A 72,089-nucleotide genomic window follows, 5' to 3' on the forward strand; every position below is an offset into this window, starting at 1 on the left:
AAGTTTTTGGGGTCACTTATGTATACTATCATATCTGCTAATAGCGATACATTGACTTCATCCTTTCCAATTTGCATGCCTTTGATATCTTTTAATTGTCTTATTGCTCTAGCTTAACCGTCAAGTACTATATTGAATAGATATGGAGAGAATGAGCAACATTGTCTTGCCCCTGAGTTTTGTGGAATTGCTTTAAATCAATTTCCATTTAATTTGATGTTGGCTATACATAACTGATGCCAAAAATTTCACCAGAGAACTCCTACTGCTGACAAACACCTTCAGCAAAGTGGCAGAGGCCTCTCTGGGTATTGAGGTTACAGTCATGCACCATGGAGCCTGAATGTTCCATCCTCCCTTTTATTTCTTATTTTGTTGTCTTGGGTAATCTCTGGTTTTTAGTTAGTCTTGCTAATGGGTTTGTCTATCTTGTTGATTTTCTCAAAGAACCAACTCTTCTTTTGTTGTTGTTTTTTGTATTGTTTTCTTTGTTTCTTTTTTTTTTCTGAGTCCAACTTATAACAAACTCTGATTGAGAATAATCCTCTATAGCCTAAGAAAGCAACCAAAAACCTACCTGACCTCACTTAAAGGAAATGGAGTGTTTTTCTCTTAAGGTTTCTTCTGGCTGATTTGGAACAAATAATACCTTTGTAGGGGCCCAAGTAAAATTGGAGAAATGGTTAAATAAGCTAGAAATAGCATTTGGCGTCCAGTTTCTAAATGTTGAGACATTCCAGGCTTAATTAGAGTCCTGTGTGGGACATTCTGAAATGCTGGACCAATTGGGATTGGAAGCTTTCTTCGCAGGTGTCCTAGGTGTCTTCTTCTGATGAGGAACAGTAACTGAAGCACTTGGTGCTGGAACATGAAGGATGCAGGATGTTGGTGTCCAGCATGCTGAGAGGCATGAATCCTGTCAGGTCTGATCCAGTGTCAGTGTCCAATTCTTTTGTTCTAAAAACATAATTTCTCACAAGCATTATACAGTCCTAAAATTATAAATATATGAGGTGTTCAGGATGCTCAGAACAACTAAGTCTGGGATTCTGCTCTTTGTATGAGCAGAAGACATACATCTGCAAACCTTCACTCATATCATATGAAGAATGGCATCTCGTAAAAAGTCACAAAGATTCTGTGACCAACAAGAAGCCTTGTTTATGCATAGACATTCATGTGCCAGCCAGTCAGTCTCAGAGCTATTCCCATATAGTGGGATTAGCAATATAAGTTACCTGCTTGTTCTACAGTTTAAATTCCTAACATCCAGATTGTATCCCCTTCCCTCATCCTCTCCTGATCCCCCCTCCATCCTTCATCCCATCTCACTCTCTCCCCTAGTTCTCAGAGAGGGGAGCCCTCATCCCCTAACACCTCACCTCAGCCTATCATGTTTGTTTCTATTTTATTGCTTTCAGTCCTGATTTTTTTTTCCCGCAATCTGATCCTCTTGGGTATTTTTGCTTCTTTCTTTCTTTTTTTTTCTAGAACTTTCTGGTGTACTGTTAAGTCACTAGTATGAGGTCTCACTAATTTCTTCATGAAGGCATTTAAATGTGCTATGAACGTACTTTTTTGCATTGCTTTCATTGCGTCCGATAAGTTTGGATATGTTATACATTCATTTTCACTGAATTTTAGGAAGTCATTAATTTCTTAATTTTTTCTTTGACCCAGTCAAAGAATTGACTAGAATGTTGTCTAGTTTCCATGAGTTTGTAGGCTTTCTGTTGTTTCTGTTGTTGTTGAAATCCAGCTTTAATCCATGGTGGTCTGATAATACACAGGGGATTATTTTAATTTTCTTTTATCTGTTGAGACTTGGCTTTGTGACTGAGTATGTGGTCAATTTTGGAGAAGGTTACACGGGGCACTGAGAAGAAGGTATATTCTTTTGTGTTTGGGTGAAATGTTCTGTAGATCTTTATTATTTTCATTTGAGTTATAATGTCTGTTTGTTCCATTATTTCTTCATTTAGTTTCTGTAGGATGCTGAAGTATCCTGCTATTAATTTGTGAGGTTCAGTGTGTGGTTTAAGCTTTAGTAATGTTTTTTTTTAAAAAGTGGGTGACCTTACATTGGATCATAGGCTTTCAGAATTGAGACATTATCTTGGTGGATCTTTTCTTTGATGAGTATGATGTGTTCTTCCCCATCTCTTCTGATTAATCTTGGTTGAAAGTATATTTTTATTAGATATTAGAATGGCTATACCAGTTTGCATCTTCAGCTCATTTGCTTGGAAAAATATTTTCCAGTCCTTTGATGTTGAGGTGTATTTTTTGTATGTAGCTAAATGACGGATCCTCTTTTCACATCCATTTTGTTAGCCTGTGTCTTTTAATTGGGGAAATTGATTCTATTGATGTTGAAAGATATTAATGACTGATGATTATTAATTTCTGTTATTTTGATATTGATGGATTTTAGGTGTGTGTGTGTGTGTGTGTGTGTGTGTGCGCGCGCGCATGCGCGCATGCATGCATGTGCATGCACGTGCACACATGCACTGGTGTGCACATTGCTGGCATAGAATTATTTATTCCCCATGTTTTCTTAGTTTCAGTTAATCTCCATGGGTTGGAGTTTTCCTTCTACTGTTCTTTGTAAAGCTTGATTTGTTTATAGATACTGTTTAAATTTGGTTTTGTAGTAAACTATCTTGTTTTGTCCATCTATGGTAATTGAAAGTTTTGCTGTGTATAGTAGTCTTGGTTGACTTCTGTGGTCTTTTAGAGTCGCCAAGACATCTGCCCAGGACTTTTTGGCTTTTACAGTCTCTGTTGAGAAAACCAGTGTAATTCTGATAAGGTTTAACATTTATATGTTACTTGACCCTTTTCTTTTGTAACTTTTAATATTCTTTTGTTGTTGTTTTGTACATTTAGTGTTTTGATTATTATGTCGCTGGAGGATTTTCTTTTCTGGTCCAATCTATTTGGTGCTCTATAAGCTTCTTGTATATTTATAAGCATCTCTTTCTTTAGGGAAATTTTCATCTATGATTTTGTTGAAAATATTTTCTGGGCCTTTGGCCCAGGAATCTTCTTCTTTTATTCTTACTATTCTTAGCTTTGTTCATTTTATAGTGGCCCAGATTTCATGGATGTTTGTGTCAGAAAATTTTTAGATTTACCATTTTCTTTGCAAGATGTATACATATCTTTTATCATATCTCCTATGCCTGAGATTCTCTCTTCCTTCCATCTCTCATATTCTGTTGGTGATGCTGTGTCTATAGTTTTTTTCTTACCTAAGTTCTCCATCTTCAGGATTCCTTCACTTTTTGTTTTCTTTATTGCTTTTATTTCCATTTTTATGTCTTGAACACTTTTATTCATTTATTTTAGCTGTTTGATTATAATTTCCAGTATTTCTTTAAAGTATTTCTGAATTGAAAAAGGATAGCATCTTCAACAAATGGTGCTGGTCTAACTGGAGGTCTATGTGTAAAAAAATGAAACTGGACCCATATTTGTCACCTTGCACAAAACTCAAATCCAAGTGGATTAAAGACCTCAACATAACACCAGAGACACTAAGCCACTTAGAAGAAAAAGTGGGAAAGAGCCTGGAACATATTGGCACAGGAGACAACTTCCTGAACAGAACACCAACGGCCCAGACCTTAATGTCAACCATTAATAAATGGGACCTCATGAGGCTGAGAAGCTTCTGTAAGGCAGGAGACATTGTCAAGAGAACAAAGCGACAGCCTACAGACTGGGAAAAAATCTTCACCAACCCTACATCTGACAAAGGTCTAATATCCAAAATATATAAAGAACTCAAGAAATTAAACACCACCAAACCGAATAACCCAATTGAGAAATGGGGCTTGGAACTAAACAGAGAATTCTCAACAGAGGAGTATCAAATGGCTGAGAAACACTTAAAGAAATGCTCAACCTCCTTAGTCATCAGGGAAATGCAAATCAAAACAACTCTGAGATTCCATCTTACACCCATCAGAATGGCTAAGATCAAAATTCAAGCGACAACCACATGCTGGCGAGGATGTGGGGAGAGAGGAACACTCCTTCATTGCTGGTGGGAATGCAAACTAGTACAGCCGCTTTGGAAATCTATCTGGTGCTATCTCAGAAAAATGGGAATAGGGCTTCCTCAAGACCCAGCTATTCCACTCCTTGGAATATACCCAGAAGATGCTCCAGCACACAACAAGAAACTTTGCTCAACCATGTTCATAGCAGCCTTATTCATAATAGCCAGAACATGCAAACAGCCTAAGTGTCCCTCAGTAGAAGAGTGGATAAAGAAACTGTGGTACATATACACTATGGAATACTACTCAGCTATTAAAAACAAGGAATTCCCGAAAATTGTGGATAAATGGATTGAGCTAGAAATGATCATAATGAGTGAGTTAACCCAGAAGCGGAAAGAATCAAATGGTATATACTCACTTATATCTGCATACTAGCCCAAGGGGCATGTCCCACAAAAGCCTTCACTTACCAGGAAACTGGGACAGAGGGGAAGGCATCCTATTGGGACTCTAAATGAGAGACGCATGGGAGAACAGCAAAATAAAAGGATACAGAGGGTCCTAGAAACCTACAAGTAGAACAATATGATAGGCAGATCTGGGCCCAGGGGTCCCGCTCAAACTAAGGCACCAGCCAAGGACAATACAGGAGGTAAACTTTAAACCCCTTCCCAGATCTAGCCAATGGTCAGAATATTCTCCACAGTTGAGTGGAGAGTGTGATACGACTTTCTCATGTACTCTGGTGCCTCACATTTGACCATGTCCCCTGGAGGGGGAGACCTGGTGGCACTCAGAGGAAGGACAGCTGGTAGCCAAGAAGAGACTTGATACCCTATGAGAATATACAGGGGGAGGTGATCCCCCTCAGGAACAGTCATAGGGGAGGGGAATAATGGGAAAATGGGGGGGGGGAGGAATGGGAGGATACAAGGGATGGGATAAACATTGAGATGTAACAAGAATAAATTAATAATAAAAAAAGTATTTCTGAATTATCTCTTTACAGGCCTTTGTCATCTTCATAAGGTTGGATTTAATGTCATTTTCTTGTTCTTCAGCCATGTTAGAATATCAGTGGCTTGCTGTAATAGCATATATGGGCTCTGGTGGTACCATATTGCTCAGGCTATTGTTAATTGTGTTTTTACATTAGCTTCTAGTAATCTGGATTTTAGAGTTATTTTAGATTTAGGTGCTGATTTCTGAGTTTATCTTTGCTAGATGAGTGGGGTTTTTTTTTTTTTTTGAATTTTTTTTCTCCTTGGTTTCTGTTTCCTCTCAGTCCCTGAGTGGCCTAGCATTCTGGTGATCAGTCAGTCTTCATGTTCAGTAGGGTGTCTTTGCTGAGGCTGTTGTGGCTAGATCTGACCTCTCGGGTTTTGGGTGCTAACCTTTCCTCTGGATCCCTAGTACCAGCAAGGCCTAGGATCTCTTATGCCTCCATGGTCTCTGGGAAAGAGATAGAGTTGTGGGCCAGAAAATGGATCCCAGGGGATGAGGTGCAGTTTAAGGCTGTTGCATGTGCTTTGAGTGGAGTTGTCAGACATAGTGTTTGAGTGTCATGTCTTACCTGGTGTCCCTGACCTCCAGGAAAACAGGAGGTGTTCCCTTGATTTTCTTTTTATTTGGATGACCTTGTCACAACCTTTCCAGTGGAGTCTGTGTGACAAATGCTACTGCACAACCCAAGGCGACGACCTCTGCCCAGGGAGAGCCTCCTGGAATGGGTCTGATGTTCTGGCCAGTTGCAGCCTTCTTTTTACTCATTGTGTTGGCATATTCTGTCTTTGTTTTTTCTCCTAACCTATTTCATATCAGAAGTTTTCAAACATGATGATCATTTCTGTGAAACTCCCTAACATGGGACTGCAGCCAAGGACAATTCAGGCCCAGAGTTCACCACCAGTTCTGCTCCACTTGTTAAAAGACACATGGCTAAGAATTAATCATCAGTTGATAATTTATATTATGACTTACAAATAAAGTGTTTAAGAAAGCTCCAGATAGTGACGCTCAGATAAAAAGAAGAACTAAGAAAAAACTGTCTTGGCATACATATGTTTGGCGTAATGAGAGAACATTGATCTTTTATAAAGAGGGCACACGCATACTGATATGAAGCTAATGACTTAAGAATGATGACTTAAGATTGATGACAACATTATTACTTTGTATTCTGTACTTTGTATTGTGTATGCCTGATTGCTTCACTGACTCCCTTGAATGAAAAAAAAGTAGCCACAAAAATACTCCCCATTTCAAAAAATGTGTATAAATATCTAGCTTGCTTGCCTGCAAAATACACTCAGATTCAAACACTACCTCTGGGTTTGTCTCTATTTGTCACTTGCCTATCTTTGTCCACTGCCACTTCTAGAACTCCTGTTCCCAAGGACCTATACATGACTGAGATGGTCTGTGACATGGCCTATTTATTATGAGAGCAAGATATTGATGTAACTCACTAATATTACGTTGAAGTTAATCTGTACCTTTATATGAAGTAGTATTTGTTTTTATAAAATTATGTGTGATAATATTTAGTGCATATAGGCTTAGAATTGCTATATCTCCAGATAGATTACATCTTTAACAACTATGAAGAAACTCATATGGCTAATCTTGGTTTGAAATCTTATTTCTCAGACATTAGTATGAGTATACCTGCTTTAATCCTAGTCCCATTTACTTAGAATATATTTTCTGTCCTTTATTTAAGGCTATATTTGTGTTTGTCAATGAAGTATGTTTGTTCATAGGCTACAAATAAATAGCACACACACACACAGACACACATACACAATCTACTAGTCTGTGTTGGAATTGGAAGATTGACACAATTAACACTCAGAGTTATTATTCAAACGTGTGCAGAGATTTCTGTCATTTTTGTTTGTTTTTATAATTTTTGTTACTTTACTAGTCTAGTCATCATTTACTTTTTTGCTATTCTAGTACATTTTATTCTGTCCTATGACCTCATTGTTTAAGAGTCTTTCACTTATTTTCTGTAGTACAGGCTTGGTGGTCATGAATTCCTTGATGCTGTGTTTATCATAATATAAATTTACTTCTCCTTTACTTATGAACTATAGCTTTTTTGGATGTAGTAATTTGCCTTAGCAGTAACTGCCTTTCAAGTTTGAATTATATAATCCCATTCCTTGTTGGCTTGTAGAGTTTCTTTTGAGAAAAATTCCATTAGTATGATCTTTTTATGTGGCTTTGTACATTCCTCAATGCTTTTAATGCTTTTTGTTCTGTGTGTTTAGTGTTTTAGCTATAACACAGGATGGGGGAGGTTGCTTTCTTGTATTCGTTTGGTATTTTATATGCCTCCTGTATAGAAGAATTTTAATTCAGAACATGGCTGCTCTGGCAAGAGATCATATCCAAAGAGCTTCTAGATCTGTATGATCCAGCTGGAATACAAACACATCTTTAATCCAGGAGAGAGAGGCAAGCAGATCTGAGTTCAAGGCCAGCCTGGTGTAGAGCAAATTTCAGGTAACTAAAAGCTTAGTGATGGTACATGACTTTAATCCCAAACAATGATGGTAAAGTTAGTTTGTAGAAGGAGGCACCTGTGTTTAAAAGTGATGTCTAATTGACTGGCAGGAAAAATGACAAATCAGAGAAGATTGACAGATTAGGATATACCCAACTCTCTTGAGAAAAGGGAAAATACTTAAGGGGCAATGCAGAGAGAGAGAGAGAGAGAGAGAGAGAGAGAGAGAGAGAGAGAGAGAGAGAGAGAGAGTTTTTTACCACAACAATAATAGCCAGACAAGTTGCAGAGAAAGAACTCAGGTGAAGACTGAACAAGCCAGAGGATGAGAAAGAGCCTGAAGACTAGAGCAGATTGCTGAATTAGTCTGACACCAAGTAGAACAGTTCCTGGCCAAGAAGCCAGATTGAATAAATCAGCTGGGAGAGGAGTTTGAGCCAGAACAGTTGAGTTGAGCCAGCCAGCCCAGAGCTCAGAAAGAACAAGTAAGGGTGAGCTTATTAAGTAGTAAGTCTCAGAGGCTGAAAACATTTGAGGCCTAGGTTAGATTGTATGGAAGCTAGAAGCTTCCAGGACTAGGCCTAGGTTAGCAGATAGAGGCAGTAATCTTCTGAGACAACAATTGAAGCAGGCAAATAAAAGTTTCCATAACACTCCTGTAATCAGATGGCCATGTCTTTCAATAATCCACACATTTAGTAGGCTGAGGCAGGGAATGGCCCAAACTTAAGCTAACCTGTGTACTGGGGGAAAGCTTATTTCAAAGAAGGAAGGACAATCCCGCCACACAATTAGATATTAAGTAAAGGAGCTATAAAAATAAAGAAATAGATTAGGGTGAGAGTCTCTCTTGATGCAGTCACACAGCTTGGTAGACATATGGATTCTGTTTTTATGCTCCCTTAGTTTCTTCCTTCTCTGGTTATATATGATGCTGCCTTCCACTGAGAGCAGATCTGTGGTATTTTACTTTATATATTATCTGCCTTGTGACCAGAAGTGTGGTTCTTATTACTATGGGCAGTTGTTCTGTAACTATGCATTAGAAAGGGCTGGCTAGTGGAAAGTTCCCCATGAGCATGACTTAGATCCTGGCAGCTTTGAGCACTTGCCACTGATATTCCTCTCAGACAAGATGTCAACTGTATAGAACCTCACAGTTCTGACTCAGTTTTTCTTTCCCCCTAGCCAGAGAGATTCTATAGGCCCCCTCTGAGAGTATGTCCCCTGACCCTTGTGATAGGCTCCCACTGTGGGTTATGCCATGCAGGGATGGATTTGCTTCTGGCCTCACTTAGCTCTTGGCTCAGCAGGTGTGTGTGTGTGTGTGTGTGTGTGTGTGTGTGTGTGTGTGTACGTGCATGCGTGCGCGCGCGTGTGTGCGCACACTTAGATTTTTTTTCAAAACCTGCTTTATTTAGGATTGTTAAACACTTCAATCTCATGTCTAACCCACTGACCAGAGGAAGGAGAGAAAGAATGTTAATAGAAAAAAAGCATTGTGGACGTGTTTAGATGTAGTTCCTTGGGCCAATTCCACTCTACAGTTGTCACAATACCAGCAGTCCAGTCCAATAGCCAACACCAAACAGCACAGGAATCTGTAGAGGTGGCATGATCCAGCAGAAACCAGAAGGCTCTGCTGAATCGGCAGGAGTCTGTGGGAGTGGCCAGAATCAGCCTGAGTACCATGAAGATTTCTCTGGAATGTTTCTGTGAAATGAAGACCAACGAGGTCCAGCAAAGACCAGCAAAGTGTTGCATGGCGGAGAATTGCCAAAAGCCTCGTCTCACTGTCCATGGTTCTTTTTCTACTCCTTCTCACCATCATGCACCCTCTCATGGGTCTGCTCCCAGCAAAATAGTGCATGCCCTCTCTTCCAGAAAAAAATAATCACATGATCTCTCACAAAACAGCTTTCAATAAAATACCATGTGACATGGCTGATTCTTTTTTTTTTTTTTTTTTTTTTTTGGTTTTTCGAGACAGGGCTTCTCTGTGTAGCCTTGGCCATCCTGGACTCACTTTGTAGACCAGGCTGGCCTCAAACTCACAGCGATCCGCCTGCTTCTGCCTCCCGAGTGCTGGGATTAAAGGCGTGCGCCACCACGCCCGGCTCGACATGGCTGATTCTTAACAAACAAACAAACCAGACAATTCCACTTTATATATATTTGGTTCGGTTTTTTGAGACAGGGTTTTTCTGTGTATCCTTGGCTGTCCTGGACTTCATTTGTAGACCAGGCTGGCCTCGAACTCACAGAGATCCTCCTGCTTCTACCTCCCAAGTACTGGGATTAAAAGTGTGTGCCACCACGTCTGGACGCAGGGATGATTTTAAAATACCGTTTGCGACTTATCCAGTCAACTGCTGAGTAGAAAGGATTTTCCAGCACCTCCATTGTATATTGACTGCAGGATTTCTACCTGATTGGACTGCCAATATGTCTAGGAATGAGACCAGTGTTAACTGTGTTTTTTAGTGTTCACCTGCCCCCCATTCTTGGTCTCCATCTGTCATGCAGCTTTTATCTCTTACACACACCACTTCTCTCTCTTCTTTCTAGATTATTTGGTACTGAATGTACACTGTGTTTCCTGAGCCTCTCTCCTTGCCTTCAGCCATGACTCTTACCCTCTGAAGCTGCACTTGGATTACATACTTGCAGCTGAGTGCTTCTTACTTGGGACTGAGTGCCCTAGCAGACTCTCTGTCCCATTTTCTAAAGTTTTCTTTCTTTCTTTGCTGCTGAAACTTCAGTATTTTTCTAAAGTCACCCACTTCAGAATCGGGCTTCTCTTCAAGTACCCCCAAGCTTATTTCCTGGTGATGTACAGCCATTTCATTGCCTGAAGTTTCTTTTAAGCAACATGTAATTGGGTAATGTGATTATTTTGTAACTCTCTGTCTCTGAATTTGAGAGCCCAATCTGTTGTCACTTACAGTAACTAATTGTTCATAAATAACCCCTCACTACATCCGTTTTGTAACTCCTGTGATGATTAATCTCACTGTTACTGGATTAGATTGGGAGATGTTTAGAGAGATTAGGAGCCCACACAGCTCTGGGTGTTTTTGTTAGGATGTTTCCAAAGAAGATTAGGTACAGCCTCTTTTTTAAAAAGGATTTATTTATTTATTATTATTTATGCAGTATTCTGCCTGTATGTGCACCTGCAGGCCAGAACAAGGCATCAGATCTCATTATAGATGGTTGTGAGCCACCATGTGGTTGCTGGAAATTGAACTCAGGACCTTTGGAAGAGCAGCCAGTGCTCTTAACCTCTTAGCTACCTCTCCAAGCCCCTCAGGATTTTTTAAAAAAAATTGTTTTTCTTTTAAATTTTATGTGCATTGGTGTTTTGCCTGCATTTATATCTGTGTGAGGGTATCAGATCTTAGAGTGACAGAGTTGTGAGCTGCCATGTGGTTGCTTGGAGTTGAATCCAGGCCCTTTGGAAGAGCAATCAGCACTCTTAACCACTGAGCCATCTCTCCAGCCTAGGTACAGCTTCTTTAACTGAGGTTACATATATGAATGTGGAGTTGTGAAAAAACTGACAACAGTAAAAGGTTTCTGAATGTGCACTGACTTGTGGTGTTTTGGGTATCATTTTGTTGTACCACAAAAGCTCACTGTCACCTTGGTTCCAAACATACATCATACTTTATGCTACACATGCTGTTACACCATGCCAACAGCAGCAACACTGCCTTTAAACACTTTGGCTCAGATTCAAGACTATTATATGTTATGAGTTGTGCTGTTTGTATATGTAAAACTTTCTGTTCTTATAAAAATGTAATAATAGTTTATTTACAGAAGTCAAAGGCTTTGGGTGTATTTCTCCGCCATTCTTTAGCACACATCAAATCTGTATGTCTTTTTCTTTTTCAGTGTTTTTGAGACAGGGTTTCTCTGCATAGCCTTGGCTGTCCTGGACTCACTTTGTAGACCAGGCTGGCCTCGAACTCACATACATCTGTCTGCCTCTGCTTGCCCGAGTGCTGGGATTAAAGGTGTCCACCAGCATGCCTGGCCTGTAAGCCTTTTTACTGTATTGTGTTAGAATGTTTGACTTTTAAAAATGCTGTTTAAGTGACTGACTTGAACTTCATAACATGTCGTGGGATGAAGTTTGGCTTATGACTAGGACAGAATACTTACTAACACTTTATCTCCTTTACTGTTGTGAAAATGTCAAGCACTCTCTTCTGGCCAGTGAGGCATATGCTGAGAAGTCTGTCTCATGAATTTAGATATCCTTCCGTGCTATTTTAATGCTCCTTTTTCCTTCAGTGTCTTCTCTTTATCTATAAACTTTCAGAGTTTTATTACAGTATGGCTTGACTGAAAAAAATATGACATGATCTTTGACCCTCCTATGCCTGGATATTGTATCCTTTTCTAGGTTTGGAAAGTCTTCTATTCTGTTGTCACACACCTTTAATCCCAGCACTCAGGAGGCAGAGGCAGGCGGATTTCTGTGAGTTTGAGGAGAGCCTGGTCTACAAAGTGAGTCCAGGACAGACAGGGATACACACAGAGAAATCTTGTCTTAAAAAAAGAGATTTATTCATTTTGTCAATTCTAAATCTTGAATCCTATCACAGGACTTGGAGAGGCAGAGACAGACAGCTCTCTGTAAGTTTGAGGCCAGTCTGATCTACAAAGTGAGCCCAAGACAGCCAAGGCTACACAGAGAAACCCTGTGTCAAAAAAACCAATACCCTAAAACCAAAAAACAGAACTGAAAAAAGAAATCTTGAAATCTTAAAACCCAAAGGTATGATCTCAAAGTTTGCATGAGCTTTCTTTGTCTCTCTTTGTTTTTTTTTTTTTTTCCTTTTGCTTCTTGGTATAATTTGTAATTATCTATTTTTACATTTTTTACTTTGTAACATTATAATTACATAATTTTGCCTTTCCTTTTCACCCTCCAATCCTTCCCATGTATTCATCTTGATATTTTTCATATTTATGTGTTTTTAAACATATAAATACAACCTGCTCAATCTGTATACTGTTACTTGTGTATATGTTTTTAAGAGTGGCCACTTGGTATTTGATAACCAATGGGTGTCCTCCACACTGTGGAAGACTATTTCTCCTGCTCTCAGCATTCCCTAGTTGCCTGGAGCTCTTTATTCAAGGCTGAGGCCTGATTTGGCTTCCTCTTTCCACTTTATTGGCGTTCTCCTTGTTCACGTTATGTTTAGGCAGCTATGTTTTTAAGATTTCATGGATGTAGCCTCTAAAATTTTAGGAGACAAAATCTCACAGAAAACATCCTTGGTGTATTTTAAAATATCATTTATTGAAGCTGTCTAATACATTTATATTTGGTCTATCCAGCTATTCATGTCTACAATCATGTTTTAATTAAACATAATTATTAAAAATTTTAATACAATGCATTTTGGTCATATTCTCTCCCCCACTCCTCCTAGACTTCCCATTCATATAACTGTATTTTTGCTCTCTTTTCAAAAGAAAGCAAAGATATGAAAAGGAGTTGTTTTGTGTGACTCCTGAACATGAGGCCTGCCCTGAAATGTGGTTGATATACCAAGTGTTACTCTATTGAAGAAAACTGATATTTCCTTTCCTAGTAAGAAACCCAGTTGAGGAAGGAAGCCCGTCATCTTAGCATTGAGCTTAAGGGCTATCCAGTAATACTAGACTTCGACCTTAACAGCAGGGTTCAACATAAAAACAGACAGGTTGATCAATGGAATTGAACCAAAGACCCAGAAGTTAATCCACCTGATTTTTGACAAAGAATTCAAACCTTCATTTATTGCTGGTAGGATTGAAAACTAGGGCAATCACTATGAAATTAATGTGAGGAATTCTCAAAAAGCTAAAAATAAGTCTACCATATGACCCAGCTATACCACTCATGGCATCTGCCCAAAGGACTTGACATCCCATTCCATAGATACTTGCTCGGCCATATTTATCACTGCTCTGTTCACAATTCCTAGGAAATGGAAATAATGTAAATGTCCTTCAATGTAAAACTGGATAGTGAAAATGTGGTATGTACACATTATGGAATATCATTGACCTGTAAAGAAAAATGAAATTATGAACTTTGCAGGTAAATGGATGGAGCTAGAGAAGATCATACTGAGAGAGATAATCCAGGCTCAGAAAGACAAGCATCACATATTCTTGTACATACATATATTGAAGTAACTGCGTAAACCCAGGAAAGTAAGAAGAACCATTTTTGGAGTATTGGGTGGAGGGCAATGGAGAAGTTTGGGATAGCACGGCACAAGTGATCTGATTAGTTTGAACCAGTGCTGTTCTTGTGCATGCTGTCACAATCTCCTGAGTCCATATGTGTACCAGTTCTGTCATCCATTACCTCTAGATCTTCATCTTCTACCTCCTCTTTCATGTAGATCTCTGAGCTTTGAGGAGAGAGGTGTTTTAATTTTTATGAATGTATTTTTCAACCTAAGGATTTTACATTTATTTTTGAACTTTCTTCTGTCTCTCTGTGAAATTTTCTGATAATGTATTAAAACGTTTGTGTTTTCTGAAAACCCACTGAATTTCTTAGAAATGGTTGCTTAAAATTATCTGGACGTTTTCCCATACTGACTATGGTCTAATAGTGCCTTGTACCTTATGTTGTTTTATTAGGTAAAGTCACAGTTTCTTGAAAACTTTTATTTGTCAGCATGGATGTCATCTGGATATTTATTCCAGTATCCCTAAGCTGAATTTGTGCCTTTCTTTTAAAAAAAATCTTGCCTATTTTCTGTGACTGTAGTCACTTTCATTATTTCAACACTGGCTGACCCTGTGGCCCTGATTTGTTAGGAGTTTTGCTTTGGATTATTTTTATTGCTTCAGTACTAGAGGAAAATTTGCGATCATGTCTGTCCCAACTACGCTATTGTATTGTTCAGAATAAATTGATAAAATAGAAAGAGTAGCCCTAGAATCCTCTCCATAGGTCTGGGGCATCAGCGAGGTGCCTCGTTCCACACTTCCTAGTCAGATAATGCAGATTTCTGCTTGACTCTAGGCGGTCATTACAGATGACTCAGCTATAGGCTCACAGGTAACACCTGTGGCCACCAAACCGTATCATAGTATGGGCCTGCATCCCTTTACCTCCTACATGAGACTAGAGTTAGCCCAATCTTCTTGCTGCTATAGCTGAATTGGACTTGGGTTCCAAGAGCATTGCAACTAGATACATGTTATACTAGATGTACTGAGCTGGGATAAACCTGAGTTTTCAGCTACCTGTGTTAGGAAGAGGGCAGCTCATTCTGAGGCTGGAACTTAGGTGGTTGAAACTTGATTCTATCCCAAAGTACATAGGTCTTCTCCTCATGCTGGAGCCTGTTTGACAGGTCTGTTTGAGCTCTGGCCTGTATGTGGCAACTTCAGGTTTTAGTGGTTCCTTGTTGTCACAGTGGCAGCCTGGCACTGTGCACAGATAAATAGGCCTATATTATATTTTGTGCTTTGCCCTTCAGTAGGAGGATTTCTGCTTCCTGCTCTGTCATTTGGTATTGGAGCCAGCCACTTGATCCAGGGCAGTTACAGTGGCTCAGTTCACAGGGATTGGCCTCTTGGTAGGAGTCGTGGGCTTTACCCAACACGGTTTTTCTGTGCCTGGAATGGTACTGCATTCCAGACCTATTATAATTTTCTCCTCACAAGTGAGTGGTACCTCTTTCTGTGCCAAGAGATGCTAGCAGTCGGGGAGGGGGTGCTGTAGGCAACTCTTTTCTTTCTCTTTCTTCAATGGGATATTTCATTTTCTTTTATTAATAGCAAGTGCCATCACCTCATACCTGATTTCCTTTCATCTCCTGAAAAAGTATGAAGAACTATGCGGCCTGGTATACTTATGTGGAGAAAGCACCAGATGATTTTGACTGGCTGACATCTTGTGCTAATTTTCTGTCACAAGTTTTCAAACCCACTGCTTTTCATTAAAAGTATTTTGCTTTGTTTCCTCTTTGCCCCAAATGTTATCACTGCATTGGACAGCTATAATGTTAGATATTTGCCACACTGCTTCAGTAAATGCCCCCAGAAGAAAAGTGATTCGCTCGAAGCAAGCTCTGACTGGCAGGAATTTTGAGTTCCTGTAGAACCTCTAAATAGGTTACAGAGTGGCAATTATGTGAAGATGGGACTTTTCTGAACTTAAAAATCAATCCTGTCCCCCCCCCTTTTCCTGTTAGGTTGCTGGCTTCCATGCCTACCATGATCACAAGGTTCTTGATCATTCAGGGCTTCTATAAAGTTGCTTAGGAAGAACCTATAAACAGGCTAAATTTACCCCAAAGCATGCTCTTCTTAGTAATGACAATTTATCACCCCTCCCCTAAGATTACTGTATGCCTTTAAGAAATTTACAGAATTCTGAAAAAGTTGCATGTGACACTTTTTTTTCCAGTATTCTTTTTTTTTAGTTTTATGAAGGAGTGGATTTTGTAAGGCCTCACTTTATGATTCAAGAAGTCAGTTTCTCTTAGAGCACTTTTGAATTGTTTCCAAGATCCCTTTCCCAGACCCACCTCACTACAAAAGGAAAATAACAGAAAAGAGGTAGTATAGTTATGAGTGCTGGTCCATAAGTATCTGCCCATCTTCTGTAGATGAGGCCTTCTGAAGACTCCCTTTCTCTGCAATAGCAGGTGTATTTGCTTAGATTTTGAAATGCCACTGCTTTATACATACATGTATTAATATATTATGCATTTGAGGGTATATTAGTATTATTTATTGGATTGAAATTATGAGGGTAAATACTATCATTACTAATTATAGCCATTTGTTAATAATAAGCTGTTATTAACCATGAGCATTATTACTAGAGTTTACTAGTTTATCGAGGTTAGCTAGAGGCTAAGTGATAATTACTATGGTCTCTAGGTGATGGTCTTGATTCTATTCAAATGCTACTTAAGGTAATGTTTAGCTGGTATATTTCTCTTTCATCTTCCAATTCTCTGTTCCCCGGAAAATCTGTGTACTCTTGACATCATCTTGTTTAAAATGTACTTCATTAGTGTGGAGCAAGGCCTTTGCTATTTCAAAGAGTTTGTATTTCAAGGTTATCTTACAAGGTTAAAAAGGAAGGCAGATCTCTGTGAGTTCAAGGCTAGCCTGGTCTTCAGACAAAGAGTTTCAGGGCAGGCAAGGCTACACATAGAAATACTGTCCTGAAAAACAAATACAAATATCAATGATCTTTCTCTTCATGGTACATATTAACTCTACATAGGAGCGCAGTATGGTTTCCTATAAATGTGCCTTCTTTGCCTTCCTGCCTAAGCTTCCACATCTCTTCTCATTCTCCACCTCATCCCATTTTCAGCAGGAGCTGCCAGTTCAAAGAGCTACTCAGGTCAGCACAGCCCCCACCACATGCCTTGCTCAAAGGCAGGCACCACCTGCTATATTTGGTGTCTAGAAATTACTTGTCAAAGGCAGTTGTCCCTATATTTTTCTTCTGTGAAGAAATGTTATCCAGTACTTGTTGAGAGCCCTTGGCACAAATGTTTGCTTCTTTCAATTTGGGAACTGGGCAGTGTGAACAAGTGAGCATATCAGATATAAATATCACTTTAGAGTTGATAGTACCCAATGTTGCACAAACATAAAGGGAGAGCAAGAAGTAGCAAAGGAATTCCAGAAATGCTTAATATGGTAGTGTGAAAATCACCTTAGTTATTTAATGTACATAATTGATTCATTTGCTCAAGAAGATTCTTGGCTCATTATAACTGTAAATATCAGTAAATACGTGACAAATGTATTTGAACATGGATATTAACATATTTTGTATCTTTACTCTCTATTTTGTCTCGCTTATAAAATGAACTAAGCTGTTTTCTAATTCAATTGAAACAAAATTAGAAATGAAGTTACAACAGTCATTTGTAAACTCACACCTAAATTCTTCAGTCAAGCAACCAAACTTCTTTAACATGCTCCTTTCACACAGTCCTGTCATCTTACCACACACCCCACAAAATTGCTACATTAACTAACTTTGATCCTATGCCAGCCTGCCATCATATTGCATCCTCTACTCAAAGCATTATAAAAATAGAAGGGTCATGAGGGCACTGGGAAGCAGAAGAGTTCTTGGTGGCAGGGGATGAGACAGTGTCAGGAGAGATGATGCCAAAGAACCGGGCATTGGTCAGAAAGGCATACTTGAAATTTTTCAGTTTTGGCTCTCTATAAAATGGGGCCAAAGAGCAAAGAAAATATAGAGATTTACTTTGTATTGAATACTTTAATCCATGATATTAACTATTCTCATTTTGATTATTGGGTGGTTGAAAAATTAAAAGTATATTGCCAGATCTGTTGGTTATATGTCTCTAGTTAAATTCCATGTGCTAATTGGACTCTTAAGCATTCAGACCTAAAGTATGTGTGTCCTAGAAACCAAGTTCAACAACAGTGTGTTGCTAAGCTGAAAGACACAGCACCATTTTTGCCATTTGGCACCGAACACCATATGTTGAGTTACTCCTTTGCTTTTTGAACATGTAAAGCACATCATAATGTGCCACTATACATTTGATTGGAAATTCCCTTATTGAGGGAACAGGGACATCATTATATCACCTGACATTATAAGAAAGTAGAAATATAGATTCTTATACACTGAGTGGAACGAAAACATCATGGGTATATTTTATAAACTCCTTAGTAACAGATGTCCTGTGTGATAAGAATAATCCTTTATGAAATAATACCTTGTATCCTATCAGATCACCATGCTCTTAGGCTGCAATTCAACAACAACAGAAATAACAAAAAGCATACATGTACATGGAAACTAAACAACTCTCTGCTAAATGACACCTGGGTCAGGGAAGAAATAAAGAAAAGAAATCAAGGAGTTTCTGAAATTCAATGAAAATGAAGGAACAACATACCAAATTTGTGGATACATTGAAAGCAGTGCTAAGAGGAAAATTCCATAGCACTAAGTGCCTTTAAAAAGAAATTGGAAACATCGCACATAAGCATCTTACAACACAACTGGAAGCCCTAGAAAAAAAAGAAGCAGAAACACCAAGAGGAGTAGACGCCTGGAAATAATCAAACACAGGGCTGAAATTAACAAATTAGAAACTAAGAAAACAGTCCAAAGAATCAACAAAACCAAAAGCTGGTTCTTTGAGAAAATCAACAAGATAGACACACCATTAGCCAAACTAACTAAAAGGCAGAGAGACAGTATTGAAATCAACAAAATCAGAAATGAAAACGGAGACACAACAACAGACACTGAAGAAATACAAAGAATCATAAGATCCTACTTTGAAGGCATATATGCCACAAAATTTGAAAATCTAAGGGAAATGGACGATTTTCTTGATCAATTTCACTTGCCAAAGTTGAATGAAGAACAGATAAACAAGCTAAATAGTCCCATTTCCCCTACAGAAATAGAAGCAATCATCGATGGTCTCCCAACCAAAAAAAGCCCAGGGCCAGATGGTTTCAGTGCAGAATTCTACCAGACCTTCAAGGGCGAGCTAATACCGATACTCTTCAAGCTACTTCCAAAAGATAGAAATGGAATGGAAAATTACCAAATTCATTCTATGAGGCCATAGTCTCATTGATACCTAAACCTCACAAGACTCAACAAAGAAAGAGATTTCAGACCAATTTCTCTTATGACATCGATGCAAAAAATACTAAATAAAATGCTTGCAAAACGAATACAAGAACACATCAAAGATATCATTCATCATGACCAAGTAGGCTTCATTCCAGCAGGCAGGATGGTTTAATATACAGAAATCCATCAATGTAATCCACCATATAACAAACTGAAATAAAAACCACATGATCATCTCTTTAGATGCAGAGAAGCATTTGATAAAATCCAACACCCATTCATGTTTAAAGTTTTTTAGAGAGATCAGGGATACAGAGGCACTTTCCTCAACATAATAAAGGCTATATACAGCAAGCCAATAGCCAAAAATCAAAGTAAATAGTGAGATACTCAAGAAAATTCCTCTAAAATTGGGAACAAGGCAAGGCTGCCCACTTTCCCCATATCTCTTCAATATAGTTCTTGAAGTTCTAGCCAGAGCTATAAGACAACAAAAGGAGATCAAAAGTATTCAAATGGGAAAGGAGGAAGTCAAATTATCTCTATTTGCAGATGATATGATAGTGTACATAAGTGACCCTCAAAATTCCACCAGAGAACTCCTAAAGCTGATAAACACCTTCAGCAAATTAGCTGGATACAAAATTAACTCAAAAAAGTCTGTAGCCTTCCTATACACAAATGACAATTTTGCAGAGGAAGAAATTAGGAAAACCACACCCTTCACATTAGCCACAAGCAATATAAAATATCTAGGAGTTACTGTAACTAAGCAAGTGAAGGACTTATTTGAAAAAAATTTCAAAACTCTGAAGAAAGAGATTGAAGATGACCTGAGAAGATGGGATGATCTTCCTTGCTCATGGATCGGGAGAATTAAAATAGTAAAAATGGCCATCCTACCAAAAGCAATCTACAGATTCAATGCAATCCCTATCAAAATAACTACACAATTTTTTAAAGACATTGAAAGTTCAATTCTGAACTTCATATGGAAAAACAAAAAACCCAGAATAGCTAAAACAATCTTGTACAATAAAAGGTGCTCCAGAGAAATCTCCATACCTGATCTCAAACTGTACTATAAAGCAATAGTAATTAAAACAGCATGGTACTAGCACAGCAACAGGCTGGTTGATCAGTGGAATCGAATCGAAGACTCAGATATGAATCCACACGCATATGGTCACTTGATTTTCGACAAAGAAGCCAAATCCATTCAATGGAAAAAGGATAGCATCTTCAACAAATGGTGCTGGTCTAACTGGAGGTCTGCGTGTAAAAAAAATGAAACTGGACCCACATTTGTCACCTTGCACAAAACTCAAATCCAAGTGGATTAAAGACCTCAACATAAAACCAGAGACACTAAGTCACTTAGAAGAAAAAGTGGGGAAGAGCCTGGAACATATTGGCATAGGAGACAACTTCCTGAACAGAACACCCAACGGCCCAGGCCTTAATGTCAACCATTAATAAATGGGACCTCATGAGGCTGAGAAGCTTCTGTAAGGCAGGAGACAATGTCAAGAGAACAAAGTGACAGCCTACAGACTGGGAAAAAATCTTCACCAACCCTACATCTGACAAAGGTCTAATATCCAAAATATATAAAGAACTCAAGACATTAAACACCACCAACCGAATAACCCAATTGAGAAATGGGGCTTGGAACTAAACAAGAATTCTCAACAGAGGAGTATCAAATGGCTGAGAAAACACTTAAAGAAATGCTCAACCTCCTAGTCATCAGGGAAATGCAATCAAAACAACTCTGAGATTCCATCTACACCCAGCAGAATGGCTAAGATCAAAAAATCAGTGACACACCACATGCTGGAAAGGATGTGGAGAGAGAGGAACACTCCTTCATTGCTGGTGGGAATGCAAACTAGTACAGCCACTTTGGAAATCTATCTGGTGCTATCTCAGAAAACTGGGAATAGGGCTTCCTCAAGACCCAGCGATTCCACTCCTTGGAATATACCCAGAAGATACTCCAGCACACAACAAGAACATTTGCTCAACCATGAATAAGGATTCATAGTAGCCAGATCATGGAAACAGCCTGAGTGTCCATCAGTAGAAGAATGGATAAAGAAACTGTGGTACATATACACTATGGAATACTACTCAGCTATTAAAAACAAGGAATTCCCGAAAATTGTGGATAAATGGATTGAGCTAGAAATGATCATAATGAGTGAGTTAACCCAGAAGCAGAAAGAATCAAATGGTATACACTCACTTATATCTTCATACTAGCCCAAGGGCATGTCCACGAAAGCCTTCACTTACCAGGAAACTGGGACAGAGTGGAAGCAATCCTATTGGGACTCTAAATGAGAGACGCATGGGAGAACAGCAAAATAAAAGGATACAGAGGGTCCTAGAAATCTACAAGTAGAACAATATGATAGGCAGATTTGGGCCCAGGGGTCCCGCTCAAACTAAGGCACCAGCCAAGGGCAATACAGGTGGTAAACTTTAAGCCCCTACCCAGATCTTGCCAACGGTCAGAACATTCTCCACAGTTGAGTGGAGAGAGGGATATGACTTTCTCAAGTACTCTGGTGCCTCACATTTGACCATGTCCCCTGGAGGGGGAGACCTGGTGGCACTCAGAGGAAGGACAGCAGGTTGCCAAGAAGAGACTTGATACCCTATGAGCATATACAGGGGGAGGTAACAGGAACAGTCATAGGGGAGGGGAATAAGGGAAAATGGGGGGTGGGGAAGGGAAGAATGGGAGGATACAAGGGATGGGATAACCATTGAGATGTATCAAGAATAAATTAATAATAAAAAAATTAAAAAAAAAGAAAATGAAAGTTTTTCTTTTGACATTTTAATATATGTATATTGAGTATTTTAATCATACTATCTGTTATGCTCCTTTGTCCTCCTTCCTCCTTCCACTGGTCCTTTTCCTCTTTCTAAAATATCCCCCCCATTACATTTGTGTCTCTAAAAGAAACAATTAACAAGTTTAGATCTAGATTCCACATGTGAGAGAAAATGTAAAGTTTTTATTTTTCTGAATAAGGCTTGTTACATTTAATAAGATGACCTCCCTTTTTCTGAAAATGGAATTTCTTTTTTCCTTATATGTGATTAAAGCTCCCTAGTGTCTATATATCACACTTTTTTCATCTGACACTAGTGCTAGAATAAACAGGGTTGCAGAGATATGCCTGTGGTATATTGACCTAGATTCGTTCCGGTATATAGCCAGGAGTGGCATAGCTGGACCATATGACAGTTTTACTTTTTATTTTTTTGTGAAACCTCTATACTAATTTCTGCAACATCTGCACTAATGTATATGGAAGACTGCAAATTTCTCTTTTTCCTCCTCAAAGGTAGTTAACCCAGAACCTTCTCCATCTTCTTTCTCTTTGTACAAATTAGTCAGTCACATCAGATTTTGTATGTGTGTGTGTGTATATATACACAGACATATCCCCTATGTCTGTGACTGAGGGGGATCTCCTCCCCCTGTATATGCTCATAGGGTGTCAAGTCTCTTCTTGGTAGCCTGCCAACCTTCCTCTGAGTGCCACCAGGTCTCCCCCTCCAGGGGACGTGGTAAAATATGGGGCACCAGAGTTCGTGTGAAAGTCAGTCCCCACTCTCCACTCAACTGTGGAGGATGTGCTGTCTATTGGCTAGATCTGGGTAGGGGTTTGAAGTTAACTGAATATATTGTCCTTGGCTGGTGCCATAGTTTGAGCAGGATCTCTGAGCCCAGATCTGCCCTCATAATGTTCTTCTTGTAGGTTTCTAGAACCCTCTTGATCCTTCTATTTCCCCATTCTCCCATGTTTCTCCCACCTAGAGTCCCAATAGGATGTCCTCCCCTCTGTCCTATGATCATAATGAGTGAGTTAACCCAGAAGCAGAAAGAGTCAAATGGTATATACTCACTTATATCTGGACACTAGCCCAAGAGGCATGTCCCATGTCCTATGAAAGTCTTCACTTACCAGGAAAGTAGGACAGAGGGGAGCACATCAGATTTTGAAATCAAGATCTTACCAATGGGATGAGAAATCGCCTCCACTAAAAAAATTGCCTTGTTGAGATATTTTGCTTTGGTTGTGTTCTTCTGTGTGTCACTGAGATGATTTATTCTTTGAGTCTAACAATTATCAGAGTCCCTTTATCCTCACATTTGATCCCATGTAACAACTGTTTTCTTGATGATGGACTCAGGGGAGGGGAATCACATCGAATCTGTATAGTTTTGACTTGAATTTCCTTGATGGTTCAAACTCTTAACCAATTTTCATATATTCATTGCCAGTTATTTATAGTTCTTTTGAGAAATATCCACTCAGATTATTTACTCTAATAATAGGAATAGATTATTCTTTTGGAATTTAATCTCATTGAGTTCTGTGTATATTCTGTACATTAATATCCTTTCAGAATAGCTGAGAAATATTTTTCTTCTGTTGTTTTATTTGAAAATCCCTGGTCATCCTATTTTTACCAATAAAGACTCAGGAGCCAGATGCTGTGGTTAAAAACCTGCTAGCTCAGAGAAGCAGAGAAAGCACCCAGCTGACCTTCCTACTCAGCTCATGTCCTGATGGAAAAGCCCCAAAAGCTCAGCTGGCAGGCCAGGAGGAAAAGGCCAAAAAACCCAAGGCCAAAGGCTTGCTAGCACAAAGCCCAAAAAGCCAAAAGCCAAGGAGCTGAGGAGCTCTAAGAGCAAAGCTAAAACCCCAAGCTAAAGAAACACCAAAGACCAAAGCTCCAAAGACCTCTTCTACTTCTCCATGCTGTCTTAAATACCCTTCAACTCAAAGACCCTTGCTCCACCTCTTGACCTAAGGTTAACTTTATCAAATACTGTATACAGATAGCTCTTGGATTAAAGGTGTCTGTAAGGCTGGCTGAACTACACCTTAATCACATGTATATAATAAACAAAAAGTTGTTGGATTAAAGGCATGTTAGGGCTCAACCACAAGAAACAGGGATTTACAGTTCAATCTCAGGGATCACAATGGGAACAAAGATTCTGTAACAGGTTGGTGCATCAGTTTGTGCAGGCCACCCTGGGCATGATGGTTTCCTTGTGGAGCTCCTGACCTCTCAGGGTACTTCCATCCCTGTCCCAGTCTTTCTTACAACTCTCAGTTCTCCATCTAGTGTCTAGCTGTGAGTCTCAGCATCTGTCCCAATCCCCAGCTGGGTGGAGTCTCTCAGAGGGCATCTATGTTGGCCTAATATCCACTTATAAGTGTGTGTGTGTGTGTGTGTGTGTGTGTGTGTGTGTGTGTGTATGCCTTTCTGGCTCTTGGCTACTTCACTCAGGATAATGCTTTTTTTCTTTCTTTTCTGTTGCACTGAGTTTGTTATCTGAGTTGTTGGGGGAAAATTCAACAGAGAAGACTGCTGGGGTATGGGTTTAAACCAATACAAAGTCTTCATTAGCCAGCCAGCAACTACACCAGACATTTTAGGATGCCAGTGTAGCCCTGAGATTTTCTCAGGGTGAGCTATTAAGAAAACACACACACACACACACACATGTTCTGAATTGACATACCTTAGTTAACATGAATAGTTATCCAGAGGCTGAACTACAGAAGCTAAATGGCAAAGTTAGTACATTTTGAGACTTGAGCACCAATCTCAGTGAGATATTGATGGTTTATTAGAACACCACACGCAAGACTGTCATGACCAGGGACACAGAAAGAACTTGGGAGCCTAACTTGATGTTGGTCTGCTTTTAAGGCAGGGTTTTTATAAGAATACCTATCACCAGGTAACCAGGTGGGAAGCAAGGGGGAAGGCAGCATTACATCTTTTTGATTAGCTAAATATAAGAATAATTGGTTTTGTTCTGAGCATAATGTGTCCAGGTGGCTAGATAAAGCATTTTAAGCTGATTGTCTGGGATTTAGGATTAAGGGTAAGGATTTGGGCGCTTTCCAGCTCTCTGGGAGTAAGGAACATAACAGGATATTGTGGTGTTAACTCTAATAGAACATCGTTTATCTTTAACCCAAGCAGAACATGCATTTATCATCTACTGTTTTATTCTAAGCAGCAAACATTGAACATTCCTGGTTTCAGGCACATAGGACCTGAGACCTTGAACTGAATTTCACCTTGTGATCAAAATGGAGACTTGGAGTCAAAATGGTTTCTGATACTATAAGAGTTGTTGTGAACAGAAGAGCTACAGTCATGTTAGGAACTAAAGTAGCGCTATAGAGGTTAAGCAGGTTACAACATTACCCCCATGTGAGTTTTGTCCTAGAGTCAAATCATTGACTTAAATTACCTCTTGTTTATAAAGAGACAAGGAAGAGACCTGCGGTACATGTAAACCAAGTGTCTCTAGGGGCTGTTAAAAGATTAGTCTCTTTTATTCCAAGGGTATTAGACAATTTTATCTGGGACCTAAAATGAGTTTTATTTTTCTGTAAGCTCCCCCAAAAGTGAATCCCATGGGCAAGAGGTTGTGTCATTAAGAAACTTAACCATTTGTCCTTTATGCCAGAGAGCCTCTTTTGTTTTAGCATTTCAGCCTGTTAGGTGGGAAAATGGATGATGTTATTCTCTTTTGTAATTGCTTCCAGCTGACATTAGGACATTGCTATCAGGGGCCCAGGAATGCTGAAATGTCAGTCAAAGGCTGGGCAATTGGCAGTTATCAGAAGCATTTGATTAGTTGATCCAGTTGAAAGACAGGGAGCAATCACATTGGCTGGACTGGTTTACATCAGCTCTCAGAAAGTCTAGAGTTCAGCAGTTTGCAGTCCATAGGTGATCTCTGGATGGAGTCTGCCAGCCAAGTGAAAATCTGTTGAGACAAATATAGACTAGGGACAGAATTAACATTTTTTGCTAAATGGAAAAGGTGAAGAATACCAAGACCAGGTGAAAATTCCCATTTTTAGGAACAGGTAGGTGGCAGATGGATCCAAGTCACTCTTTGACGCTCTTAAGTATCATTTTAAGGTTCCAGAAGGAGACAAGTTGGCAAGGAGACAGTTTAAAATCTAATTAATGTTAAAACTTTGAAGAGTCTTAACACAACAGTATCCTAAATTATTTAACATTATTGAAGTTTTTGTATCCTTTAATATTTATAACTTATATTTACTAATATTTAAATATTTTTGATCTTGTAAACTTTATAAATTACACACACAGTGTGTGTGGGGGGGTGGGGTTGTGTGTGCATGCGTAATTAATTACCATAAGACATAGGTAGTTGGTTGCCAGCAGCAGTAAAGTACATTTTTTTGGATAAAGGAATAGTAAGTAAAGAGGTACTTTTTAAAATTAGAGATTCGTGCTGTCTATGTGCTGAGTTTAATAGCCTGAATGGCACTTGAGGAATGATACCATCATGGAGTCAGTTGTGCTAAGGTCTAGAGTCATACTAAGGTTCTGTTACAGTGTGACTTTGGTTTTACCAGTGTCTACAGAACCAAATACTGTGTCTTCCTCCTCCTAGAATCTGTTAGTTGCCAATATTTCATCAGTAAGAGCTATGACCTCAAGAAGCCCTCTTTTATCCATCTGTAAGTGACTGTTGGCTCAGGTATAGGTCCACTCCTACCAGGAAAATAACAGGATACAACAATCAACACATCAAATCCCACAGCTTTTTATACACAAAGAACACACATGCTGGTCCTATCCTTTTCCCAACTTCGTTCTCAGCAGCTTATTCTTAGAGCTTTGTTGCTCTGGCTGAGGATTTGAGTGCTATGTTAAAAAAGAGCAGAGACAGCATTGAACCTTGTAACCTTCTTGATGTTAAAGCAAATTCAGCTATTTCCCATATTTTGTGTATTTTTTGCTATGGCTTTGCTCTTTATAGCTTTTATTATGTTGAGTTATTATATATTATATTATTATATTCTAAATTATTTCCTCTGGCACTTTGAAGCATAGAGTACATTATTATTAATTACAATCTTCACAAATGCAAGAGTATAGTAAAGCTTCCTTTATGGCTTTAAAAACACAAGAAAGTTCCTTTTATAAGGGCTCTAGGCAATTTATCTTAGGGTGTCACCTTCAAGGATTTTGGATATAATTTTGGATTGAATTATAAAGTTGTTCATATAGCTATAGACAGTTATCTCAAAAAGTGATATTTGGCAAGGGTGATGTTTTCAATTGTCAGTGTGATTACTGCATAGACCAGGAAAGTCTTCTTTCAAATAACTCCTTCATAATGCCTGAAGTATCATCATTTAAGATCTAGACTCTCTATTATGTAATACTTCTGTTTGCCCAGTTTTAGAAGCAAACTTGCTCTACAAGTATTGAATTTACAGAAATTTTGCTTGAGAAAACATAATGCTCTTCTTCATTATGATAAAATTGCCATTTTTGCAGGTTGTCCTGATACCATCTCAGTGTACAATATTAAGTTTATTTTCTCTGTGGATTAAAGAATTAAAATGCAGGGATATGTGTAAGTTAACCAAAGCCAAAGTTTATGTAAAGAAGGCAATTCTGTTAGAATTTAAAAGAAAAACCCCAAGTAGGCAGGGTGTAAATCTCAGCAGCTGCCTGAAGGAGAACAGAGAAGAGAAGGATGGGAAAGGCCTTGTTATTTTTTGGATTAAGTCATCATGGAGGTCAGCCACATGGCATGGGGCCGGGTGGAGGAAGCATGGAAACCCAAAGCATTAGGGAAGATCAGAGTGTTAGAGAAAAGATGCTTAGGAAAGAGATAAAAGAAAAGGAAAGTTACACTTTTTTGTAAAGTTCAGGAAAATATTCAGACTCCAGCAGGAACATGGCTGTGCCCTTTTAGAGACAGGATTAAGGAGTGGGAGTTTGGGGAAGGAAATGGCAGTTCTCTTATGAAAGGGACAGTTATTATGCCTATCTTTTTAACATGGCTTAAGGGGATTCCATTTTCCTAGGAGTAGCCACACCTTCCTAAGGGGTGGACCCTTAGCCAGGTGATTGACCTGCCTAGCTGGATTAATTTGCTTAGCTTTTGTGTAACTTGGAATGTCAGGGCTGCTGTCCTGCCAGCAATTCCATCCTCTTGAGCGGAAGAAACTACTTTTCCCTTAATGGACATTTTCTGTTGCTATAGCAATACTACTTTTAGCTAAAAATAGAAACTTCCCCTTAATTTGACAAAAGAGACAATATTCACCTACTTTTTGCAGCATCATAATTCTCTCTCTCGAGTCCTTACCAGTTCTACCAAATCTCCAGCCAACTACTTACTTCCTGCCTCACTCTTAAGTTTTTCAGTCCTCAGCTACTGTTAGTCTTTTCTTTAGATAATTCCATTGAGCCCCTCCCCCCACTCTCCATATATATATACTGGTCTGGATTTGCTTTTGAAAAATAAAAATACAGTGTCCAACCAGAAGCCAGTTTGTAAAAGTGAAGGCATTTTTGGCACTTGGTTGGCCTCCCTTCCAATGATTGGTCCTCACCCCTGCAGCCTCACTGTTTTATTAGAACTGTGTCCCTGATGCATAAAGTCAGGTAGTTTTTGTTTACTTACTAAATGGCAAGTACTGTACTAAAGTGTTTACATGTCTTTCATTTACTGTTGCAATGAATCTGAGAGGTAAGATCTTTAGAGGTAAGGAAACTGAACTTCAAAGAATGTCAGTAATTTGCCCAAGGTTTTTTAGTAAGTGGCAGTCTGAGTTTCCAGAGTCTCCCCAGAAGGGCTTCTTTATCTCTATACTATTAGTTATCTCTTCTAAATTGACTGCTGTGCTTGCGGATGGGAACCTTGCATGGCTGCCCTCTAAGTGGCTCCACCCAGCAGCTGATGGAAGCACATGACAAAACCCAGAGCCAAACATGGGGTGGAGCACAGAGAGTCTTGGGGAAGAGTGAGGGAGAAGGACGGAGGACTCAGAGGGGACAGGAGCTCCACAGGAGGATTGACAGAGCCAACTAACCAGGGCCAAGGGGGGGCCTGTGGAGATTGGGGCTTCAGCAAGGGACCATACATGGACTGGTACTGGGCCCCCTACACAGATGTAGCTGATTGGCATCTCAGTTATCATGTGGGTACCCTAGTGAGGGAAGTAGCTGCTGGCTCTGACATGGACTCTGCTGCCTGCATTTTTTTTTTCTGTCACTTTCTCCAGGCAGAGCTGCTTTGCTGGGCCACAGGGGAAGGGGATGCCCATAGGCATGATGTGACTTGATATGCTGGGGTGGGTGGGTGGGTGGGGGGTTCCCCTTCTCTGGGGAGTATGGGAGGGGCAAAAAGAGGAAGGGTAGGTCTGGGGTGAGGGGAAGGAGGGGGCTATGACCAAGATGTAAACTGAGTAATTAATAATGTATATGCATTTGAAACAAATGACCTGTTCTGCACTATCCTATTCCTTCAGGTCTTAAACTCTTCAGGCAGGGGACAACTATATTTGTTATCCTTTCTTCTATCTAGGAACCAAACCCATTCAAACTGTCTCTACATCCATGTTGCTTTAGTTGAGTCCTGTAAACAGTTCTTGCTCATTTTGTATTTTGTATTTTTATTCTGCTTTCTGCCCAGCCTTAACTCTCTCCTGCTCACTCTGTTCATCCACAACCAATATTAGTGTGTGTGTTTCTAGGTTTTTGAGTCGACATTAAACTTCTAACACAGTGATTCTCAACCTTGCTAATGCTGTCAGCATACTGCCCTATCTGCTAGCAACCTATGATGTCATTACCTATCTGCCACTAGGAGTGGCCCTACCTAGGATTATAAAAAGGACAAACCCACCTCTCCATCTCTCTCTCTCTCTCTCTCTCTCTCTCTCTCTCTCTCTCTCCTCTTACCTCTCTTTTGTTTCTCTCTTCCTTTCCTCTTCCTCTCTTGCTGACTCTCTCTTTCTTTCTGGGGTATCCCTACTACTATAATAAACTTCTCCATATCATATCTGTTGTGGCACATATTTCATATGCTGTAACCCTTTAATACAGTTCATGTTGTGGTGACCCTCAACTACAAAATTATTTTTGTTGCTACTTCATAACTGTAGTTTTGCTACTGTTATGAATCATAATGTAGATATCTTTGTTTTCAGATGGTCTTAGGTGACCCCGTGAAAGGATCATTAGACCCCTAAAGGGATTGGAACTCATAGGTTGAGAACTGCTGCTCTAACCTAAGGAGAAAGCATATAGGACTTCAGAGAAGATATTTGCTAAGTTACTGTTACGTACTGACCCTTTCAGGTAAGCCATTTTTCACAAATGGGATTTAATTTAGTCCTCCAAGCTCTTGATTTAATTGTTATTACCATCATTCACAACCCAGGTCCAGTAATGGGAAAGCTAGGCAATTCTCTTAGATAACTTGAGAAAGAGCATGCATTAAAATATTGGAACCATCCTGTTCCCCCTCTTCAACAGCTTCCAGTGTCTATTCTACTTGTCTTTCTGAATGGGAGTTAAGCATCCTCCCTAGCTTCTTTAGGTCTGTGGATTGTAATACGGTTATCCTGTATTATATGGCTAATATTCACTTATAAGTGAGTATGGGAGCCTACCATAGATGTCCTCTGAAAGACTCCACCTGGCAGGGGATCGAAGCAGATGCTGAGACTCACAGCCCAACTTTGGGTAGAGAGCAGGGAGTCTTATGAAAGGGGAGGAGGACCTAACGGGGACAGGAGCTCCCCCAGAAGACAAACAGAGCAAACAAATTTGGGCCCAAGAGGAGAGGGGAGGGGCAGCAGAGACTGATCCACTAAACAAGGACCATGCATGAAGAGGACATAGGCCCCCTGCCAATAGGCAGCTCAGTCTCCATATGGGTTCACTAGTAAGGTGAGCAGGGGCTGTCCCTGCCATGGGCTCTGTTGCCTGCTCTTTGATCAATTCTCTGGGGCAGGGTGCCTTACCATGCCACAGAGGAAGGGGATGCAAGCAGTCCTGTTGAGACTTGGTAGGTTGGGGTCAGTTGATAGAGAAGGGCTCCCACTCTCTGAGGACAAGGGGAGTGGCATGGGGGGAAGGGAGGGAGGGTGGGCCCTGGTGCAATCAAGGAAGGGGGCTGCAACTGGGATATAGAGTGAATGATTTAAAAATTTTTAAAATTTAAAAAGTGTTGGAACCAAGATTTCCATTTTATTGTCTAGCTTCAAAGACTAGATTCTCCTTCCTTGGCATAAGACACTAACCTCTCACACACTGATACTGGTTCATTGAGGTGCTGTGGCAAGGAAGCCTTCTGTAATGCAATGGAGAGAAGCAACAGAAAACCCTTACTTAAAATTCATAATTCCTGTCTCAGGAGAATTGTGTGATTGGCTCCTTCTTATAAATTTTGGTCTCTGGAGTAGAAGGAAGAGGGGCAATTTGAATTTGCACCACTGTGGAGTTGACAGAGTGTATTATAAAGTACATAATTCATTTTTGTTACTTAGTTGATAGGGTAACCATGTGGTGCTAGCAAAATACTAATTATTGGTACACTCACTATGTGTCAGACATTTTGGTAAACACATTCCCAACTTTTCTGTACTATCATAGTTCCCATTGTAAGCTGTGGTTCAGAGAAGTTAAGTAATTTAACTAAAGAGAGAGAGCATGGACTGGAATTATCTGTGTCTAGTACCAGAGGCTAGTTTCTTACCTCAAATGCATTATTTCTTCTTCTAATATAAAGGAAATATAGAAAGGATTATATTCATAAACATAAAAGTATTTGGCTAATTGATATATGTATTTTCCATTGTGAGTAATGCTCAAGATTTACAGGGCTAGCACAATTTTTAGGAGTCAAAAATAGGGGCTTGGTGTTTATAGATTGCTTACTGGTACAACAAGTGCTTAGCATGAACAAGACCCTTGGTATAATCTTCAGTATCAAATCCAAAGAAGCAAACATAAAAGAGGTTAACAGATAAAAATTGTGTATGGGAAAAGTCATTGTTTTATGGTTACTATTGTTGTGATAAAACTCCATGACCAAAGCTACTAGGGGAGGAAAGAGCTTATTCAACTTACATCTCTACACCACAGTTCATTATTTAAAAAAAAAAAAAAAAAACCGATAACAACAACAACAAAAACAATAAGGTCAAGAACTCAAACAGGGCAGGAACTTGGAGGCAGGAACTCATGCAGAACCCATGAAAGGGTCTGGCTTACACGCTTGCTCCCCCTGGCTTGCTTAGCCTGCTTTTTCATAGAACCCAGGACCCCCAGCCCAAGATTGGCCCCACATACATTGAGCTGGGCCCTCCCCCATCAATTGCTAATTATGAAAATTAGGCATGCCTACAGCAGGATCTAATGGAGGCATTTTCTAAATTGAGTCTCCTTCCTCTCTGATGACTCTAGTTTGTGTTAAGTTGACACAAAACTAGTCAGTACAGTCATGAATATAGAGGCTTACATAAATTAGGGGCTGGAGAGATGGCACAGAGATTAAGAGCACTTGTTACTCTTGCTGGAGACTGACCCTGGATCCTGTCATAGGTCTTCAAAATCCAAGACGACATCAACAATATCATCCACCATGATCAAGTAAGCTTTATCCTAGACATGCAGGGGTTGTTTAATATACAAAAATCCATCAACATAATCCATCTTATAAACAAACTGAAAGAACAAAAACCACATGATCATCTCATTAGATGCTGAAAAAGCATTTGACAAAATCCAACACCCCTATATGATAAAAGTCTTGGAAATAGATACAGGGCACATACCTAAACACAATAAAGACAATATACAGCAAGCCTATTGCCAACATCTAATTAAATGGAGAGAGACTTAAAGGAATTACACCGAAATCAGGGATGAGACAAAGCTGCCCATTCTCCCCATATCTCCATATCTATTAAATATAGTACTTAAAGTCTTAGCCAAAGCAATAAAACAACAAAAAGAGATCAAGGAGATATAAATTGGAAAGGAAGAAGTCAAAGTATTCCTATTCCCAGATGAAATGATAGTATATATAAGTAACCCCCAAAATTCTACTAGAGAACTCTTACAGCTGATAAACACCTTCAGCAAAGTGGCTGGATATAAAATTAACTAAAAAAATCAGTACTTCTTCTATATACAAGTGACAACCAGGCTGAGAAAGAAATTAGGGAAATGACACCCTTCACAATAGCCACAAATAATATAAAATATTTTAGTGTAACTCTAACTAATCAAGTGAAAGACTTGTACAAGAAGAATTTCAAGACTCTGAAGAAAGAAATTGAAGAAGGTGTCAGAAATCTGAAAGCTCTCCCATGCTCATGGATTGATAGGATTAACATAGTAAAAATGGCTATTTTACCAAAAGCAATCTACAGATTCAATGCAATTCCCATCAAAATACCAACACAATTCTTTATAGACCTTGCACTAAAGAATTTTGAAGGAGAGAAAAAGGGAAACTCTATGCTATGATGAGTTAGTAAATCCTGATTGGACATGTTAGCCAATGTAGCCAAATAATGCATTTTAATTGCTGGACCTTGCTGTTTTGATAGCTGGAGTTTCGAGTTTAGTCAGGCATAAGGAAGTGGCTAAATAAGGGAATATACCTTGGAGGCTAGCTTTAGGAATGTAGTCTAATGATTTAGGAAGGAAGAGGGAAGTGAAGAGGGCAAGGCCTGCTGGTACCCTGTTTGCCATGCTCAGGCCTATTAGAGTCCTTCAAGTGCCACGCTGTTTTTCTTTACTATAACTTGAAATCAAGGATGGTTATATACCAGCATTGTTTTTATTGTTTAGTATTGTTTTGGATATCATGTATTGTACATGTTTCTATATGAGCTTTGAGATCTTTTTCTATGTCTGTGAAAAATTTAGATGCAGATTGAATTGTATCAATAGTCGATTTTGATAGGGTAGCCATTTTTGCACTATCAATCCAAGCAATCCATGAACATGGGAGGTTCCTTCCATCTTCTTTTATCTTTTTCAATTTCTTTCTTTAGTGTCTTAAATTTTTCATTGTACAAATCTTGTACTTCCTTGGTTAGATTTATTCCAAGACATGTTTTGAGGCTACAGTGAATAGGATTATTTCCCTAGGTTTTTTTTCTAGGTATGCTTGTTCTTGGTATATAGCAGTGGTTGTTAGCCTTCCTAATGCTGTGACCCTTTAACACAGTTATGTTGTGGTGACCCCAACCATAAAATTATTTTTATTGCTACTTCTTAACTGTAATTTTGCTACTGTTATGAATCATAATATAAATATTTGATATTCAGGATACCTGATATATGACCTGCAGAGAGCTGTGACCCACAGATTAAAAACCACTGGCATATGGGAAGGTATTTTTGTGCCTTAATTCTGTGTCCTGCTATGTTGCCAAATGTATTATCAGCTGTATGAGTTTCCTGGTGGAGTCATTAGGGGTTTTGATGTATGGAATCATATCATCTGCAAATGACTATACTTTGACTTCTTCCTTTTCTTCTGTTGCCTTGTTCCTGTAGCTAAGATTTCAAGCACCATGTTGAACAAGAGTAGGCACTATGGACATTTTTATCTTATTCCTGGTTTTAGGGACATACTTTCACCTTGCAAGACAGTGATTTCATATGGGACTGCCTTAACAGACTTGACTATGGTAGATGATGTTTTTGATGTGTCCTTGGATTCAGTTTGTATTTATTGAGCTTTTTTTTCATCAGTCTTCATCAAGGAAATTGGCCCATAGTTTTTATTTTTAGTTAGACTTTTATCCTTTTTTTTTTATTAGAGTAATGACACTGACTTAAAGTTTGTCTTTTCATGGCATTCCAGGACTCTATTATATTCTGTTTATTTTAGTTTTGGGGTGATATGCTTCTTCTACCTTGTGTTTCAGCTTGATTTTCAGGCATTTTTTGCATGATCTCTCCTATTAATGTGGCTTTCCATTCACATTGTGATTGGATTCATTGAGTTTTCATTTTTAGCATCATTTCAGTTTGATTTTCTTCAGCAGTTCTATCTCTTTATTGAATTCATTTTTCACATCTTGGATTGACATCCTTATTTTGTTATCTCTTTGTTTTTGTTCTCTTGGAGTACATGCATGTCTTTTATGAATTGTTTAAACATACAGTCACCCATTTGAATTCTTTGTCTGGAAGTTCTTTCAGGTCATTTTCATTAGGTGTCATTATTATCAGTGTAATAATTTGTAGAAGACACATGTCTTGATTTTCATGCTTCTGTTTCTGCACTAGGATGTGTGCATCTGGAATAGCCGATTTTCTTTCTTTTTTGTTCAGGTTGCCTTTCTTCTTTCATTGGGGTTATTTAAGATGTTCAGGAACAGATTAACTCTTAATAGGACTGAAATGCCCACTTCCCCGTCTCACACATACATTCTTCCATACTCTCACTTTCACTTAAAACTTTAGCATGACTGTTTCTCTGTGTTAGTAGGTAGTTTATTTCTCATGAAAACTTCATTTCTTTGTGATATTTTGTATCATTGCTTGAATTTACCCATTAAATTCTTAAAAATTGTTAGGACTATTTTACTTTGGGTGAATTGCATGTTTAAATACTCATTACATGCTTACAGTGTGGTTCAAACAATTAAACATTTCTGTTTCAAAATAACATGTGGTACAGAATCATTCCTCACTTATAATCTTACCACTCAATCTCATATTATTCATGTTGTCTCTGTTAGATAGAAATGTTTATTCTTATCCAAACTTTGAATCTGACCACATGCTTCACAGTAATTTGGTCACATGCAAGCTATTAGGCTTTGAGTAACAAGAGACAAATGCTGAGTAAAGCATATCACTGATCTCTATTGCTTAGGTTTTTTTTTTTTTTGTTGTTGTTGTTCAGTTCTCAAAGCCTATGAAAAGAGAGAGCCAGAATCAAAGAAATCATAGCTTGAAAAATTTGGAAGTGCTTCAAGAAACATATAAAAGCAGTATGTAGGCACTAGAGGGATGGTTCAGTCTGTAAAATGCTTGTCCTGAAAATATAAGGAGCTGAGTTTGATCCCCTATGCCCTTGTAAAAAGGCTGAAGCAGTGGTGCTTGCCTGTAATCCTAGCACTGGGGAGACAGAGACAGGAACATCCTTGGAGCTTGCTGGGTAGCCAGCCAATCTAGCTAAATCACTAAGCTCCAGGTTCAGCAAGAGACTCTGTCTCAAAAAATAAAGTCAAGAGTTATTGAGGAATGACATTTGATAAAGCTTTTGCCTCCCCTACACGTGCACATTCATATGTACTTGTATCTTCAAACACATGTGCATACACACAGAGACATACACCCAAAGGAAAAAGCAATATATAGTTTAAATGTCGTGGCCAAGATAAGCCAGAGTTTTTAGCTTCCACTGAGATTGTGAATCATAGTGGACAGATACTCTGTCAGAAGTCAAGAAAGGAATTTCTAGTTTCAACTCATATGCTAGTTTTCTGTGGTGTCTATGCAAAATTATTTGCATTTTCTGGAACCCACTTTCATCATCTGGTAAATACAAGGTGTCATAACAATAAGTGCTCACATGAATTTCCTTTATTAACAGTTTAGTTAATATCTTTTAGGGTATAGAGAGTGTAGGCCTTAGAAGGTCAGAATTTGATTAAAAAAGGCATTGTTTGTGAGGAAGAACATGAATTTGAGGACAGGATCAAAAAATTTATACTGCAGCAATACCCAATAGAAAAATATATATGAATTTACCAAAATAAAAGACCTCATAGAAACCTTTGTAATAAATCAGTGCAGGAATGTATATAAGCATATAGCAACACAATTTGTCAAGTATCTAAATTGAAGTGTTGTCACATAATGCAATATTGTATATCAATTAAAATGAATATCAATTAAAATGAAAGGCATTGTTCACTTTGTTCATGTATATATTTACTATATCTGGTATATTATATTAGCTCTTATTTTGTTTATATGTATTTAGTGGTGATAACATTGAAGGTCTACAGCCTTGGCGGATGTAAAGACTATATAGCAGTCTTCGTGCTATAGATCCATTAGAAGATTTATTAATACTAAATGAACTTTGTTCTGTTTTGCAACTCCATTTTCCTCACCCTGTCATCCATAAAAAAACATTCTCTGTTCTATGAAGAAAAATGGAGTTTGAGACATTAAAAGGATTAGAGGATTATTCATCCTTCCACTGAAAATACCAAGAGTCCTATTACTTGAATCATGCTATCTGGATAACAGGGAATTGTGACAAGTTTCCAAACATTAACCCTGTTTTCTTCAGTTGCCCAAGTTCATATCCAGTCATTAGTCTTAACATCCTTGGTGGTTTTAAAAATTATATATATTTTAAATAACTTTACAGCCTGATCACAGCTCCCTTCCTCCTCTCTTCCCAGTCCCACCCTCATATCTCCTCACCATCCTCCTATCCCTTTATCTTCAGAGAAGGAGATGTTCCCCATGAGTACCAACCTAACTTGGCACATCAAGTCTCAGGGCTAGGTGCATCCTCTCCCACCAAGGGAAGACAAGGCAGCCCAGCTATGGGAAAGGGATTCAAAGGCAGGCAACAGAATCAGAGACAGGCCTTCTCTAATTGTTAGGGGATTCACATGAAGAACAAGTTGCTTATCTGCTATGTATGTGTAGGAGGCCTAGGTCTGGCCCATGCATGCTGTTTGGATGGTGGTTCAGTCTCTGTGAGCTCCCATGGGCCCAGGTTAGTTGACTCTGTAGACCTTCTTGTGTTGTCCTTGACCTCACTAGCTCCCTTGATCCTTTCTCCTACTCTTCCACAAGACTCCCGAAGCTCTAACTAATGTTTGGCATTGCATCTGTTTCCATCAGCTGCTAGATGAAGCCTCTCAGAAGAGACTTATGCTAGGTTCTTGTCTGCAAGCATAGCAGAGTATCATTAATAGTGCCAGGTGTTGGTTCACTCCCATAGGGTGGGTCTCAAGTTGGGCTGGTTATTGGTTGGCCTATGCCTTCAATCTCCACTCTGTCTTTATCCCCTGCACTACTTTGTAGGCAGGACAAATTTGAGGTTGGAGGTTTTGTGGATGGTTTGGTGTCTCATCCCTCCATTGGAAGTCCCACCTGGCTACAGGAGGTGGCCTCTTCAGACTCCATATCCCTTGCTGGTAGAAGTCTCAGCTAGGGTCACCCCCATTGACTTGAGGAAGCCTCCTCATCCCAGATATGCTTCACCACGAATTTCCATTCTATGTCCCAGCTGTCCCCCATCCCCATGCCTGAGTACCTCTCCCATCCCTCTCCCTATCTCTGTCCCACCTAGTTCCTTCCCTCCATCTTATTCACATGTCTATTTTGTTTTCCCTTCTAAGTGGGATTCAAGCATTCTCTCTCAAGCCCTCCTTGTTCCTTGGCATTTTTGAGTGTGTGGATTTTAGCCTGGTTACCCTGATTTGTTTGGTAAGGAAGAGTTGCCTTTTTACTTTGAGGATGAACTAGTATATTCAGAATGCAGATGGGTACTGAGGTTCATAACTGATTATTATCTTCAAAGCATAAATTTAAGTCGATCTGTGTCTACTGTGACAGATCTTTAACATGACGCATCAAGGAGACCAATCTTGGTCTCTGCCCTAATTCAGTATTTTTATTGCTGACTTAAATGAGGATGTTGACAATGAGATTAAATACATAGATGGTACAAATCTGGAGGGGGGCAGTAATATACTTAAAGGCATTAGTAGGATCTGTAAGATCAAAAAAGTCATTTTGTGTTTGATATGAACCTTTTGTGTGCTTGAATTATGTACATGGTAACAAAAGGTTGAATCTTGGGTTCTTTACTTATTGCTATTTTTATTCATTAATACTTTACTTCCAGAGGAGCTAGACAGTTGGATCATATAATCTCTTGGTAACAAAACCATCCCCCATCCCCACCCCCATGTGTGTGTGTGTGTGTGTGTGTGTGTGTGTGTGTGTGTGTGTGTGTGTGCATATTCTCTCTGTTAAGCTTACTTAGATGTAAGGTTATTTCATCAGGTAGTTTTCAAAATTAGAGAGTCATGCAGTTAGTTTATGTGAGAGTTAGTACGAGTTTTTACACGTTCGTAATTAGATTTCTGGCAGATATTTAAAATGATTTGGGGAAAATACTTGCAGTGCCAGATAATGACATTATCTATTTAGCAGCAAAACAAAGCGCCCAAATTTCTAACCATGAGAGTTTAGCTTATTATATGTAAGGGACTGTAATCCATAGAAAGCAAAAGTTCTTTTTTGGGGAGGACTCTCAACTTTGTGTGGAGGAATGATCAAGTATTTGTACACATTATTTTATGCTACATGGTGATGTTTGATAGGGCTAAATGAGAGGCACTGAAAATAAAACAGCAACCTTCTGAATGGAGGTTCATCTACTCATAAATATATGAGTTTGGAGGGTCCTTTTCAAAGATGTGAGAACTTGATATCAAGTACAGCCAAACTACTGAGGACTTCTGGTAAGCCTGTCAGTTTTAGAGAACCATAGGTTTGTTGTTTGTTTTTGTTTTGTTTGTTTGGGCTTTACTCTTTTTTTGTTAAGCCTTCCAATTCTTATGTAAGCATGCATAGAGAAATTAAGAAAGGAAAATTCGACCTATTTTCAGGCTTATCAGGCCTAATGCAAGGTTTAATATTAGAGAGGGTTTTTTTGTTTTGTTTTGTTTTTTTGTTTTTTGGTATGTGTTATACTGAGGATTGAACCTACATGCTAACAAGTGTGCTACCACTGAGCTATAGCCCTAGATTAATTCATTTCTTTTTTTTTTCAGCCTGTATCCTTTCAAATGAAATGGGAGCCCCCTACTGTTCTGCACCACCAGCTGCTCTGTTCTGCTAATCAAGGAATGAAATTGAGAATATGCTTTGGCTCTAGTGGAGGAAAAAAAGAGCAGGTGCCAGAACTCACATATTGAAATAGACTAGGGGTCTGTTTACTGGTCTAGCATTCTCCCGTGGCAGATCATCAAGGACAAACATGTCAGCTGTGAGCCACCAGCTGCCAATAGTTCCTTTCCCAGTTGTTTGGGGGATAATCCTAGTTAGGTATGGGTTTGCAGTGCCGCAGGTATTATAATGTCAGAGTAAGTCCCCACTACTTGCAAAACATTTTAAAACCATTTTTACTATGGCAAGCGTTGGATTGTCTGGAAAATGCTAATCATCCATAAAATAATGAGCAGTGTCTTTTAAGAAACTACAAAATATGTTTTAAATAAGGAAGAATTCTGTGAAGATCATGGATGTGGTGTTCTAAAATTGTGATGCAGTTTTAGTGTTTCAGATTTCTATGGTCTTTCTTACTTGTCACTTGAAAAAAAACGCCATCGGATTAAAATTTCTGAACCTTAGCAAAATTTCAGTGACATTTTCTGTTTGTATTCCTCCTACCTCTTTTCCCTCTTCTGTTCCCTCTCCTCCTCTTTTCTTTCTTTCTTTCCTCCTCCTCCTTTCTTCTTCTTCTTCTTCTTCTTCTTCTTCTTCTTCTTCTTCTTTTCTCTCTCTCTCTCTCTCTCTCTCTCTCTCTCTCTCTCTCTCTCTCTCTCTCTGTCTCTCTCTCTCTCTCTCACACACACACACAAATGAAGGGGAAAAATTTCATTTCTTAGCATAAGTCCATGGACTCACTGAGAAATAACAAATTTTAGGGTATTACTGTTAGGAGTGAACGGTGGGCCTGATTACTAACAATTACAGCCTTAAAACCCCAACATGCCCACGAAATTCAACTTTATTTCCCTTGCATATGTATGTTTCCTTACTTTTAGCCCACCTTCTTTCAAAAAAGGATTTGAACTACCAAGCTTTAACTTGTTCAAAACTTCAGGTGGTGTTCCAGTTGATGAAGATAGCACTCCTCACCTTTACAATGAAAAGTTGCTGCAAAACTAGAGTGCCAACTTTTCCACATTACACAAAAAAACACTAAGAGCAGTGATTCAGACATTTCTTGTGAAATCTGCTTTAGAAAATTCATTGGCACAGCTATTAGCTGAACAGTGTTCCCCTGGCTTACAGTGAAATGCAGCCCAGAGAACAAGAAATATAAACAAAGTTTGCTCTGCTTCTGTTTACCTCCACCAACCCCTTGGGCAGTGTACCTGGTCAGATTCTTCATCATCATGTAAGTATAACATATATTTCTGAATATGTCTAATTAGAAGTAGTAAGAATGCCTGTAACTAATCTCAACTAACACGTCTGTAAGACTGGATAGGAAGAAAAAATGTAGCCAAATTACCAGCAGATGTGAACGTGATTTTTTTTTTTTTGGCCTTCAACCATTGTACCCAGAGTACTCATTAAGTGCCTCTTATTGCTTGTTAGCAGATTTTCGTATGCATGTACATATGCATGTTGCTGCTTCTTCCCACTTGATTTTGAACTGATGGACTGCAGGGTACTACATTTGTATCAAATAGTTCTATGTTTGGTGTCGTAATAGTACAGCTCACAGGCTGTCTTGCTGTATTAGGAAATGAAACTGTAGAGCTAATCCTACCATCATCTCTGGCAGTAGTTTCTACTTTCAGTTCGACCAGTCTGATTTCATAATAGTAATAATAATAATAATAACAATTTGACCTTTATCAAAAAATTAAGTAAGCACTTTTTATTTTTGTGAGCACTCATAATTAAGCTTGGAATGTAAACAGAAGCCATTCATCAATTTTAATTCACATGATCAGATTTCAAGTGGCTCTTTTTTTTAATGCATTTACATTTCTAATTTAAAATTGTTAATGAAACATGACTGCTATAAAAATTATCACATTTAATGTGATGAATTTGAGCATATGCACACAGCCATGAAGCTATTCCCACATTCCCTGTGGCAAACACATCCAGATTGCTTTGGATAGAAATCATAGTGCATAGTTACACTTGTGTGTCGTTGGGAGTTGTTGGGTTTCACATCCTTCTAAGGTGATGTGACTTGACATTTGCACATACTCAGTCATGCAAGGGTCTTTGAAGTGGTATTTCCTGGCCCAGATAAGGAGATATAGTCATCTGCAGAATTCTAAACAGCAGTTTCCTGACTCAGTTTCCTGCTCTAGCCCTCTTTCTTTTAAGAATTATTCATGAAAGAATCCCCTTTCTCATCAACAAAGTCATAAACTGTGGTGACTATTCTGAGGTTAGCCCTGTTGACTATTGAATTTTTTGTGTGTGCGCTAGGGGAGAATCTTCTAGTTCAGTCCTTTTCTTTGTTTGTTTCCTTTCCTTTTCTTTTTCTTCTTGTCAAGATGATTGGAAAAAGGCATCTGGTCTTATTTTAAAAATAAGCAAGGGGCAAATGGAAAAGGACACACATATCAGACCTGACCTGAGCATGGTTGTCTTTTGTGACTCAACCCTTTTGAACAAATGACAAGTAAAAGATATTTTCCTTGTGAATTTATTTGCCTTCATGATTTTCTTTCCTCTTTTAGTATTTTACATTGTATTCAGTGCCTTTCTCTTTATTCCATTTGTAAACACCTTAAAACCCATGTTTTTTAATATGCCTGTGCCAGTCACCTAACACACTTTTTCCTTTCTTCCACTTTGAAAATTGCGATATAATTATATAATTTCTCCCTTCCCTTTCTTCCCTCCAAACCCTTCCATATGCACCTCATGGTTGTCTTTCAAATTTGTGGCCTTTAAAAAATAATCATTACATACATATATGTATACACATCTATATTTCTAAATACAACCTTCTCAGTCTGCCTAATGTTGCTTGTATGTGTGCTTTCAGGGCTGGCCATTTGGTATCGCATAACCAATTGGTGTGCTTTTCCCTGGGGAAGACTATTTTTCCACTCCCAGCATTCCTTAGTTGCCAGTAGTTCTTTGTAAAATTATCCCAAGGTTACTTTAATACTGAATATTTTAAAGACTGACTTTAAAGATGGAGGGAGAAGAAACACACCAAGGTTGACTTTTTGAAAAACTCTTTGAATATTGGCATGCTATCCTGTAGCTCCACAATAATGGAGACGATCCAAATGCAAGTTCCCATTGAATCTTAGAAAACAGGACAGAAAGAACAAAAGTTTGCAGGTCAGGCAAGCCTGTGTTAGAAGTCCACTCATTTCTTAGTTGTATGTGAGTTTAGTCAAGTTACTTAGCCTACTTTTTTATCACTAAAATTAGGATCACTTTTATAAGGCAGTGCAAACCATGAAAAGAAACCACCTGCTATTCTTTCATCCCAAGAACAAATCCCATGTTTTCATGATGTATGATTCTAAACATTACCAAGTTTGGTTTGGTACAGTTTTTGTTGAATAGTTTTCAGCTATGTCCATCAGGCATAATGGCTCACAATTCCCTTGTTTATCAGAGATAGTATTTGCAGGACTCCAACTTGCAAAGTGGTTGTTGAGCTTTGCTTAACATGGTGTTAGAAAGAAAACAGAGCACTCCATGAGCAAATAAGCAGTTCTGAACTGATGGTCCACGTTAAAAAAATTTGAATTATCTGACAGAAAAGTCTGGCTTCTATCTTTTGGAAAATCAAAAAGGTAAGATAATAGTGCTTAACGGTCCTGGTAGCCTGAAGCTAATTATTAACCTTCAGATAGGTTCTCCCTTAGATTGGCTTTCAGAACCTTTAGACATTTTAAATTGTGTCTCCCATGGGTATTTTCACTTAGTTGTGCTGTTCTGGGAACAACAAGGAGTTTTAAGCAGCATTTAAGATTTAATGTTCAATCTGCGTTCTGGAATTTTGAGACACTATCAAAAATAGAGATTCTTTATGTAGTTTTCTCTGAAGTGAAAATATTCCTCACTTTTGTATCAAGTTACATTTCAGTTTTATTTTTGCTTTGCTTTGCTACAAATCACTAAATAAGAGTTAATATTTACTATCTCTTCAATATTTATTAACACACAGAGAAAACACCATTTGAATTGTGCTGTGTGCTGGACAGTTTAATGTCAACTTGACACAAGCTAAAGTTATCTGAGAGGAGGGAACTTCAATTAAGAAAATGCCTCCATAAGATCTAGCTGTAGGCAAGCTTGTGGGTTCTTTAGCTTAATTATTGTTTGAAAGGGGAGAACCCAGCCCATTGTAGGTGGTGCCATCCCTGAACTGATGGTCCTGGATGCTACAAGAAAGCGGGCTGAGCAAGCCATGAGGAGCAAGCCAGTAAGCAGCACCATTCATAGCCTCTGCAATAGTTCCTGCCTCCAGGTTCCTGGCCCGTTTGAGTTTGAGTTTCCTTTGCTGATGACTGGTGATGTGGAAGAGTAAGATTGGCAGCACAAATAAATCCTTTCCTTCTCAAGTTACTTTGATCATGGTGTTTCATCACAGCAAAATAATAATCCTAACTAAGACAGGACTGTGGGGTATTGTTGTGACAGATGTGACCATCTATTTGGGGGAAGGATTTTAGAAGGACTTTGGAAGTTGAGGCTAGAAAAGCCATTGAGTATTCAAACCTTGGTGGGCTGTTTTATGGGATTTTTGAAGATAAGAATGTTCAAAGAAATGCAGATGACAGAGACCTGGCTTGTGAACTTTCAGAGGAAAGCTTGAGAATACCTTAATGATTCTATCAGGATCCTTTATTATTTTGAAATAAGAATCAGTGGATCTGGTTAGCTGGGGCTGAAGAATCATCTGTGGTTAACAAGATACCAGAACAACTAAAGTGAAACCTTTGCTTTACTGGGACAATTGATGCTAGTTGGCTGGAGCTGAGAAATTGTCAGTGATTAAGAAGAGACCAGTTTTCACACGAACTCTGGTGCCCCATATTTGATCACATCCCCTGGATGGGAAGACCTGGTGGCACTCAGAGGAAGGATAGCAGGTTACCAAGGAGAGACTTGATACCCTATGAGCATATACAGGGGGAGGAAGTCCCCCTCAGTCACAGACATAGGGGAGGGGAATAAGGGGAAAGTGGGAGGGAGGGAGGAATGGGAGGATACAAGGGATGGGATAACAACTGAGATGTAATATCAATAAATTAATAAAATATATTTAAAAAAAAGAAAAGACCAGCATCATTGAGGTGAAATCTTCTGGAAGGTGTTTCCTCAGAGTCAACAAACAGAAGCTGTGGTCCAGAAGTGGTGAAGGTTGTATATAGCATGTTGGCATCTGAACATAGACACATGTTATACTCACCCAGTTGGTACTGGGTTTTAGGACATGAAGCTTTCATGAGGAGCAGCTGAGACTTGGCACTGTGAGAGGGCACTGGTGAAGGTGCAGCTAGAGTAGAGGCCCCCGAATGAAGGGGTCATGGAGACATCTGAGGCTCAGCACTGTAAAGAGAGTCCAGGAGAGGGTATTGGTGAATGTGCAGCCCAGGTGCAGAAGACTCCAGCAGTTTGGAGATGCCAGTGCCATGTGACGACTGCCTAGAACAGCAGTTACTACAGATTGTCTTTGGCCTGAGCATAGGAGACAAGCTATTTGAATTGCAGAGGGCAGAGCCAGAGAAGGGATCCAAGGCCTTTGGAGCATCAAGGTAATCATGAGAGGAATCCTACATATTGGACATTGAGTCTTTTCTGAAGTTGGAGTTTGGTTTTCCTCTGATCTGATTGTGACTATGGCCTGGTTCTTCTGTCCTGAAATAAGAAAGTATTTAAAATTATTTTTGATTTTATAGGAGCCTACAGTTTAGAGACTTTTGATTTTAAAATACTTTTGATTTTTTTAAGAGACTGATTTTTTTAACTTTTATTTTTTTATTTATTTTGGTTGTGAGGCTAGCCTTTACATCTCTCCAGACCAAAAGACTGAAATTTTAAGTGTTTGAATTTGTATGACTTGGACTTTTTAAGTTTGTAAAATGTATATTGTGATGATTATATTACTGTGTGATCTTGGGGATGAACAACAAAGTTTGTGGCTTCACAGCAGTGGTTCTCAACCTTCTATATGCTGAGACTCTTTAATACAGTTTCTCATGTTGTGGTGACCTGAACCATAAAATTACTTTCGTTGCTACTTCATAACTGTAATTTTGTTACTGTTAGAATGTAATATAAATATCTGATATGCAAGATATCTGATATGTGATTCCCATGAAGACTCCTGGTATAGCAGGTTGAGAACCATTGCATTACAGGGATGTGTTTATGTGTCAAGTTGACAAGGGGTCCATTGTCCTGGGTAGTTTTATGTCAACTTGACACAAACTAAAGTCATCTTAGAGTAGGGAACCTCAATAAAGAAAATGTCTCCTTAAGATCTAGCTGTAGCAGAACGTTTTTGTAATTACTGATTGATGGGAGAGGACCCATCCCATTGTAGATGGTGCCATTCCCTGGGCTGGTGGTACTAGGTTCTATAAAAAAGCAGGCTGAGCAAGCCATGAGGAGCAAGCTAGTAAGCAGCACTCCCACATGGCCTCTGCATCAGCTCCTGCCTCCTGGTTCTTACCCTCTTGGAGTTCCTGTTATGACTTTCTTCAATGAACAGTGATTTGGAAGTATAAGGCGTATAAGTAATTTCTTCCTCCAGTTGCTTTGATAATGCTGTTTCATCACAGCAACGATAACCCTAACTACAAGATGCTGTCAATGTGTAATAATTTTCCTATGAGGAGGCTGACTGTGTATGTTGTTTTAATATCTGCCTTATGCAAAGTTCTTCATTAATGTCATGATGTTAGATATGACAGAGAACATAGAAGAGATTACAGATGAATAGAGAGAATGTTCTAGGCATGCTACTTTCAAATCAAAAGCTACCGATATGAAAAATTATTTGGGGGCTGTAGAAAAAGCAATTGTTAGCTTTAATTAGCATTTTTGTATAAAGGAGAACATTTAGGTATCACATTTTCTTCTGTTCTCTTAATTTTATCACCTAAAATTATAAGTGTAATATTTCCCTATCATGTCTAGTACCTTAATCAAGAAGAATCCCATTCTTTTCCTACTAGACATATAGCCTGAGATTTTTCCTCTGATTCTGATACATGAATATATCTGTGCAGGGAAATTTATTCTACTTATTTAGTTACTCTAAGTGATCAGAAGGAAAGATCAAACATTAGTAAAGACATCAGTTTATATGTAGAACGTTTTGAAACAGAGGAAAGACTCTTTTGTTTTGTTTTGTTTTGAGAAAAAAATCTCTTGAACAAGGCACTGGCTGTCCTGGAACTCACTTTGTAGACCAGACTGGCCCCAAACTCAGAGATCTGCCTGCCTCTCTGCCTCTTAAACCCTGGGATTAAAGGTGTGGGCCACCACACCTAGGCTGGAAAAAAAGATTTTTTTTCCTTTGCCATCAATTGCCACCAAAAGGAAGATGTCATTTTTTTTTAACATGGCTGTGTGACATGATGTGAAAGTGGGTCTAAACATGGGAAAGATTAATATTATTAAATTTCTTGCACAAAAATATAGTTTCAAGTGCTTTTAGTTGTTTTGCACACAATCTTATATTGTTTTTCTTCTCTGCCTTCTCTACTCCAGGAATCCTGCCCAACTTCACATTTTTAAAAAACGAGACCATATGAAAGCCCTCCGAAGGTACCTGGTATTCAAATACATCCAATATCTAGTCCTACCTTCTCCAAATATCATCATCACCCTACTGGGATTGCTTGCCAGTCTGTATGTCATGCTAATATTAACCTTTCCTTCTGTATCCAGAAAATCCACTGTGGTGTTTATTAGTGGCATAGCTCAGGCAGACATCTTAGTTGGCTGCAACATTTTTTCTGCCATTACAGCAGGTGTGATAAAGAGTGAACTGTCGTCAGCTCCTTTTCAATCAGCTTTGGGGCAGAACTTCCAAATTGCAAATGTACATGCCAGTTCCCTTTTACTCAGCTGTGTTAGCCTTGAGGCTTTTTTGATTACTTTTTTTCCAGTAGAGACACGCAACATAAGGAATGTTAGATGTGCAAAAGTCACTTCTAAGATCATCTGGGCTGCTGTAATTACTGAGTGTTCCCTTTATCAGCTTGAGTGGGTCAAAGGCCTTAACATCTCATATCTTGGCATTCATAGGCAAATTCAGCTATTGATGAATTTCTGTTATGAAGCCACAGCACTGCTGAAGTTACTTATTTACCCTATTGGAGTTCTTCTAAGAATCTTCAATGTATATCTTTTTTATAAAATATATTTCCGAGACCATTATAGTTAGTTTCTTAGGAATGTGAGATGTGGTGCCCAGCTGTTTGGTCAAACCCTCATGTTTATGGTGCTGAGAAGACATTTTATAGATGTGATTAACTTTTAATTTATTAACATTAAGAATAAGAGACTAATATCAGTAATGTAGATGAACCTCATCTAATCAGCTGAAGGCCTTGAGAACAAAAAGCAGGGTTTCTGGGAAAGGGATACTGCCTGAAGACTTGTAACGCGAGTTCCAAGCTGCTGTCTGCACTGCGTATTTCAGCATCAAGACTACAGCACCTGTGTTCCTGATGGTCCAGCATGGTGGCACCACCCACAGAGTTTGAACTCTCTAGCTCTGAAAAATCATGTGAGACAGTTAAAAGAAAGAGAAAATACAACCTGCTCAGTCTGTATAATACTACTTGTATGTATGTTTCAGGGCTGTTAACTTAGTATTGGATAACCAATTGGTGTGCTCCTCCCTGGGGGAGACTATTTCTTCTGCTCTCAGCATTGCTTAGTTACCTGTAGTTCTTTGTCGGGGGTTGGTCATCCCATGAGATTTCCTTCATCCATGTTAGCATGCCTATTGCTGTCATCATTATTTAGGTGTGTTTAGACAGCCATGTTGGGGAAACTTCATAGATGCAGTGTCTAGCAATCCTTGGAGATCCAATATTACAGAAAACTTTCTATCCTCTCTTCTGCAATTGAAATTGAAAAAAGAGGGATATGGTAAAGCTTGAAGGGAGGAAAGAGGATAAATACTGTAATCATATAACTTCAAAGTAAAAAATAGAGAATGTCATACTTCAATATAAAAAAATAAAGAGAGAATGTTATATGCTGTATGTTCTCTTTACTTTTATTTTTAATTTTGGAGAGCCTTGACCAATGTTGATTTTTGCTACTGGGAATCTTTCCAGAGAAATAATCTTTCCTGTTCTCTCAATTAGTTTTGGGATTTCTGAAATTTCTTCTCTAATGCAACTAGGTTTAAGAGGTCTCTGTGTCTAGTAGTAAAAAAGGCTCTGATAGCATGATGTGGCAAGAGGTATAATACATCACTGTTGACTATACTCACTAAAATTTCCTGGTGAAGACACACACAAACACACACACACACACACACACACACACACACACACACACACACACACACACACACACACCTAGCTTTGAACTCACTATGTAATTGAGACTGGTATTTGATTCCGGATCTTTCTGTACCGAAATGATAGGCATGCTCTGTCACATGTGGCTGGGTGCCCTAGAACATCCTTATAAAACTTAGTGAGATTGCAGAGATTGAACAATTGCTCCAAATTTTGACAAGTGGAAAAAGAAAGGAATGAATTCAAGGCTTTTAATTCTTAGTCAAGGAATCTTCCCTGGAAAACTCTGAATTAGCCAAGGTGAAATGATGAAAAACTAAATATAAATGCTGTCCTTTGAGTAAATGACAATTTAACTAGAACTCCTAATCTCTCAGGATGTCTGCTGTTAAGTGAAGATATAACCAGGAAGGAAGGGGCTATTCAAAATTGACAGGAGGATAAATGGCCACATGCTAATGAACCTGAGGACAGTGAACTCCTAAGGTTAGCCAAATTTCTTTTGTCAGTAGAAGCGGCCTCATCAAAGGAAGAACTCTGTTTTTCCAGAGAAACTGTTATAGAATCTCATATCAAGGCTGCCTTGTGCCACTCATGTTTGTTCCTGGCGCCTCCTGAGTATCCCTGTGTTATTTCTGGGTATATAATTACATTCAAGTCCCAGCAAGCACTAAAGGTAAGGTGTGTTACATAAGGATGCTTGTTAAGATCCAAAAGAACTGTATGATTTTTCCAATTTATACAGACAGAGATGAGTGAAGTATTTAGTAATGGATATTAAGGGTGGAAAAGAATGGTAAGGAGGACAGATCACTGGATTAGGCCAAATAATCTTATGGAGATAGGAGTGGTAGAGTGAGAGCCACACACTCTATTACCATGAACACGAAAAACAGATTAGGAGATCACCAACATTCATTTTAAAAATAAGACATTTTATTGTTTCATTGGGAATTTCATACATCATATTTTGATTATATGCTCCTATGCTACTCCTGTAATACTTTGCAGATCCATTCCTTTCTCCTTATCCACCTGGTACTTTGGTGTTCTTTCTCTTTAACTTTTTAAAAGAAGATCCTCAGGCTCTTACAATCTTTCTGTTCCCTCTTTTACTGCATTCCTTGAGCCTTACGTGTCAGGTTTGTGTTATAAATATATTAACTGGATAGGGGCATTTGATGGTCAGTTAACTGCATTTTTGGCCTGTTGTGGCTTTCTGTATGGTCTTTGTTACTCCTGCTGCTGGAAAAGTAAAAGCTTCTTTGGTGGTGGTTGGGGAGCTACACTTATCTGTTGATATTAAGTATAAATATAAATATTTAAAATTTAGTTTCAAATTATAGTGGTTTAATAAAGGTGACATTAGTAGGTTCTCCCTGAGGTTCTGTGACCTCATCAGCCATAGGTAGTTGATTACATTTACTTTTAGGCAGGAGTTCCCTACTGTTGAACAGGCTTTAAGTCGACTCAGGTACCTGTTGCTCACCCCCAGGCTAAGCATTACTATTTCACCTTTCAGAACATCTGCCTGTGTTGGTCATTGTGGTTCTTAGGCATTACAGATGGATAAGACTATTGCTTGCTTTTCTCTCTGGGCAGCTTGCATGGCTCTTTTCCATACCATGAAAGCTAGACCTCAGAAAGGAGGTCAGAGCCAGTTTGGTTCCTCCAACTGCTGTCTCTAAAGTGTGTGGTTTCTTCACCAATATGGCCTTACTTTCCTTTTTCTGGAAGACAGCAAAGGGCAGTGGCTATAGCCTATATTTTGGGGAGGGCTGTCTTGGATTCCCATGAACAAAAACTTCAAAAGAAGTTTTCCTTGCTTGATCTCATGGTCTTTGTTAGAAGGCCTATGGTTTTGGGGAAAGCATTTTCACCCCGAACGACATAAATTTAGTTAATATGTATATAACTCATTTTTTAAATGTAATTTTAAGTAAACATTAAATAATATAATTCCTTATCCCATATGGTCAATGTTCTTGAAGAACTTTGTGGTTTGTTTTTGTAGACCAAGAATTATAGTGGGAAATATTACCCATTGTAGAGGAATTCTTAAATGCAATAGAATAGTAGAATCTGGAATTCTATAAACCAATTGGTGGCACATAACATCAAAGTTAACATGACTGTAGTTACAGTAATGTGCATCTGAGTCAAAGAAGTCCTCATAATAGTCTGATACACAGGGTCAGAAATCTATAGTTTTAGTTTATTGATTATTATGAAAATAAATAGAAAACAAGACATTGAAAGTACATAGTAGTGAAATTTGAATCATAAAGATGACTACAATGAAAAAGAAATAAAGGAGGAGAAGGCAGAGGAAGAAGAGGCAGAAGCAGTAGCAGCAATAGTTTGGGAAGCTGGGATAGGAGAATCATGAGTTTGAGGATAGCCTGGACTACATGGTTAAGTCTCATGTTAGGCTAGGCTACATACTCACAACAGAGAAAAATGACTCCCCAGTTTCCTTACATAAAGCCACTTTTCAGACTGGATTCACTTGAATTAAGTGGAGGATATATATCGTTGAGTAAGGGGACATGCCTAAAATTATACTGTTAATCATCCTACAAGTTAAAGAGCTCCAGAACTTTACTTCAGGGTGACTTTGCTTTGAGAAACAGGAAATAAACTTTTAGAGGATTGCTGAGTAGTATGTCTGAAGTGACACTAATTTCAGGATACCCAAAGCATCACACAGGTACATTAATCAGGGTATGGAGGATTTCGGAGATAAATGATCAGTAGACCTTTAGCTCAGCCCACCTTATAAGGGGTCTTATGTCTTGCCAAATTCACCTTTTCATTATCTTCTGTGTTTCAGAATATATAACTGCTGTAGACATACTCAATAACTTGCAGAATTCTCATGTTAGTGCCATGACCTGCAGAGAAAGAGCTATTTATTATGGTAGTAAAAGTCAAGCAGAAGCCATTAGAGTTGCCTCTATCAGTGGAAATTATCAATCAAAAGCAATATTGATTTTATTGGAAGCACTTCAGTTATTACTACTAGCACTATAAGGGCTTTGATGATACCAGTGTGGGGATTCTCACCATTTCCTGGCAATTTAACCTATCTTTAAAATTTTTGCTGTTAATCCCAGGATGGAAAAGGCTATCTTTTTTTATTTCTGGATACATAGCTAGACTCAAGTTCTAGCAAGCTCCAAAAAGTGGGGACACTTAATCAACAAATACAACAACAACAACTAATAATAATAATAACAATAAATAATTTTAATTTTTAATATATTTTATTAATTTATTCATATTACATCTCAATTCTTATTCCATTCCTTGTATCCTCCCATTCCTCCCTCCCTCCTATTTTCCCTTACTCCCCTCCCTTATGACTGTGACTGAAAGGGACCTCCTCCCCCTGTATATGCTTATAGGGTATCAAGTGTCTTCTTGGTAGCCTGCTATCCTTCCTCTGAGTGCCACCAGGTCTCCCCATCCAGGGGACATGGTCAAATATGGGGCACCAGAGTATGTGTGAAAGTCAGACCCCACTCTCCACTCAACTGTGGAGAATGTCCTGTCCATTTGCTAGATCTGGGTAGGGGTTTGAAGTTTACTGCACGTATTGTCCTTGGCTGGTGCCATAGTTTGAGCAGGACCCCTGGGCCCAGATCTGCCCATCATAATGTTCGTAGGTGTCTAGAACCCTCTAATCAACTCCTTGGAATATACTCAGAAGATGCTCCACCACACAACAAGAACATTTGCTCAACCATGTTCATAGCAGCCTTATTCATAATAGCCAGAACCTGGAAACAGCCTAAGTGTCCCTCAGTAGAAGAATGGATAAAGAAACTGTGGTACATTTACACTATGGAATACTACTCAGCTATTAAAAACAAGGAATTCCCAAAATTTGTGGATAAATGGATTGACCTAGAAATGATTATAATGAGTGAGTTAACCCAGAAGCAGAAAGAATCAAATGGTATACACTCACTTATATCTGCACACTAGCCCAAGGGGCATGTCCCATGAAAGCCTTCACTTACCAGGAAACTGGGACAGAGGGGAGGACATCCTATTGGGACTCTAAATGAGAGAAGCATGGGAGAATAGCAAAGTAGAAGGATCCAGAGGGTCCTAGAAACCTACAAGTAGAACATTATGATAGGCAGATTTGGGCCCAGGGATCCCGCTCAAACTAAGGCACCAGCCAAGGACAATACAGGCGGTAAACTTTAAGCCCCTACCCAGATCTAGCCAATGGCCAGAACATTCTCCACAGTTGAGTGGAGAGTGGGATATGACTTTCTCACATACTCTGGTGCCTCACATTTGACCATGTCCCTGGAGGGGGAGACCTGGTGGCACTCAGAGGAAGGACAGCAGGTTGCCAAGAAGAGACTTGATACTCTATGAGCATATACAGGGGAGGTAATCCCCCTCAGTCACAGTCATAGGGGAGGGGAGTAAGGGGAAAATGGGAAGGAGGGAAGAATGGGACGATACAAGGGATGGGATAACAATTGAGATGTAACAAGAATAAATTAATAATAAAATAAAATAATTAAAACAAAACAAAACAAAAACAAACAAACAAACAAAAAACCAAAGTGCTCCAACAGGAACAACAGCCATGGAAGATATTCACTTAAAATGATGTAAAGTCTCCTAATATATTACCAATGATCATGAAACAGAAAGAGAAAAAATGTTGGAAAATCTGTTATGAAGTTAGAAGTTATTTAGAACAATTCTTAAATAGTAAATGAATGAGATACAAGTAGGAGGCAAGGAAAGTGGAGCAAAAAGACAAGAAGCAAGATTAAATAAATGAAAGGAAAAGGAAGAAGAGTTATGGAGAGACATGCTACAGAGAAGAAAAACCAGCATGAGATTAGGAAAAAAATTCCCGGCAACAAAACAAAGTTCACAGGCAAAATTAGTTAACTATAAGAAGGGTAGTAAAAATTAAAATATGAATCTTTTATTATGAAAGACAAACTGCATCAGATGTGGTGGTACATGATTTTCATCCCAGTACTTCAGAGACAGAAACAGGCAAAATTTTGTGGATTTGAGGCTGGTCTACATAGGCAAGTTCCAGACTAATCTGGGTACATATCAAGACCTTGCCTAAAGTAAGCAATCAAGCAGGCAATCAAGCAAGCATTGATATTTAAGTATGAGTAAATGACTAAAAGTAGAGAGGAAGAAGTGGCAATATGGGATGTGTGTGTGTGTGTGTGTGTGTGTGTGTGTGTGTAAGAGAGAGAGAGAGAGAGAGAGAGAGAGAGAGAGAGAGAGAGAGAGAGAGAGAGAGAGAGAGAGAATAATATAAGTAATAATTTTAAAATTTTATAAAGTAAAAATACTTCTGAGAGCATGGTAAGAAAAAAAAGGGGATGAACAATGAAGAGGAAGAGAAATGAGGTGAAAGAGGAAGGCATGTTGGAAGATCTTTGTTCTCAGTCCTCAAAACTTGCAGGCTGTCAGCTACACACTTGGAGGGGGTCAGTTGAGCCCGCAGACTTGTTTTTCCAAGTGGCGGTGTGCCTTTTGTCTGCCTGAAGGTTCTTCTCTTTAGTAGCTGCACTTCATTGTGTACCAGGGACCTCTACTGGCTACACTTAGCTTTGCAGTCTGTGAGTTGGTCAGGTTTTCTTACTGCACTGAGATTAGTCCTCTCTGGTGTGATTAATGTTCCACTGCTGACCTGAGGCTTGGCCCTACCAAACTTCCGAATTGTTCTAAGTTGAAGCCTACTCCTGGACAGTGGGGGTGCCATTGTACACCTCATTGCCTAAATAGAGCCTACTCCAGTCAGAACTTTTCAGATTGTCAGACTCTAGCCCTAAAGTGCTCTGCAACTGCCTTCCAGGACTGCCATTCCCTCTGGGGCTGTAGCAGGCTAAATTCAAGCTCCCTGACTTGTGTTTTTTCCTCTATTGTGAGGCTTCCAGGGTAGCTCCGTTTTGAATCATAGAATTCCTCTCCGTAACATGATCTCCACTGCTGATCAATCTGTCAAAATCCAAATCCACAACTTCCTTTGAAGTTTACAGGGCTGTGAGTGTGTCCTTCTTACAGGACCGTATGTCTCTTTATACAAGGTTGTCTTGCTTACTGTGTGAAAGGACAGAGTACCTGCATTTTCTTCCTCTTGCTACGGAGCCACACAGCTGGAGCTATGTTCAGCTTTGTTTCTTCCTTGTGTGGCACTTGTCTGTTTCTCTGTGCTTTCCTGCTGTTATTTCATTGGCTTTGGCAATTCCTGAAGTCTGTTCCTTTTTTCTCTTTGGAATAGAGTTCACCATCTTATGCTGATGCTTCTCAATTGGATCATATAGGGTAGCTTCTACTTTGCCAGTACCTGGAAGTTTCTTGATTCCTGTGCACTTACGGGCTCATGAGGATGTCCTGATTTTCTGACAAACATTGAAAGGACTCAAACCTGGCTTACCGATGCACATACATGTTCCATATAGCAGTGGATAGATCCAGCACTGTGGCCCCTTTCTGGGATGTCCCAAGGGGGCAGTAATGAAATGAATCCACCAGTAAGCAGAACTTTGAATGGTGGACATGGTTGTTCACTTTGTTTAGTTAGAAGGAGATATGGCTAAATGTTAGATTATGTATGGAATTATGGGCTGCAACTCATGGCTTAGATAGCTAGTGAGGAACTTAGAAAAGACATTGGTTAGAACATTTGTAACAAGAACATCTGGGGAAGAAATATTTAGATGGATTTCCCCTTTCATTTTATTTATTTATTCTTTTCCATTTTAAAACATTATTTTTGTTAACTTTTTGAGAATTTTACGTATTGTACTTTTGGACACATTCACCTCTCCAATTCATTCAAAGCCACCCTCTTTATCCTCCTATCCCTTTCCACCCAACTTTGAGATTCATTACTCCCCTTTATTTCCTCACTGAGTACAGCTTGTGTCACCCAGAGAGTGATGAGCGAGGGGCTTGACCTGGAGTGTGGTTGACTGCCTCTCCCAGTAGCTATCAAATGCCAATATCTTCTCAGATCGTGATGGGATTTCATGTCTACCTTACTTCGTCTCTGTTGGGGTTTTGCCTGGCAGCTTTTATGATGCTGTCATAAACACTGTGAATTCATATGTGCAACTTCCCTGTTGTGTCTGGAAAACAGTGTTTGATATTATTGACCACTTCTGGCTCATACAATCTATTTACCCCTTCTCCCTGAAGGTCCCTAAGTCATGTCTAGACCAAACTATTCTTGTCCATTGGTTTGAGATCCAGAGATCAATGAGTCATAATAATAAGGTTACTATCTATGAAAAGGCTAACATCACACAAATTTGGCTAGGACACTAGAAATTCAGTAGAAAAATGTACTTTCCCTCTAATTAGCATTTACAGGTGTTCCTGGATGTATAGAATCAAGTGTCTGTTTAAGATCAGGCAAGATGAGATGCCAATTATACTATTTCAATTAAGTTTAGCTTGGTGAATCAATGACTTTATTGGCGTTAGAGTCACACACAGGAGCATGAATAGGAGTTACTTATGGGAGCATGGGCGATGCAGTTGCATCACCAAAAACTCCACACTAGCATGTGCAGTAGCACATGAAGGATTCATCCTAGGAACATTCTACCCAAATGTTGTACATAGTTCCTCCGCAGCGTCTCCTCTTCCTCAGCAATTCCTTACCATGCATATGATTTGAGAGGAGTTTTGTGAAGCTTGTCATTTTCTAAGCCTCTGGAGTGTTGTACATTTTATAAGCTTCCTGAGTCTTGCAAGTTTCTTTAGCTTCCTGTGATATAAAACTCCCTTCTATTTCCAGGGGAAAATATTTCAGTTCTACACACCACCTATTCTAGACACCAACTGTCTTAACTTTGATGGTTTATTCTTGAGATGCTTTAAGCAGAAACACTAAGCAGGATCTATTGATATGAATTTTTATCTAGATGTGCACTTTATCAAATTTCAATGCATTATGCAATAAATCAGAGTAATTGATTAATTTATGTTTTAAATAAAAGAACATATCGTAAAGATTAAAGGGCCAGGACCAAGTTTTTGAGCACAAATATCTCCAGAATTGTCTTTGGATCACTAGATTTGAAATAAAATATCAGAACATTTTGGGGTTGACAAGGAGGAAAAAGACTGTGACACACAGACATATATTTGGATAGAGTATGCACTCTAGAATTTAACTTGGAATAAGTCTTGGAAGACTGACTATTCTCTCAGTACCTTCATTTCCTTCCTTGGTTCTTTTTCTAACATGACTGTGAAGACTGGAAAACCTATTGTGTCTTGTTTTTTCTTTAATTATTTTCTAGTATTAAAAAGATTTAAATAATTTATTTGTATTATTTAACCAAATTATGAATAATTGAATTAACTCATGTGAGAAGCATGGGGATGAAATGAGCAACTATAATCAGTAGACAAACATTGGTTCCCCTCCTATGATACTTCATTCTTTAGAGATTCACAGGGGAACTGGAAAGGCCTCAGTAGCACTTAAAAGAAATTTTGGACAATCCAAGCCACTTAAGTTTTGAAATGGCTTTCTGTCCAGAGCTGTCTTGGGGTTAGTATATTTTGTCCCCAAATGGAAAAGTCAAATTAAAAATCTTATTCACTAAATCTTGTGAGGTAAAAGTAAGGATTACTATTGGACACCATTATTTTGGATACCAGAGAAATCCAATTCCAACAGTAATAAATGACTCAATGTCTGCCAGTGTCGAGGTACAGATTCTAATAGAATTCTCAACAGAAGAATCTGTAATGGCCAAGATGTACTTAAAGAAATTGCAACATATTTAGTAATAAAAGAGAAGCTAAAATCAAAAACTCAAGTGAAGACACATGCTGGCGAGGATGTGGAGCAAGAGTGACAATCTTGTTCCTGGGAGAGTACAAACTTGGACAAACACAGTGGACATCAATTTGGAGGTTTCTCAGAAAATTGGGACTAGAGCTACCTCAAAACACAGCTATACCACTCCTGGCCATAGAGCCAAGAGACACTCGATCATACCAAAAGAACACTTGCTTAACTGTGCTCATAGCAGCTATGTTCAAAGTAGCCAGAAACTGCAATCAACCCAGATGTCTGTCACCTGAAGAAGGGATAAAGGAAATGTGTTACATTTAGGCAACAGAATACTACTCAGTCCTTTAAAATGAGGACATTGTGAAATTTGCAGGCAAGTGGATGGTAGATACCTTGGCCAGTTGTAAGAGGTCAAGAAGACCTTATCCACAGAGAAAGCTTAATTAAGGGCTTTAATGAAATCTCAAGTAGAGCCAGGAAAAAGTCAACTGCCAAATGGCTCTTTTTTTTTTTTTCCAATGGAAGTGGAGTTTGACAAGAATTATTTGGGGATGAAGAAGTAGAAAAGAAAAACAAAACGAGAAATACATATGATTTTAACACAGATAGTGTTTTTTTTATTAATTTATTCTTGTTACATCTCAATGTTTATCCCATCCCTTGTATCCTCCCATTCCTCCCCCCCCCATTTTCCCATTATTCCCCTCCCCTATGACTGTTCCTGAGGGGGATTACCTCCCCCTGTATATTCTCATAGGGTATCAAGTCTCTTCTTGGCTACCTGCTGTCCTTCCTCTGAGTACCACCAGGTCTCCCCCTCCAGGGGACATGGTCAAATGTGAGGCACCAGAGTACGTGAGAAAGTCATATCACACTCTCCACTCAACTGTGGAGAATATTCTGACCATTGGCTAGATCTGGGTAGGAATAATGGGAAAATGGGAGGGAGGGAAAGAATGGGAGGATACAAGGGATGGGATAACCATTGAGATGTAACAAGAATAAATTAATTAAAAATTTTTTTTAAAAAGAAGAAACTATATTTTGAACTTTTAATGTAAACAGTTTTTTGGTCATTAATCTAATTAAGATTGACCAGATGCTTAATATAACATTGATTTTCCAAAAAGCAATAACTAGTTATGTGACCCTGAGTTAAGTCTCTTCCCCTGCTTTGATCTCAGGTTTATCACTGGTATTATGAATGAGATTAGGTGGTGATAGGACTTTTACCTCTGTGAGCATAGGCTTCCGGTTTTATTCTCTACTGAAAGATAGGAAACATAGTTTATGATTTCTTCAGTGTTAAAAAGTATCTTGTATGCAGAATCACTCTACTGCTATAACTCTTGCTGACAAAATTTAAGCCTGGACAGTTTTATTTCTGGAGCACAACAGCTGCCTAGTCCAAAGGAATTTTCCTTAAAGAAACCTTTCCTTACACCATTCTCTTGGTTATAAGCTTTTAGTAGCTCATCACTAACAGAAGGACAAAATGAAAATGTCACTGGATCTCCAAGCCATCTTTCCCACTGTGTCTTTTACCATATCTCTCACTGTCTAGTTACATCAGAATTGTGTCATTTTACGAAGTATTTCTGTCACTTTCCCTTCCACCTGTTTAGTCCATCCAGAGTTGTTCAATCCTTGGCTAGTTCAGAAGGCCTTCCTGGATAGTCTCTAGGTTGATTGCAGAACTAACTTCTGTCATTTTGGTATTCTTCATATTGAACTGTGACATCACATTCAACTAATTACTTTCTACACTGGTTATTTTTCTGTTGCTGTGATAAAATGATATGACCAAAAGCACCTTGAGTGATAAAGAAAGAGTTCGTTTTGGCTTATGGTTCCAGAGATAAAATTCCTCATGGCAGGGAAGGCATGGCATGGTGGCAGGGGCAGGATGAATCAAGATCCATCACAAGGGAAGAGAAAGATAGGATAGGAAGCGGGGAGGGTCTATGGAACCTCAAAGTCCACTCTTACCTACATATTTCTTCCAGTGAGAATGCAACACCTCTCCAATTAGTGCCACCAACTGGGACCAAGTGTTCGAACACATGAATTTATGGAGGATATTTCCTATTCAAACAATAACACTTGTTTTTTTGTGCCTTTGTTCTTGACAAGAGACAAGTCTGCCTATTTCACCTGGAATACCTAGCCTGCCAGTTGCTAGATCATATTTTTGCATGGATGCATTTTAGCCAAATTAAGTTATTGTCTAGCTTAACTTGGAAAATAGAGCACTTGGAATGATTAGGAAAATCCTTGATAGCCCTATAAGTTATGCAGTACTATTATGTTTTTTATTTGCTAAGTTCTTTTAGGTGTCTTTGCATTTTCATAAATGTACTTCCAGCTGAAATTATCCCAAAGTTTAATTACCAGTTTGGCAACATTTCTGTATCTTTTTGCCTACTAAAAGATGCTCATTCTCATTTTAGTATACCCATGAATGAATCTATAGTCCTCATTTAAGGTCGACTTGAGATACTAGATAAGACCAGATAATAAACAAATTAATTTAATTAGTGCTGCTATCTGTCATGCATAATGTGTCAGGAGCTGTTTTTTGGAGCGCTTACCAGAACCGGGCCAGAGACCGTATGACCTTGGCTTGCAAACTCTCACACTGCCTTGAGGACTTGGCAAGATACTTGTGTTGGTTTAAAAAGTGTATTATTAATTCCAGGTCAGGATATGGAGCTTGATGTAAGTTTTTGACCTAAAATTTGAAAGAAGTCTAAGCATATAGATAACTAAAGTTATTGGTAGCTTTTGTTTCTGTTCCAAGAATCCTCTGGTTCACACGGATGTACACTGTATGAAAGCTCTGAGAGAAATAAACTCGGGGCTACAGTATTTACTGTTAGTCCTCCCAAATACTTGTCTTTTCCTCATCTCTTCTACTATATCTTTTCTATATTTTCCTATATCTTCTTATTTTCTCAGCCTCCTGCCCCATATTCAAATACTGGTTGATATTGTGCAGAGTGGGCTTTGGCAATAATGTGCCAATAAGTATGAGAAAAGTTGGCAGGTTTGGCAAGATCTTAATTCTAGTTTTGAGGGTGTTTTCTAAATGTGTGAAGTTGTTAGGAAGTTACCTCCACCCACATAAGTATCATGTGGCTTAATTAATGATGTGTAGTTATTCACTGAATTGAGACTTCCTACAAAGAGAGAATTATTATATAGTTCCAGTCTGTGGTTTTCTGAATTTAACAAATTACATCATTGTTCTCTATCTCAAGCACGGATGATAATATAACTAGATAACTGCCTCATACTCTAATCTAGTGTATCTCAACAGCCATTCTTTGGTAGGAAAGCATAGGTCTTTCTGTGCTCTAGAAACCCCATTGCAAAGGAAGTATTAAGACAAAGACACTTACAGTGACATAAAGAGGAAATTCCCCTGACATAATCAAAGAGGCAAATATAGCTCTCCCATTCTTTTTTTTTTTTATTTTTTTTTATTTTTATTTTTTTATTTTTTATTAATTTATTCTTGTTACATCTCAATGTTTATCCCATCCCTTGTATCCTCCCATTCCTCCCCCCCCCCATTTTCCCATTATTCCCCTCCCCTATGACTGTTCCTGAGGGGGATTACGTCCCCCTATATATTCTCATAGGGTATCAAGTCTCTTCTTGGCTACTTGCTGTCCTTCCTCTGAGTGCTACCAGGTCTCCCCCTCCAGGGGACATGGTCAAATGTGAGGCACCAGAACACGTGAGAAAGTCGTATCACACTCTCCACTCAACTGTGGAGAATATTCTGACCATTGGCTAGATCTGGGAAGGGGTTTAAAGTTTACCTCCTGTATTGTCCTTGGCTGGTGCCTTAGTTTGAGCGGGACCCCTGGGCCCAAATCTGCCTATCATATTGTTCTACTTGTAGATTTCTAGGACCCTCTGGATCCTTTTATTTTGCTGTTCTCCCATGCGTCTCTCATTTAGAGTCCCAATAGGATGCCTTCCCCTCTGTCCCAGTTTCCTAAGATCAAAAATTCAAGCGACACCACATGCTGGCGAGGATGTGGGGAGAGAGGAACACTCCTTCATTGCTGGTGGGAATGCAAACTAGTACAGCCACTTTGGAAATCTATCTGGTGCTATCTCAGAAAAATGGGAATAGGGCTTCCTCAAGACCCAGCTATTCCACTCCTTGGAATATACCCAGAAGATGCTCCAGCACACAACAAGAAAATTTGCTCAACCATGTTCATAGCAGCCTTATTCATAATAGCCAGAACATGGAAACAGCCTAAGTGTCCCTCAGTAGAAGAGTGGATAAAGAAACTGTGGTACATATACACTATGGAATACTACTCAGCTATTAAAAACAAGGAATTCCCTAAATTTGTGGATAAATGGATTGAGCTAGAAATGATCATAATGAGTGAGTTAACCCAGAAGCAGAAAGAATCAAATGGTATATACTCACTTATATCTGCATACTAGCCCACGGGGCATGTCCCACAAAAGCCTTCACTTACCAGCTCTCCCATTCTTTTCAAAGAAATCAGAATCCTTCATGTAAATCTCCCTTCGCAAAGTGAATCTCTATCTGTATTTCCCACAGAATAGTTTTGAAAACTGTTTTTTTCCCCTGTAAATCTTTTAACAATATTCAGCAATTTTATCCCACACAATCAATTCAGTATGTGATAATCTGAGGACAGTGCTTTATCAAACAAAACAAAACAAAACGAAACAAAACAAAAGCATTAAAAGTCTAGTAAAGTAAGAAACAGTCTTATTTAAGATTAAGAGATCATCTATTATAGCTTATTCATATTACATCTCAATTGCTATCCTTGTATCCTCCCATTCCTCACTCCCTCCCATTTTCCCCTTACTCCCCTCCCCTATGACTGTGACTGAGGGGGACTTCCTCCCCCTGTATATGTTCATAGGGTATCAAGTCTCTTCTTGTAGCCTGCTATCCTTCCTGAGTGCCACCATGTCTCCCCATCCAGGGGACGTGGTTAAATATGGGGCACCAGAGTACGTGTGAAAGTCAGACCCCAGTCTCTACTCAACTGTTGAGAATGTCCTGTCCATTGGCTAGATCTGGGGATAACCATTGAGATGTAATGTGACTAAATTAATAAAAAAAGAAGAAGAAAATAGATCATATATTATAGCTTCTTGACCTTCAAAAAGCAGGCAAGCATTATCCTAATTTTACAAATGAAAATCTCTCGGACTACTTATTGATCATCTTTTATTAGAGTCATTCCTAGACAATATCTTTCACAGTTTGGCATTGAGTAAGCTCAACCCCATCATGATCTAAATTCATGGCTTCTGTTGTTTGTCTTGAGCAATGTGGTGCATAAGATTGGGATCGACATTTTATCATCCTGAATATACGTTGAACCTATTTCACTTCTCAGACCCATTAAACAGTTCCTCAGATTTTCAATGTGTCATGATCTTGCCTTTTGTTCAATGATAGTGGATTAAAGAAATTAATTCGAGGTATGTTAACTTCCAAAAATGCTAAAAACAAAACAAACACACAAACAACAGCAACAACAAAAAAACCCAACAACCTTAGAGTAGTAAATACAAAGATTCAAGAAACTCTAAGACATAAAAGTAGCAACAGTCAAGCAAAAGCCATTGTGTTGTACAGAATATTGTGTGCTACTCCTTTTAAATCAACCATATGTATCACCAAAGACCATAAAAATCTTTATTTTAATTCCTCATAGTTTTATGTTTTTTCCCAAACCCTCTCCTAGCCAGTTCCCTCTCTACATCCACTTCTACTGTCTGTTCTATTTCCCCATCTGATAAGCTTCAAAGAGAGCATCATGGAAGTAGCAGCTGTTTGAGAACCAGTTGATTGATTTCTTAATCCTATGTGAGAGATCAGAGGGCTTTTCCTTTGGGGAAATTTTCCGTGACCCCGCTTCAGCTATGAAAGCCAGACAGATAAACGATTATTGTTTTGACTCTAAATATGTAGAAATGTTTATCCCCTATTTATGTCTTTTAGAAAAGGCCATACATACTAAGATCACACAAGTGTAGCCTTGGCTAAGAAACAGGATCTTCCAATATTAGGCCCTAAAAAAAAATTGTAATTTAAAAGTCAACACAGTGTGTCTTTTGAAAGCATTAGTCATTCCATTCCATTTGTTCTCTATCTAACTAAGTCCCTTAGGTTAGCAGTGACATTAAAATACTTCATGGGAGAATATTTTTAGAAAGTTCTTTGTGGTCATCAGTGTATCAATTCTTAAAATGAAAGTTGAGAGAACCCCACGCCTAGATGAAGAGCTATACTCACTTAACTACTATTGAGAGAGAGAGATTCTGCTTTCACTGGGGATGAGCTCTCTGATTAGTTTATCCAATACCCAGTGGCCAACTCTAGAAATATGTACATGCAAGCAACACTGAGCAGTCTTAGCAGATGAATATGTAATGACATATGGTTAAAGGAAATAGGGCTGTGAATTGTGAATTTGGGTGTGGGAATAGTCATGGAAAGGGTAGAAAGAAGTAGAGGGAGGGAAAATTGTGTAACTGTATTTTAATTACATAAAAAGCTGACATTTGATTTAAGGTCAGCTTCTAATTTGACATTTAGAGATTGACAAACAAATCTCACTAGTGATCCAGCAAAATAAATAAATTCATGTGCAGCAGCATCAGTCGGAAGTTAGGGATCTTCAAGGTTTTGTTTACAAATTCTTTTCCACTCCTCCTCATGGTCATTTGAATAGGTGTGGGTTAATAACTTTTTTTTTTGAGTTATGTTGACTATTTTATGTCTTCTTTAGAAATGTCAAGTCATTTCTATTTTTAATTTTAGAAATTCTATCATCTATCTATCTATCTATCTACCTATCTAAATTTCTTTCTTCCCATCTCTTCACCAATATATCTAGTATGTGCACACACATGAAGATCTGAGGAAAACTGGCAGGTTTCAGTTCTCTCCTACAGTGTGAGTTCTGGACATCACATTCAGGTTGAACCCATACCCACTGACTGAGCCATCTCTCCAGTCCCACCTCACTTTTTTGTGATTTTCTTTTTAATTGATTAATTAATTTACTTTACATCCCAATCATAGCCCCCTCCTTCCTCTCTTCCTGGTGCCATCCTTCCTCCTTCTTCTCTCCTCTACTCCCCAGAAAAAGGGAGCCACCCACCTACCCTAGCATATAAGTCGAATCAATACTGAGAGCATCCCACTTTAAATTTTTTATTTTTTACATATACATTTATATTATTACACACATATTCAATAAACTACTTGTAGCAAGACGAACCATGAAACAATCAGGAATTATATTAATGTTACACTCATAGTGTTTCAGCTATATGTATTTAGTAAACGTGAAGAAAACATCTTTTCTCTCCTGGTGAGTCTAAAATTCTGAATGTAAATCAATCTCCATCACATCTTGTCATTATCAACTTCAAACATCTATCTAGACCTAAAAACATCTTAACCCATGAATAACTAAGCTTAATGGTAAGACTAAACTATCTGGTCTTCAACTCCATCAGAGACTTGAGAAGGAATAAATTTGATTACTTGAGTATGCTGGGAGTGCAGGTTAGTAGCTTTCCAAATGAGAAGATGACAGAGACAGTTTGTTACCTAAGCAATCACCCAAAACTCTCTATAATGTTGGAGCATCATCTTCAGCCTTCTGGCCCAATGTATCTAACAGACATATTTGTGAGGCAGGGACTATTGAGGACTTGCTTACCCTGTCTTGGTACAGTTTGGCCATCAACTCTGCCTGCATCCAAGGTTGCCTTTTTTTAGACAGAATTCCGTCTATGGCAGAAATGAGGACATTTTGCCCAGTGGCTTGTTTGCCACATTTGAAGCCATCTCCATAAGGAGGTTCTTTGATGCTCATCATCCTCTTTGAGGTAGGCTGGGTGTTGCCAAGAATTAACCTGTCTCATTGTCAGTGAATCAATAATAAATCAATAATAAAAACATCTTTAAATGCCATATTCTATAGGTCTCTGAGGTTTTTGTGGACCATATCTATTTTACCTTATATATCTATAGAATTATATCTATCTGTAAATTTAAGATGTATATTCTTATAAATACACATTTTTTGGATGAAGTTACTCATTTCTTTCCTTCTTTCTTTCTCCCCTCTCTCCCTTTCTTCGTATTTTATTTTTTATAAATTTTAAAGATTTGTTTATTTTATTATTTTTGTGTAAGGATGTTTTGCTTGCATGCATGCATGTACACCATGTGCATGCCTGGTGCCAGTGGAGGCCAGGGGAAAGCATCAGATCTCCCATGAACTGAAGTCACAGATGGCTGTGAGCTGTTTTGGGGGTGCTGAAAACCAAGCCTAGGCCCTTTGAAAGAGCAAGTGATCTTAACTCCAGAGCCATCTCTCCAGCCCTGTTTATTTTGTTTTTGAGTTGTAGTATTTCTTCATGTATTTTGAGTATGATCCCATCATTAGATATATTTGCTAATATTTTCTCTCATTTGGTAGTTACTGTTTCAGTGTTTCTTTTTTTGTATTCAAAGCTTTTTAGTTTTTATGTCTTTTGTTGTCTATGTGTTTATATCATGGCCATTAAATAATTGTCAAGACCAATACTATGCAGCTCTTTTCTTATGTTTTGCCCACAAGGATTTTAACACTTTATTTAAGTCTTTAATACATTTCAGTTGATATTTGCATATGACATGAGATGAGGATTCAATTTCACATATTTGAATGTGAATATCTAGTTATTATATCAATTTTGTTGTCGCCAACCTTTCTGGCTTTCTTAGTGAAGATCAATTAAGTATTATATCAATGGTTTGCTTCTTGTTTTGCTGTTGTTGTTATTGTTATGTTCCACTTGTCTATATATTTGTAAAGTGCTGTTTTATTCCTAGAGGTTTAGTGTATGTTTTAATTGCATGTTTTAAAATTTGTATTTATTCACTTTTCATTCTAGTCATAGCCCCCTCATTCCTCACCTCCCAGTTCCACTTTCCCTCCCTCTCCCCTCCCCCTCCCCTATTCCTCAGAAAAGTGGAGTCCCCCTTTCCACGCACCCCAGCTCATCAAGTCTTATCAGGACTGAGCTTGTCCTCTCCCTGTGGCATGGCAGGGCAGTCCAGCCAGGGGAAGTAATTGAAAAGCTGGCAAGAGAGTCCATGTCAGAGAGAGGCCCCACTTCCCTTATTAGTGGACCCACATGATGACTGAGCTGCTTCATTGGCTGCATCTGTGTACTGTTAACAGAACAACAGTCTACAGATTGGGAAAATATCTTCATCAGTTCCGCATCCAACAAAGGGATAATATTCAAAATATACAAAGAACTCAAAACATTAAACACCAAAAAATTAAATAATCCAATTAAAAATTGGGGCACAGGGCTAAACAGAGACTTCTCAACAGAGGAATCTCCAGTGGCTGAGAATCACTTAAAAAATGCTCAATCTCCTTAGTTATCAGGTAAATACAAATCAAAATCACTCTGAGATTCCATCTTACAACTATCAGAATGGCTAAGATAAAAAAAAAAAAAAAAAAAAAAAAAAAAACTCAAGTGGCAGCACATGCTGGCAAGAATGTGGAGAAAGGGGAACACTAGCCCATTGCTGGTGGGAGTGCAAACTTGTACAACCACTTTGGAAATCAACCTGACACTTTCTCAGAAAATTGGGAAAAAGTCTACCTCAAGACTCAGCTATACTACCCCTGGGCATATACCCAAAAGACGTTCTACTATACAACAAGGACATTTGCTCAACTATGTTCATAGAAGCTTCACTAGTAATAGCCAGAATCTGCAAACAACTTAGATGTCCTTCAACCAAAAAAAAAGCTTAATTGCATGTTTAGATAGCCTGAAAATAATGGATTTCTGTCTAGGGAGAATGTTTGGTATTTAAGTTACTTGCTGCACAAATAAGAGGACTGACGTTTGGGATGTTGGCCTACCCATAATTCCAGCCCCAGAAGACAGAGACAGGGGATCCCCTGAGCAAGCTGGCTAGGGAGGCTAGCACCTATCATTGAGTTCTGGCTTTGGTTGATAGATACCTTGCCTCAAAGAACAAGTTGGAAGAGGAAGATCTCTGACATAAACTTTGAGCATCCGCTTGTTTGTGCACATACTTGGGGATCAAACTGAGGTTGGGCCTTTACCCTTTGAGTCATTTTTCCAGTCCCATTTTTAAAAAGTTCCACTTCTGTTCCTCTTGTTGGTCTTCTCTTGCTTTTTTGTTACATATAGGTTCACATATACATAAGCACACACAGAGAGACATTATTCCCTATATTCTGTGTATGAAAAAAATGAGGTATGATTCTGGTGATATTTACCTTTCACATGGAAGTGGTGAGATGGAATGGTTTCACTTTGTTCTTGGTCTTGAAGAGGATAATTTTGTGTTTCACCATTAAAAATGATGTTCAGTGTAGCCCTTTCATATTATACTTCTATGTTTAGGTGTTTTATTTTATTCTGGTTCATTGAGAATTTCTGTGAAAATGATACTGACTTTTGTCAAGTGGACACTGAGATTGTTGTATAATTTTTGTCCATTATTTTGTTATTGTGCTGTGTCACTGGGTTAGTTACTTTTCCTGTTGCTGTCATGAAAGACATATCTCACACATAGGTGTGACAAAGAAGCTTAAGGAAAAGATTAGTTTGACTCACAGTTTGAGGTTATTGTTTATCATGGGACAGCTAATCACATTGTGTTCACAGTCGGGAAGCAGAAAATAAATGATGGTGTTTATTCAACTTTCTTCTATTTTGAAGTCTAGAGACCAAGCCTAGGGAATGGTGCCACTCATTTTTAGGGTTGTTCTTCAACCTAAATTAATACAGTTAAGACAATACCTTGCAGTTGTGCCCAGCAGCTTGTCTCTTAGTTGGTCCTACATCCTGTCATGTTGACAATCAATATTATGCATCATAATGACATTGTTGATTTGTATATGGCATACTCTCCTTGCATGTAAGTGTTAATTCTTATTTGATGATGATGTGTGATCCGTTTAATCTGGGGATGAGTTCAGTTTGCTAGCACTTCATTAAAGGGTTTTTTTCATTTGTATACATTAAAGAGATTAATGTGTAGTTCTGATTACATGTGACTTAGTCTGAGTTTGTTGTTGAGACAATGCTGGTCATGGATATGATGTTGGAATCATTGATTCCTTTCTAAGAGCTGGAACAGACTGAAAAAAATGACTTTATTACTTGTAATGCTTGATGGAACTTATGAGTAAAGCCACCAATTCTGATGTTTTCTTTTATTAAGTGAGATATCTTAGTAGTTGTAAATATTGATGTCTCTTCTATTAATTTTACCTTAGCATACAGAGTATTGGTATTCAGCAAAACATCACGATTCATATCATGCTTTGTTCTTACTCATCTCTTTTCCCCACTGCTCTTTAATTCCCTTCTTCCCTGCTCTTGTTGATCCCTTTCTTCTACACAGTAGACACCCATTCTGCTTTCATGTCACAGTTTCCATTAACTTCTTTTCTTCTTGTATTTTTTCCTTGTAGATCTCTTCCTCTACTACCATACTTTCCATTCAACTTTTCTCTCCGTCCCTCCCTCTCTCTCTCTCTCTCTCTCTCTCTCTCTCTCTCTCTCTCTCTCTCTCTCTCTCTCTCTCTCTCTTTCTCTCTCTCTCTCTCTCTCTCCCTCTCACACATCTAGATTCTGTGTAAGAGAGAAATTGTTCAGTATTTTGACTCATTTTCTTCTAAATATCATTTCAGTTTTCTTTTTGTTTGGAAAATTCCTCTGTGTATGTGTACCATTTTTATTTTATGTCCTAGCTATTGTGAATAGAAATAAACACAATGTACAGATATCTCCACAGAATGTTAACCTCAATTACATGGTAGTTGTATTTTTATTTAAAATAGTTTTTTCATATAATATATTCTGATTATACTTTCCCTTCTCTCAACTCCTTCTAGATCTTCCCTACTTCCCCCCACACCAAAATCCACACTTTTTTAATCAATCAATTAATTAACTTTACATCCCAATGGAAGCTTCCCCTTCCCCTTCTCCTTCCAGTCCCCCCTCTCACCTTACCTCCCACATGCTTTCTCCCTTTTTCCTCAGAGAAGGAGGATCCTGCCTTGGCATATTAAGGAAGGCTGGCTGCATCTTTTATTGAAGCTAAGCAATGCCATCCAGTTAGGGAAATAGGGATTCAAAGGCAGGCAAGAAAGTCAGAGACAGCCCCAGCTCCTGCTGGTAGAGGTCCCACATGAGGACCAAGCTTTACATTTGTTACATTTGTATAGGGGGCCTAGGTCCATCCCATGAATGCTCTCTTGTTGGTGGTTCAGTCTCTGTGAGCCCCTATGGGCCCAGGTTAGTTGATTCTGTAGGCATCCTTGACTTTGTCATTTCTTTGAGTGTCTTTAACATCTCTGGTGTTTTCAATTCTTCCTCCTGCTTTTCCACAAGATTCCCCAAGGTCTGCCTACTATTTGGCTGTGAGTCTCTGCATCTGTTTTCATCAGCTGCTGGATGAAACCATTCAGATGACAATTATGCTGTTCCCCTGTCTGCAATATAGCAGAATATTACAGTGTTAGGAGTGGACTCTCTCTTTCATGGAATGGGACTTAAGTTGGGCCAGGCATTGATTGGCCATTCCATCACTTTCTGTTTTCTTTTTATCCCTGCACCTCTTATAGGTGGGAAAAATTGTGTCGTAGGTTTCGTGCTGTGCTGATATTCCCATGCCTTCATTGGAAGTCTTGCCTGCTTACATGAAGTGACCATTTTATGTTCCATATTCCCTATTGCTAGGCATCTTAGCTAGGATCACCCTCATAGATTTCTAGTTTATACTGTCCTAGATTGCTAGCTTGTCCCAGAGATACTCCTCCCCCATGGATTCCAGTTCTTTCTCCCACAATCCTCCCCACACTTTGTCCCTCCCGTTCTCCTCCTCACCTCTTCTCCCACTCAATGCCCTTCCTCCATTTACCCCAGATGTCTATTTTATTTCCCATCTCAATGAGATTCCTTGTTATTTAGTTCCTTTGGGTCTATAGATTGTGGCATGGTTATCGGGTACTATATGGATAATATCCAGTGAGTACATACCATGTTTGTCTTTCTGGGTCTGAGTTACCTCACTCAGGATGATTTTTTTCTAGTTCCATCCACTTGCCTTGAAATTTCATGATGTCCTTGTTTTTAATAGCTGAGTATTATTCCATTGTGTAAATATATTGTATTTTCTTTATCCATTCTTCTGTTGAGGAATCTCCAGCTTGTTTTCAGCTTCTGGCTATTACAAATAAAGTTGCTATGAACATAGTTGAGGTAGGTGTCATTGTGATATGGTTGAACATCTTTTGGGTATATACCCGGAAGTATATAGCTGGGTCTTGAGGTAGAGCTATTCCTAATTTTCTGAGAAACCACCAAATAGATTTCCAAAGCGGTTGTACAAGTTTGCACTCCCACCAGCAATGGAGGAGTGTTCCCCTTTCTCCATATCTTCACCAGCATGTGCTGTCACTTGAGTTTTTGATTTTAGTCATTCTGTCAAGTATAAGGTGGAATCTCAGAGTTGTTTTGATTTGCGTTTTCCTGATGACTAAGGATGTTGAGCATTTCTTTAAGTGCTTCTTGGCCTTTCAACATTTCTTTGTTGAGAATTCTCTGTTTAGTTCTGTATCCCATTTTTAATTGGATTATTTGGTTTGTTGTTGTTTAATGTTTTGAATTCTTTATATATTTTGTCAGATGTAGGGTTGGTGAAGATCCTTTCCCATTCTGTAGGCTGCTATTTTGTTCTGTCGACAGTGTCCTTTGCCTTGAGAAGCTTTTCAGTTTCATGAGGTTCCATTTATTAATTGTTGATCTCAGTGCCTGTACTGTTGGTGTTCTGTTCAGGAAGTTGTCTCTTATGCCAACAAGTTCAAAAGCATTCCACACTTTTTCT

At 38.7% G+C, this 72,089-nt stretch overlaps 1 protein-coding gene across 1 annotated transcript; it reads left to right on the plus strand.

The window, feature by feature from the left end:
• The first annotated feature begins 40,934 nt into the window (after window positions 1-40,934).
• On the plus strand, window positions 40,935-48,869 carry LOC127184977 (uncharacterized). The gene is made up of 2 exons (XM_051141467.1): window positions 40,935-41,201; window positions 47,525-48,869. Coding segments are annotated over exons 1-2 (681 nt in total). The 5' UTR covers window positions 40,935-41,199; the 3' UTR covers window positions 48,204-48,869.
• The last annotated feature ends 23,220 nt before the right edge of the window (window positions 48,870-72,089 follow it).

This window comes from Acomys russatus, chromosome X (assembly GCF_903995435.1).
Source record: "Acomys russatus chromosome X, mAcoRus1.1, whole genome shotgun sequence".
NCBI classification, from domain to species: Eukaryota; Metazoa; Chordata; class Mammalia; order Rodentia; family Muridae; genus Acomys; species Acomys russatus.